Source organism: Pleurodeles waltl, chromosome 9, assembly GCF_031143425.1.
Source record: "Pleurodeles waltl isolate 20211129_DDA chromosome 9, aPleWal1.hap1.20221129, whole genome shotgun sequence".
In the NCBI taxonomy this organism is placed as follows: domain Eukaryota; kingdom Metazoa; phylum Chordata; class Amphibia; order Caudata; family Salamandridae; genus Pleurodeles; species Pleurodeles waltl.
Genome location: NC_090448.1, coordinates 543,062,699 through 543,134,787, shown reverse-complemented (window position 1 = coordinate 543,134,787; position 72,089 = coordinate 543,062,699).

Sequence of the window (72,089 nt, the reverse complement as noted above, 5' to 3'; positions counted from 1 at the left end):
GCTGGGGCACCTGTGAACATGTAAGTGATTTGTTACAGTCATTGTCTGCTACATTTTCTGCATTTCTGGCTTTCTCTTTGGGTTTGGTGTTGTTTTCCCACCTTTGGTAAGTGTATGGTGATGGATTGTGGGATTGGTAGTGCTACATGCTGCCCATGCATTGCTGTTGTGTGTGCATGTAGAGCTGGGAGGGGTGTGCTTGCAGTGGGTTGGGCATGCAGGGGTACACAATTGAGGGTGGTTATTGGGGTGGTGCACTGTATGGGAGTGGGGTGTAGGGAGTCAGGGTGAGGGGGTGACATGCCATGCAGGTATCGGTGGAGGTAGGGTAGTAATGGTGACTTACTTGTGTCCAGCCCTCCAGTGACTCCAGTGAGGGCCTCAGGATGCAGGATTGCCAAGACTTGCTCTTTGCATGCTGTCATCTGTGGGGGAGAAGGTGGAGGCCCACTGCCAGGCCTCATGGTGGCGACCAGGTGCCTAGATGCAATGGAATGCACCTTCCCCCGTAGGTCGTTCCACCTCTTTCGAATGTCGTCCCTTGTGCGTGGATATTGTCCCACAGAGTTCACCCCATCCATGATCCTCTGCCATAGCTCCATCTTCCTTGCAATGGATATCTGCTGGACCTGTGCACCAAACAGCTGTGGCTCTACCCTCACGATTTCCTCCACCATCACCCGCAACTCCTCATCTGTGAAACGGGGATTCTTCTGTGGGGACATGCCTATTGTGTGGTGGGTGTAGTGTGTATGTGGTGCAGAGGGTGTTAGGTGTTGAGGTATGGAAAGTGGTGTGTGATGCATGACAGGTGTATAGGTGGTTGTGGTTTGCGTGTACAGTTCTGTAAATGTTTGGCCTGGCAACGTGTAGCTAGATTTTGGCGTTTGCTAAGGATTGTGGGTTGTGGGGGGGTATGTTTTATTGTGCTGTTGGTGGGTGTGTACGGTATGTATATGTGTCAGGTGTGGGTTTTTTAATCTGGCCAATGTTGGCTTCTGTTGGTGTTGGGTGCCCAATTGTACTGCGACGGTCTGCATCGCCAATGGCTGACTGCTGTTGAATGTCCGCTGTGGTGTTTCGTGGGACATAATTTGTAGGGCGGTGTATTGCTGGTGGAGCGGGGAGGGTGGTGAGTCCAACAGTTTTTCATCTCTGTTGGGTTTGGCAGAATTGTTGTGGCTGGTTTCTGTCAGTTTTGTGTTTGTGTGTAATTATCTGGAGGGCGGATTGCCGCCTCCTCAGCAGTCTGTTGGCAGACGTCACCATGGTTGTCTTCAGAAAAGACCAACAAAGTCATAATGAGGGCCTATCTGTAGTAACTTTCTTCAAGATTATGAACTCTTACATTAACTATTTGTTGATTCCACAAGAAGAGCACAAATGAGCCTTCACTTTGCCCAGCCTTTGATAACCTTCTGATATATGTAATGTATTAAGAAATTGACTTTGAAGGGAATGTGGTCACTTTTTTTAGTTGAATTCTAAAATGCTGATGTGCATTTATTACAGTGCAATTTGCACACTGTCATGCTAAATATTATTCAAAACACAGAGCGCATTCGTGTAAAACTTAAGGTAGTTGTCTAGCGCAAGAAACACATAATAGCTCTGGATACTGTCTGCATATTTTACATAGATGTTAATTAGGTTTCAGTTTTAGAAAGACACAGAGTTCCACCAGCCCAGTTGGAAATATAGACATCTTAATTGTATATCACATACAATATTAGGATTTAGGAATGAACCCAAAATGATTAAATCATAAAATGTTTCCACTTATTTTTAGATATCAATGGTTCTGCAATGAAGACAATTTACAACTGTGTGACTGTGCAGGTTGATGATATCTATTGTCTCTAATTCTCTCTCTTAACCAATTCCCCTTCCCCGGGCTCTACTTCTAACCAATGTATTACTCATGGCATGGGTGGCAGTGGGTTTGGAGAAGCGTGGAAGTACCCTTCGCTCCCCTTGTTATCAAGGGCTTTGTTTTACTTAATTTATGCGTATTATCATGAAGGTTTTGGAACATTTCAAATCTTTTTGGCCTTTTTCCTTTCTTTATAATATATAGGTATTACCCTATTTGCAGCTTCAACTTGATATTCCAACTTTCTTTTGCTCCTTGAATACTTTTTGGGGTTGACTTCCTGCAGGAGGTAATTTTAATATTATAGCTGGAGGGACTGACATTTGGTGCCTGCCTCTGGGGTACTTCACACCCACCCCCCCAAGGAAAGGCATATATTAAGACAACTTGATTCCCTTTCGAATGCTTTCTCAGATCATTTCTAGCAGATAGAAATAGGATGATACATCCAAAATTATGTTTCAATAATCAGTGAGAATTAATTCATGAAAACGTTTGACCTGTGCACACTTTTAGCCATGCTCACGCTTATAGTTTAAGGACACACATCACCAAGATCATAACATTCATGCAAGCTTATTTCTGTGTCATGAGATACAAAGATTCGGGAGTTTGAAAAGATCAGAGGGCCTGATTACATCTTTGGCGGAGGGGGTTAATCCGTCCCAAATGTGACAGATATCCCGCCCGCTGTATTACGAGTCCATTATATCCTATGGAACTTGTAATATGGTGGTTGGGATATCCGTCACATTTGGGACGGATTAACCCCCTCCGCCAAAGTTGTAATCAGGCCCACAATGTCTTTTAAGCAACCAATGATAATGTAGGTATTGGCCCAAAATGCAGCTTACTTTATGCTTATGTTCCTTTGCAAGATGAATCAAACCTCGATTTACAATTGACCATGTCACTTAATGTTTAAGTGTAGATTTTACCACTGTATAAAGTAAAGCGTGTTACAGTACCCCCCTTTCCACCTGTTCTCATTTGAGTGGACAATTAGTCCCAAAACATGCTCTAACTACTTTCCTTTCTTCCAGTCTTAGCTTTTTCCATGAGTTTTCATGCATTATAATACATGATTTTGGTTAGGCATTCTTCAGCTCTGGTGGACCTTCCTATGTCTTTCCTTCAGCTTGTACCTTTTGTAACCTTGGTTTCAGGCAGTCTCTTCAAACATACTGCTGGAGTACAAAGAAGGAGTGACAGATGCCCTTCCCCAAACAAACACAGCTGCAACAGGATGATGTGTGCCCTCCCCTCCCCGAGGAGCTACCTACAAGCATTGTCGTTTTGAAGAACAGGTATAAGGTTTCCAATATTGGTTGGCAAATGTTTTTTTTGGGGGTAGATGTACAAGGGGTTGGAGTTTCTCATCAAAAGGTTGGATGCAGACTGCCACTTCTGCTTTCATTTTGGAATCTTGATATCAAGCAGTTCCTTTAAGCATGCCACTAAAGGGCACAGACAAATTACAGGTCCTCTCAAACAAATATGTCTGTAATGTATTGATCTGCTCTCTTCCGAAGGAGGAGCTACATTCTGCTAATGTAATGTTTTGATGGAGAGGGGTAAGACTTACAATATTGGTTAGGAAGTGGGTATTCTGAAAGTTGATACATTACAGAATGGAATTCTCCTTCAGGAGCTTAGCTGCAGACATTCATTCTCATAGTGCTGAATGTGAGGCCTTGAGTCCTTTGCCTTTCATCTGAAGAAATATGATACAGGATGGGTCATGCTTCAATCTTGGTACTATTCCACCTCCATCCTCATCTTGTAGGTATTTGCTCTAGCTCGGTGCAATATGCCTTAGTAAAAATGAGTATTCTAATAGCCAGTACATTGCTCCTTTGTGACCTATGGACTTTACTAATGCCTTTTGGCAATGCTGTACAGCATTGGAAAGATGCTGTGTTGTATGGCCAAAATTAATTAAAAAAACTGTGCAATGATCATTTTGTAAGAGTACACGTGTGTCACCATTTTTATTAACCAGTCAGAGGTTAATGGGTGAATTAAAAAAATATGAAATTGAAGTGGCATGAAAGTTATGTTTTAAAGCAGGGGGACAACAACTATTTTCTGCCTGGCCCTCATAGAGCATGGGAGAATTTGGTGAGGGAAGAAGCACACGGGACAGAGCTTGCAGCACACACGGGAGATAACAGCTGGGAAAGGGTTTTGGGGACAGAAGCAAAAGAAGGCAAGAGCTGAAAAACACATGCACTCCCATACAATGGTAAGTCATAAAAGAAAAACAAAGTTCCCCAAAAGTGAGCAGCGGAAGGATGGAAGCCAGACTGTCAGAGAGTTGGTCAAGGGGCTATACGCCAGGGAATGGACAAACGGTAGATGAAAAAGCTGACATGAGAAAAGCCACCAGATAGGAAGCAAGCGTTATCTTTTCTCAAAATGTGTATTGTTTTCCTCCTCCTTGTGTTGTTTTGCTATAGAGACTATTTTATTGCCTCGTTAACAGCTCCCAGCTGTCCATGCACACAGCACAGGAAATCCAGTTGGTGTTGGCACCTGAGTGATTCCCTGCTAGAACAAACAGCCTCGAGATATGAGGAAAAGCGACCCTATCTCCTGAGGCTGTTTCTTTTGTTTCAGTGAAATGACGATCATTGCGCGTGGCATGCTGATGTCATTTTACTGAAACCGAAAGTGAAATAAGCTGATTAGCTCATTTCATTTTCTCTGTGTTCGTAGGGCTATATCAGCCCCCTGAGCACCGAGACAGATTGATGAGCAATCAATGGAAAGGGGACAATCTCTCCTTTCCGGTGGTATCCCTCCCTAGTAGATCCCTCCTTGGGAATCAACCTACTAGACACCAGGTAGAGGGAGGGGCTCCTTGGGCAAGGGCTTTTTCTCCCCTCTTAAAATTTTGCACATATTCAGTCTTTCTGCCCTCCCTGTGGGCAGATTGGGCGTTAGCTCCAGATCTACCTCCCCCCAGACTGGGATGCAGAAAGCCCAGTAGGAACCAGGGATTAATATTGTATGTAAATTTAGGAGTGGGGCTGCCCTGAATGGGCATTGTAATGCCCTCACCCCTCCCAGAAATAGGCACGGTCTTGTTTTTTGCCCCCACCAGGGGGCAGATGGGGTCAATAGCCCTTGATCTGTCCCGGGGGAGGGGAGAAAGCCCACTAGGAACCAGAGATTCATGTTTTATGCACATTTAGGGGTGGGGCTAGACTGAATGGGCACTGTAATGTTCCCACCCCTCCTAGAAAGAGACACAGGGGGTGATTCTTACCTTGGCGGGCGGCGGAGGCCGCCCGCCAAAGTACCCCCGCCAGAACACCGCACCGCGGTCGTCAGACCGCTGCGGTGATTCTGGGTTTTCCACTGGGCTGGCGGGCGACCGCCAAAAGGCCGCCCACCAGCCCAGTGGAAAACAACCTTCCCATGAGGACGCCGGCTCTGAATGGAGCCGGCGGAGTGGGAAGGTGCGACGGGTGCAGTTGCACCCGTCGCGAATTTCACTGTCTGCAATGCAGACAGTGAAATTCAAAGTGGGGCCCTCTTACGGGGGCCCCACGACACCCCATACCGCCATCCTGTTCCTGGCGGCAGAGCCGCCAGGAACAGGATGGCGGTATGGGGTGTCAGAATCCCCATGGCGGCGCAGCGAGCTGCGCCGCCATGGAGGATTCTTTTGGGCAGCGGAAAACCGGCGGGAGACCGCCGGTTTTCCACTTCTGACCGCGGCCAAACCGCCGCGGTCAGAATGCCCTGCGGGGTACCGCCAGCCTGTTGGCGGTGCTCCCGCCAACCCTGGCCCCGGCGGTCCATGACCGCCGGGGTCAGAATGACCCCCACAGTCTTTCTGTCTGCCCTGGGGGACAGATGGAGGCAATAACCCCTGATATGCCCCTCTGTGGGGCAGAAAGCCCACTAGCCACCAGGGTTTTTCTTTGCCAGTGTAGGGGTATGGGCTGTCCAGAATGGGCATGGTAATGCCCTAACTCCCCCCAAAAAATGGGCAAAGTCTTTATGCCCCTCCTGGGGGGCAGATGGGGATTATTGCCCTGGATCTGCCCCCTGGGGCAGGCAGATAGCCCGCTAGACACCAGGTAAGCATTTGTATTACTAGCATGGTGGTGGCTGCCCACCACCATGGGCATGGTTATGCCCCCCTCACCCGGACAGAAGGGGGCCACAGTATTTCTGCTCCCCCCATCTGGAACTAAAGCATGTCATCCGAATGGCAAGCAAGAAGACATTTGACTCTTTTGGGTTTTGATATTACATATGGGCCAAGAGAGGTAACTCCCAATATTGTCTCACCTGCAATGGTGAGCGGCTGCACTTTTTGGACTTGGGTACACTGCCGTCTGGAAAAACCTACCAGACACTTCTGAAAGCTCAAGGAGTGCAGGGTGGTGTGCTTTGCATGCACTCCACACCATTTTCTTACTCACAATGTTGTGCATATCTCCAATTTTGCTTGAAATCACGCTTTTTCCTACATTCCTGTAGTGGAAATTTCCTGAATTCACAGGAATCCACAAAATTCCTATCACCCAGCATTTCCCCATCTGTACTGACTCTTCTGCACTTGCGTGGGTGCCCAAAGCAGAGTCAGCCTAAAAACATGAAGAAACTGCCCTTTTGGACCCGCTTTGGTCCCACTCAATTCCTACACATTTTTGGCTCCTCCTTGTCACAGGCACTTGGCCCACCTACACAACTGGGGTATCATTTTTATTAGGAGACTGAGGGGAACACTGGGAGGTAGGAAATGTCTGGCTCCCTTCAGATTCTAGACCTTTCCATCACAGAAATGTGATGTAAATGTGTTTTTATAAATACATTTTGAGGTTTGCATGGGATTCTGGGTAACAGAACCTGGTGAAAGCCACACAAGTCACCCCATCCTGGATTATTCTAGGTGTCTAATTTTGAAAAATGTACAGGTTTGCTAGGTTTCCCAAGGTGCCAACTGAGGTTGGGCCCAAAAACCACAGCTACCAACTTCAGAAAAAATGGCTAAATTTTGCGTGGAAAAATTTGATGTATCCATGTTGCGTTTTGGGCCCTCTCCTGTGGTGGGCACTAGGCTTACCCATAGGCGTGTGTGCCATTTTCATCAGAAATCTTAGGAGAATGCTAAGTGGAAGGAAGTCTGTGGCTCTGTGGAGATTCCTGAACTTTCCAATCCCGAAATGTGAGAATGTGTTTTTTCAGTCAAAGTTTGCGGTTTGCAAGGGATTCTGGGTAAAAACAACCTGGTGAGAGCCACACAAGTCTACAAAATGCCCAGATTTACTAGGTTGCCCTATGTGCCAGCTGAGGTAGGGCCCAAAAACCACAGCTACCCTTTTCATGGGTTTGCGTGAAAAAAATGTATTTATTCAAGTTGCATTTGTGGGCTGTTTCCTGTCACAGGCGCTAGGCCTACCCACACAAGTGAGGTACCATTTTTATCAGGAGACATAGAGAAATACAGAAATGTAGAAGATGTGTTATTAGCAATTGTCTTTCCCTGCATTTGTGCCTTCCAAATGTAAGACACTTTGGGCCAGATGTATCAAAAGAATTTGCACTCGCAAACAGCAAAATCGGCCATTTGCGAGTGCAAAATAGTGGTCTGCAATGCATCAAAACATTTGCAGACCACAAAATAGAAATCGCAAAAATTGCGATTTTTTGCGTTGCGACCTGGATTTTGCGAATCGCAATTTGCGATTCGCAAAATCCAGGTTGCAAGGCAATTCTGCAAAAAATTGCAAATTGCGATTTTTCGCAGAATGGTATTTTGCACATGCAAAATACCATGGTCTGCAACCAGGTGGTAACCTGGTGCAAAAATTAAAAATGCAGTAAAACTGCATTTTTAAATGTAACATGTAAAGCACACATGCCCTTTTGGCATGTGTGTACTTTACATGTTAAAAAAAAAAAATTGGGGTGCAGGAGAGGGGGCCTTAGGCCCCCAGCACCCTGCCCTTTTGCATTTCCAAAATTGCGATTTCTGGTTCAGAAATCGCAATTTTGAAAATGCAAAAAATTCGCAGCTATGGGCCAACAGGCCCATAGCTGCGAATGGGGCCAGTATCGCAATTTGCGATTCGGTAATTGCATTTGCGATTTTTAAGAAATCGCTATTACCGATTCGCAAATGTGATACATGGCCCTTTGCGAGTTGGTAATAGCGATTTCTTAAAATCGCAATTACCGAATCGCAATGGGCCAGAATCATACATCTGGCCCTTTGTAACAAAGAACTCATTTTGAGAAATTCACATGCAAGTATGGGTAACCCCAAATTCAGAGATGTGCAAATAGCCACTGCTTCTAAACTTCATATCTTGTGCCTATTTCAGAAATACACAGGTTTCCTTGATACCTATTTTTCACTCTTTATACTTTACCAAATTAATTGCTGTATACCCAGTATGCAATGAAAAACAATTGCAAGGTGCGGCTAAGTTAGTGGCTCTTGGTATCTAGGATTCTTGGTGAACGTACAAGCCCTATATATCTCTGCAACCAGAAGGGTCCTGCGGATGTATTGGTATACTGAGCTTGAAAATCTGCCATAGTTACAGATGAAAACGTAGACATAAACGACAGGTTTTCTCAACTCAATGCCACTCAATTTCTTTTTTTTTTATTTCAACTGTTACTTTTTTGGGGAAATTCACCATTGGTTTCATACCCATTTCCACTGCACAAAAAAACTAGGAAAAATGGGGAAGGTCCCAGTAAAATGCCAAAATTGTGTTGAAAAAAATGGTTTTCTGATTCAACTCTACCTGTTCATGAAAGCTGGAAATATGGCAAGTTTAACACTAAAACCCCTTTGTTGAAGTCATTTGCAGGGAAAAAACAGATGCTTTCTTCTGCATCACTTTTTTTTCCAATTTTTCCGAAAAAACTCACAATTTAGCAGTATTTTGGCTAATTGCTCGGTCCCCTCCAGGGGAATCCACAAATCCTGGATACCTTTAGAATCCCCATTATGTTGGAAAAAGGGACACAAATTTGGCGTGGAAAGCTCATGTGGACAAAAAGTTATGGGGCCTAAGCGCAAACTACCCCAAATAGCCAAAAAATGGCTTTGCACATGGGATGCTTAGCAGCGAAGGGTTAACAAGTATAAAAACACTATAATTCTCGATTGCAAATGTGCAAGGTACTACTTTGTTGTCATACTATTGAAGATATTCATTAACACACTCTTTGCCTAGGATGTAATCAAGCGTGCAACACAGCACAAAAGCAATAGTATAAAATGAAAATAAATGCTTGTCTTTGTCCATGTTCTGAAATCAACAATGTAAATGGTTTAGATTTCCATTAAGAAAAATAAGACATTAATCTATGAGATTTCTTCTCCTGGATGACACAGTTTGAAATCTAGACAATGGTACAGTTGAAAACATAAAATTTAGAAAATAAAGAATACTGTAAATCTTGGAAATTTCTCCTGCAGATGCCTTTTAGTTAGATAGTAGCAGTGTACGATATATAATATAACCTGCATAGGTTAGTATATAATAACTCATGAAAAGGATGTCTAACATAGCTCTGCATTTGACCTTAAGCTCATTAGACATGCGTCGATGGAGAAAGCAGAGTGTTTATGGAATTCCAACGCACCTGAGAGAAAGCATGAAGTGAAGATATTCTTTATTAATCACTAAGGTGTGGTGTAATCCTATTTAAACCACACCTATGAGCCTCGGTGCTCTAATGAAATTAAGTCTGCGCTCAAACGTGTTTGTGTGTGTGTTCACCTATGTTTACATTTTGCTGACAAGATGAAAGGCTTTCCTACTGTTTGGCAACTCAACATGTTATTTCTGAGAAACTCCCCACACAAGCACTCCTTATAGAATTAGGTATGGGTCTCTGCCAGGTTGCTTGTTCCAGGCTTACTAAAGTTGACGATGGGCAATGAAAACAATGATTGCTCATGAATTTCCTCGTGTGAATTGCAAGATCGGATCGGATCCAAAAATTTCTACCTATGGATGGATGGCATTTGTCTGGTCTGTTCCAAAGCAGCATTGTCTTTGGACATAGAAGTCTCAGGCATGAGAAACAGTCACCAGAGTGCGTAAACCAGCCTCTTGGAATTTATTTGAAAATGTTGTCCAATCTGCTTAGCTGAAATTCTTATGAATTCATCAAACTCATTGGCCGGCACATGCCACATTGGTGCATCTCTGTCATGCTAGCACATAGGCTACATGAAGTCAGAATGTTATATGTTCTGAATTGTTGGCTGAAGTGCCATTACATGTGTATGTATTCAACATGTACCACATTAAATCGCTTAGTTACTCCAAACCCTTTGAGCGGTGAGGAAAGGTGTCCAAGATGATGATTTCTCAATGCTGATGCTATTTTTGGAAAGGGTGATAGTTGTTGTGAGAGAGCCCAAAAATATAAAAGTAGGCAAAGGTGGTAGTCGTTGATAGCTGCATGTCATGTTTGAACTGTAATAAAATAAACAAAAAAGGGTTAACTAAAAGTATAGGGCCAAACTGTTCAACCTACTAAGACAAAACCCCTTCTGGCATACTCTTTATAACATACAATGAGTTTCAGCTGGAACCTAGGGACATTTTGTAAAGCTACGTATGTAATTTGTTAATACTGTTCAATGAAAAAAAAATCGTTTTAGAAAAACACATATAAAACATAACCCTCCTAAAGTCCATTAATAAAATCCATGTTTGAATTGGACATATTTCACTACTTCTCTGCAGAGGCGTGGTCTGTGTGTACATGTAAACCATGTCAGTTAAATGATCTTAGGGCGTTAAAATGTCAATGGTCTTAGCGCTGAACAAGACAATGTATCAATATGGTTGTGCTCACTCTCCTTTTCTGAGCACCCTGAGATGCTTTTTTAGGGTCGAGCCTGCGTCGCATCCGCTCGCGCATGCGTATCGCAGCGAGATGCTTTAGGTATTAGAAAAGGGCTCGGAGCCCTGTCGACGTCAGGTCAGTGTTTTTCATTGGTTCGTGAGCTTGCCTATTAAAATTTGCTTGCTTTCATTAGTCGAAGGCATGCATACTTCATGCCTTTTCCGGTGGCTAGCCCTCCTCGAGCGCATCGACCAAGTACAGAAAACAAGTGAGGCTCGCTGTTTTCTGTCCGGCTTGTGGACTACTTTTTCTCTATTTTCCTAGCGTGATTTCGCTGGGCAGAAGTCGAGCGCTATACACAGTTAATTGCACTTTTTGGGGTTACGTACATAAACGCACTTTTGCCGATAGGTGAAAAGTCGGGTTAGGAGTTTACAATGCTATCAGCGCTAACATGAGCAAACGCGAGACCCGTTGCATTGCAAATGCTTGTTATGATAGGCATCCATAAGGCCGCAAGTCCGCACTGGAAAGCCCTGGTCTGTGTGATGATAATCAAAATAGGGCATTCCCAGGATATCCTCAAGGTGTCACAGACTGGACTGTACTGGCTTGAAGGTCAAAATGAGATAAGCCTTGTTTCTGATGAGGAACTGAAAGTGTAGCCCCTGAATGTTGCAATGGTTCAGGTGGGAGACAGAAGTGCAATTATCAAGATGACACTTGTTTCAGCCAGAGAGCTAAAGAGTCCAAACAAGAGTGATACTTTGTTTCAGGTATATACTATTAGTTCACCCTCTTTCAGGGGGATCCTAATATGAAACATTGGTATGATACCCTGTTAAGTAGGGCACTAATGGCTCCACACCTGTTCATTGCCCTTTTCTAGTTTTGCATAATAAAGGTTCAATATCTGAATGTAGCCATGTTCAGGCAGAGGGCTAAGAGTGTGGATGTTACCCGTTTTCAGGTCAGGGCTAAATGTGCTACATCTGGTGATGTGTGACACACTTTTTCAGGTTGAGGACTAATGCGCAAGATCTGAATTACAGATGCAAAGTATTTTCTTGTGACCTTTGAGCATTTCTGGAACAGGAACTGTATTGCATAAAAAAATAAAGTCAGTCAAAGAGTATACAATTTACATAATTCATACAGGCCGAGTTAGAGGCTTTTTTGTAAGTGGAACAAGACAAGAGGTGTTCCACGTTCTCTGAGAAAACAGATGTTCTCTGTCAATATTACAGTACTAAGTCATATTTTGTCAGAGACTGTCAGAAATGCCTACATTATCCTAGAAGGGAAACGTGAGCAATGTAGGTGCCGTGGTAGGAGTAAAAAGATGCAAATTTGATTCCAGAGAAATAAGACTAGCTTATGCCTTGCAGTCTGCTTCTGCACACACAGTGTTCCCTGTGACCATACCTTTGCAAAATTAATATAACCAGTTCCCATGCTGATCAATTTTGAGACCCCTTTTAATTCAGTAGATATTAGTCTGCCGAAAATCTCACAAACTCCATTTCTGAGTGTGGGACCAACCCCTTTTCAAAGCTTTACCTCAAAGGGAAAGACTAATGCTTTCTGTCAGAAAAGAGGACACCGTGTATAATCAGGTAATCTGGCCTCGACTGTTAAGTGAGTGTCTGCCACTATAATTCACAGTGGCCCCCTTTCACTCTCAAGGTTCTCTGTCAGAAAGACGGATTGTAAGAGATTTTCAGGTTCAAGGTTCGTATTTCTGTTTTTAGAAGGAAAAATCTTGGGCAGGAGGGGGCTCCATGGCTTGGCAAAGGTTCAGAAGACTTTTTATGCTGTCAAGTGAAATAAATCTGCCTCCGGGACAGCTGCGCAAGGTGCAGTCATTCATGGGGCGCTATTTGGCTACTGTATCTGTGACCCTGTGCTGTTTCCCACGCACACACCAAATCTGTAAAGGCCTGTTGCATATACATAAACAAATATAGAAGATAGCCGTACATTTATTTATACCCTTTCTAAATAACTCTATTCAGTCCCATAAGAGTACTCTAGATGTATGCAGACTATGTGAGAGCATTGACACAAAAAGTTGAGTCCCATCTCATTAAATTTTGAAACTCTGTCTGGACATTGTGTGTTCCCGACTGCTTTTCAGCTTTGAGACTCGTAACAGATAATTCTGGACAGTTCAGTTTTTAGACGTTTCACAAAGCGTGTAATTTGGCGTGGGTTCAATGACTGCATGAGTCTTTGCCCTACACTCACTAACTCCCTGCAGGTGTGGAAGTTTAAATCTGCTGTCAATCCTTCACTGTATTCTCCCCAGACCAAAAAAAACAAATTCCTTCATAGCACCCCAGAAGTCCTGCTCCCGTGGGAGGGAATGGGCCATATTGCAGGACAGTAAGGAAAACTGTTCTTGCTGGGCATCCAGTTACCGGCAACTCAATGACCAGTCCTTCTTGGGAGAGGTATCTGACTGCGTGGAATGACTACAAGAGAAGTTAAACTACACCTCGGGCATAGCATCAGCTTGGCATACTAGTAGTAGCCTCGGCATTCTGGTGAGCAGCCTTAGGCAAAATGCTGGGCCTGGTACATTAGTGTTTCAGATTGACCTGTTGCTGCAATATATAGCATGATACTGCCCACACTTAGCAAAATGTGGACCCTGGCATATTAGTTGTAATTATTTTCCTATGGGGGATACACCCACGGGATGATGGTGCCTACGTCTTGGAAAAATTATAATCTTAGGATGTTGCTGGTATTTCTTGACATATTGCGAGTACCTAGCACAAGATGTTAATCTCTGATATAAGCCTGGCCCTGACATAATGGTGGTAAATCCTGGCATGATGACGATGGCCACAACTTTTATGCTACTTGATCTAGTGCTTGTAATTGGTGGTATATTTTGGGCATCCATAGAATAAATTGATGATACACGGGCATGCAAGGCAATGTACGTCTATGTGGGGCAAATAAATATGCCAGTACTTGATGAAAACGATAAATTAATATTTGGGCATAAAAACTGAATACAAATGAAAAGGTGGTATTTTGGGACATAAAATGTGTTTTGCTAATGGAACATTTTGGGAGAATTACATTTATTTGTTCAAAATGAAAAGTGTGCTGTTTGGATAAAATATTATTGCATTTCCAAAATATATATTTAAATCAGGTCCTGAGTGACACTTGGACCTGTACAATTAGTGAGACCGGTATGCTTTTGAATCTTCAAAAAGTCTGTAATCTGAGTTTTTGCACTGTTATGTAAGCCTGTAAAATCTGTCTAATACTGCTGTGCTGTCTAGGTTTCGAAGACCGGTTGAATTATTTTTATATATATAAGGGATAAAGTACCCCTGCTGTACATTGTAAGGATACTGCAAGTCACCAAGGAGTTACATAACCATATAGAGGAAGGCGGTCGAAGGCAGAGTTCCTTTATAAGTTATGGAACTCCGAGGTGCCTTGCAATATCCTTATCATGTACACTAGGGGGTACTTTATCCCATACAATACATGGTCACACCATCACCTTTCTCACAACCCACTTAAAACTTCAGTGCATAGCTCATTCATATGAAAGAGCATGCATGCTTGCAAACATGAAGAATAAAAATATAACCTCCTGTACAAAATTAAACACTTCAAAATCCTAATAGATATTTGTTGCAAAGAGATATTAAAAACAGTTCAATACAGGTCTGTGTTTTTTTAAGCTGCAGTATCTTGGAATGTGTAGAAATATGCAGAAAGATTCTAGCTTTTCTTGATCTAAGGAGTGCAAAAATAAACATATTCTATCCACTTACATTGTAAGCTATTAAAATAGAGCAGAAGAAAGAAAAGCAACATTCCGTTTTTTGTTGCTTTAAACAGCTGCTTCTATTATGCTCCATGACCTGACCTGCCTTTAACCTCCAGTGCTGGCTCTGGCAGCAGGCATTGTGACTCAGAACTCAACAGCAGTAACTTATCACAGTTGTGTTCTGACGTCTTTTTTTATAATCATTGACTGAGTGTTTCTCTAGTCACCTATTATAAAGAAATTAGAGAGGTGCCTTTATAAAGGGATTACAGAATCCCATGTATTATAGTTCTATTAATATTTTGATAGGGTGGAATAATGAAAGAAAGTGAAAGGTTACATAGATGTTATGGCAAATGATGGGCCATGCAATATTGCATTTTCTACACCACCTGTCTCTCCTACAAGACATTTGGAAGGTGGCTTCTTTGAGTAGAAGGTCGACAGAGAGGATATTTGGGCATTGCTTTCTATTTGCCTAACTCCTTATTACTTGAACATGTTTGAGGATTTAGGGGCATATTTACAAGCCACTAGTGCAACCTTACAACACTCAAGCATCATTTTTTTTACGGTAAGACAGTATTAAGGAGGCCTTTCTCCCATGCCGTATTTACAAAGTGGCGCAATGCTCGCATTGTGCCACTTTATAAACCCTTGTGCCACATTATGCCTGCACCAGGCATTATGTATGCAAGGGGGTTGTTCCGATGCAGGGAGGCCCGAAAAATAGCGCAGTAAAAATTACAACATTTCACTGTGCCATTGTTTCCGTCATTTGCGTTTAAATGATGCACCCACTTTAAGCAATTGGCCTCCCTGTGCTTTGCTGCTCTAGCATCAAAAAAGTTTATGCTAGTACAGCAAAGCACCAAAATAGCATCAAAAATGTTGACGCTATTGTTCTAATGACTGCCATGGTGCGCTGTATTGTAAATATGGAGCAACCATGGTGTTGTTAAGTGGGACTGGGGCGACGCAAGAAACATGGGGCATCAGCACTGATGCGCCACTTTCTTGTAAATATGCCCCTTAGGCCCATATTTAAACTTTTTTAGCGCCACATTTGCAACACTTTTTGACGCAAAAGCGGTGCAAACTTACAACATACAATTGTATTTTGTAAGTTTGCGCCGCTTTTGCGTCAAAAAATGGCGCAAATGCAGCGCTAAATAAGTATAAATATGGGCCTTAGTTTCTTGCTTAGTTTCTGGGGCTTTGAGCATTCTGTTGAGTTTTCCACAATGTGAAATAATTCCTGAAAGCGAAAAACAGGATCAAGGAGAGAGGTGAGGGTGGAATGACATGTTTACCTAATTGCAATGTCCTTTCTCCAGGTCCTATTTCTCTTTGTCATGGACCAGCTGTTGTTTTTTCTTCTTCCCCGGTATTGTGGCATTGCACATGAAAGGCCTGAGCTTAGATATTATACAGAATGAGCCAATGGACAGTGGTCAGAACTGTCCTTGAAGAGTTAACAGGACAAGGAGCTTAATCACAGCAAAGGTAAGGAGGGTGACAAGGAATAGTTGAATGCGGAATAATGAAAGGTTACAGGTATGCAGCTGAGTCATTAACCAAGCATAGCTTAGGAGACCATGACGCCTGAGCCTTAAACCGATTAATAGGTCATGACGTCTGAATCTCAGACGATCTAATTAATAATTCTTTCCTGCAAACTGAAGCTACTACTTAGCATAGGCCAGCATAGCTGTTAGGAGCCAGAGTCAAAAAGAAGCCAATTCAAAAATGGAACTGGATTTTTCAAGATGTATACAGTTTGCTTTAGACAGAGGATTTGGTCTCACCTAACAGCCAATTACAAACTGCATGATTTTTTTCACATACAGTATACAAAACAGTATAATGCACCAGTTGATGTAAGTATAAAATGTATTTCAATAAAGAGGGTAAATGACAACATTTTATGCTTTTCACCCTAGTGATCACGGGCCTGATTCTCAAAGATTTTGCACTAGTTTGTCGGGAGTATATTGTAAAAGTAGGTTCACACAAAACCTTTCTAAATCCGGTCCTTAGTGAATTCCAGCGTTTGATTAGTGGGACCAAAAATACACAAAATGACATTTTCTTTCAAATTGCCTCATTGGCTAATGCACCACAACTGTTTACACGCTTGCATTCTGTCAAACACGTTGACACCTTTTCACTGGGTACTGTCAGATTACGTTTTGCTGCTGTATATGTCTCTTTCTTCATTTAGTTTTTCATACCTCTTACTAGTTGTTACTCTTCTCTATCATGAGACTCAGTAAATTACTTTAGTGGTGTGCAATTACCTCAGTGACACGCAACGTTTGGGTGGGGCGCTCTTGTGCGCCTTTGTGCCTACACGTTTTAGTCATATAGCCTTTTAATGTTCGAAAATACGCAACAACTGGACCTCAACAGTTCTGCCTGGCGATATTTGTCATCAGTAACCTTAACTGCTAAATTATCCAAATGTTTCATTTACCGAAGCAAAAGAATCGTCTTCACACTTACAGTCAAGTTGGTACTATGTGCAGTCAAAGTGAGAAAGAAAGAGAAGCAGAGTGGCTGGAGTGGTTTCGAAATCAAGGGTTGGCATTTTACCAGACTCCTGGAATGGGCAGAGGTTTTAGAAATCTGTCTGAACATAGTAGACATAACACATTCGACTGAGAAGCGTCCTGACAGCACTCCCCCTGCATGATATACAGCGTGCTAGCTGTCAGTACCATTAGACTGCCTGCTGGGAGAGGCCTAAAGCCAGCACAGCTGTACAGAGTAATGGATAGTGGCCTGGGGCGTCTGCGGGTCAAAGTGTTTCTAGTGCGCGAGGAATACACAGCAACACCCTTCAGCCACACCGCCGCCCGGGGCAGTTTGATACTGTTCCTTACACCTGAAAAAAAGACTTTATGTATGGCTACATTTTACCTACTTGTTTGTGCTCGACCTATATTAGACGTTTGGCCCAATTCACAAAGCTATTTCAGGCCAATGGCCCATATTTAAAAGAAAATGACGGAGCAGGACGCTGCGCCACCTTTGGAAGAACCGCACTGCATCATCTAAAAGAATGGCACGCCCCTGTGTTGACTCCAGCACCTGCGCAAAATTTGCTGCCAAGCGCAAAAGCAGCCACCCTTACCCCAGGGTGCAAAGATGGCTGTGCTGAGGGGGAGATCCTTTTGGTGCAGGAGGATACACCTAGAAAGAGAAAAAAAAACAAGGAGAAATTAAAGCATTTCTCCTCGTTGCGCCATGCCAACACCACCCCTGTGGTGGCATTAGATTTTGGCACTGCCTCAGGTTTACAAAAAATCATAAATCTGGGGCAGCGTCAAAATGCAATGGGTGTTGCTGTGGCACGCCCACAGCAACACCCATTGCAAGCCCCTTCTATGCAAAGTACTGCTTGTGAAGGGACTGTATTTACAAGGTGGCGTTAAGCCACAAAAAGTGGCTTAACGCCACCTTGTAAATACGGTGCAGTGCACAGCATCACCGTAGCGTTACTAAAAGTGACGCTCCGGTGGCAATAGGGCCTTTTAAATTTAGACCTACTTTATAAATTAAAATGGCTCTATTTTACACATGCCAGGTATTCACAGAAGGGATTCTGACATGTCTAAATGGTATTATAACTGTGGATTATACACCACAAGTGTGTCAAACAGAAAGGAGTAGCCAGATGAAGGTACTGTTTGTTCTTAAAGTTTATAGGCCTGTGTGTTTCTTTGCACTCGCAATTTTCACTTCGACCCATTCCCTCTCTGGAAATGGCTGCTGTTATACATCAGCAAATGGCTGGAGGAACTCCCCTTCGAGGGAGGTAAGAGCAACGCATCACTTCCAAATTTGGAGAGGACGTAAGGGAAGGAATTTCCCCACTGAACATTGTTTTCCTAGTGAAGAAAACATTAAAAAAAAAATGTGCAATTGCACATTGAGCTGGATTCCGTAGGGTGGAGATGTATACTGTATTCAACACCATAATGGGGAAATGGGAGCATGTCACAGAATTTTCTGAGTAGTACCCCTAGAAAAGTGTGCTTGACGCAGCTTTCCACAGATACTATTCAGAACATTTGTTAATCCCCAAATAGTAAGGGCCTGATTTAGAGTTTAGTGGAGAGGTTACTCCCTCACAAACGTGACATATATCCCATCTGCCATATTACACGTTCATTAGGCTGTTATGGAATTGTTATTCAGCATGCAGGGTACCTATCAAGTTTGTGCCAGAGGAACATACTGTGCAGATTTACTACTTTATTTCATGAATCAGGCACTTAGTCAAACAAACACTTCATAAACACCTGGCAATGGACAACTACTCACCATGTTGAACAACATAAATGTAAAAGCCCTACAGCACACACACACACATTTGCACGACTTACATCACTTAGGTGATGGATAGGGACTGGCTTATCAGTAATAAGTCACAGATACATCACTAGATCTTACATTGAGGAGATCAGTCTCACTTACCCAACAGTTGACACCAGATCATAGTGACTAGGTCAATGAGAAAACTCAGAACCATTAACAAGAAGGTACCCAGGCTTCCGAAGTAGTAAGAGGCCATTGAAATGGTAGGTATGCTATACCAATGTCGATAACAAACATTCCAAATAATTCCTAATGCATAAGTTAATAATATGCCAGTTGTTAGAAGTGGGGCTTCTGGTTCTCAAGAGTAGGCACCACAGCCAAGCAGAATCCATCCACTCTAGTCAATGCAAGTCAGAAACACAACTTAATTAACCTGTGCTCACCCTTGGATTGCTTGGCCTAGAGCAGGCAGGCCTAACTTAGAAAGCAGTGTGCAAAGTATTTGTGCAATTTACCCCCACAGTGACCTAAGGTATGCATCACAAAAAGAACTCCATATGGGGGCTATTAAAAATAATAGTCAGAATCCTTATATTCTTAAGCATATGCCAGAACAATAACAATCTATTTAGCAATATTTAAGCATATATGATTTGAGAATAATTCAACAATAATACAATAATCTTTATTCAATCATTAAAAAGATCAGAAAAGCACAAAATAAACAATACAATAATGCATCTTAACAGTCACAGTTCATTATTATATTAAACCTTCAGGTCAAAGTAAAATCCATCACATAAAAACAAAATTAAAATAATATAGAACTGACTGCCCCAAACTCATATCTGCCCAGCTTACTCCACTTCATTGATTTTCTGCTGCGGAAAGTCAGCTTGAAAAAGCAACACACTCTAAAGCAGATGTCAGGGCTAATTAAAATTTGAAGAAAAATTAAGGCCGCTCTACATTTCCAAAAAGCTAAATTTCTTAATAAGGGTTTGAGGAAAAACTGAAAAAGCTAAAAAAAACTTAAAATGCAGCAAAGATTGTATTGCCCTACCATTGCTAGGACAAGGGAGTAGCGAGCTACCCCACGCATTGGCCCCATCATTAAAACATACTAAGGGCCAGATGTACCAAAGGGTTTTTCCCATTCTGCATCAATGGGAAAATGTGTTCGTACATATGGCTCTAAGTGCCAAACACCCCCCGACCTGAATCTGAAGAGAAGGGACTTCTCCCAACAAATTTACTCTAGGGTAAGATACAGAGGTGTAACACCAATTGCCAAAGTAGAATAAAAAAGTCTAATGGTCGGTTTACGAATGTCATCCTGAATCCTCTGTAGAGAGGTACATTCGCCAAACCTCAGCCTCACCACCCTTTTATCAGTTCTAGTGAACCAGGTTTGCTAAACAATTCAAGAAGACCAATATTGGCTAAAGATTAACCAACGTAATTCAGCCAGGGGATAGAGAGTCCATTATCAAAATTCACACAATCCATTATTACTTCCCTGTTAAGACTTGCCTCCTTATTGCAATACACGCCCAGAGCAAGAGTGGTGCCAATCTTATATTGTCTGAAATATACTAAGAATTCAGTTTGGTGGCAAAATCAAGTTTGCCCTCGAGGGCAGGAGATTCAACAACCTTCTACAGATTCTGTTTTCTTCTTGCCTAGCAGTAACATTTCACATTCCAGCACCATATATAGCTGTGGGAATGCATTGCATTTTATACACTTTAATAAAATTGGAAATTGTAGACCTGCCATTTTTTTAACTAACTTAAGGAAAGAACCCGCTGACCTTCCAAGTTTCCACCAAGCTGTATTTACTTGTATCAGCCAGTTACTGCTTGAGAAAAAATCCAAACCCAGGTAACAAAAATTCTGAACAGCACTAACATAATTTTCACTAATTTTTAGGACTGAGGTTGTTTTCCTACCAGGCCCACCAGCCATGATGTGTGATTTTCCAAAATTTGTTTTCACATCTAAGCAGGGGTGGCTCCTCCAAAAGGGCAGAAGAGCGCTGCCCTCCCCCTTCCTCCTCCCCGCCAGCAGCTGCTAACCTTTTTGCAAAAAATGATCATAAACTGTGTTTATGATTTTTTGGGGGAAAAGGTGCAGGCCACAGGGTGACGAACAAAGAGGGGGAGTGCACAGCACTTTCCCTCAGGGCCCATATGTGTTTGGCTGCCGGTTAGGAAGCATGAGATGATGGGCAGATTTCCATCCCTACGTTCGCAATGGTTTCAAGTGGACAGTTTTTAAAAGTGTTCCCAGGTCCTTAAAGGGGTACATCTATTTTTTTTTCTTCAAAATGTTTTCTTGGAATGACAAACATCGAGTGCAACATGCAGTAGTACCCTGTCTGCTCTTTATGCTCCCCCAGGAAGATTTAGGATGATTGTCAGAGGACAGTCTTCCTGTACAATCAGTTACCATCACAACTCGGGAATTAGTAACAGATCAATCATTTGTGGCCACAGAATACGAAAGTCACAAACCATGGTTACATAGCATTCCGAATCGCAAAAAGGAGTGTGATGCCCCTTGCATGGTACCCTCCTACTGTAACTCTCAAGGAAATCACAAAAGTTACTTTGCATGTTGGAAGTACCGTTTCAACTCGAGAAGTAACTTTTTATGTTAAAGAACACGCTTTTGCTGACAAAAAGTCTATAATTTTGTGAATCGCATTGTTTGAGACCATTGTGTGATATTGTACATTAGGCCCTAAATAAAGAGAAGGAAATAACTACAGCCAGAAAATCTTGAAAATTTACACAGAATAAAAGAACAACAAAAAACAACTCTTCAAAGATAATCCACTGTTTTCAGTAATAAATCAAGTAGGAAAGCATCCTAGAAAATCAACTTGAAATAATACAAAACATGGCAAAACCTCCACCTACTGCAGTGTCATTATCTCCACAGAACACTGTGAGAAGTTCTGGCAATTCTTCAAATGCAAATGGAAAACACATAAGGCCTGATTTAGGGTGATTAAAATGGATTTCCTTTATGAAAGAGTTGTTCTAGATGTTTTTATCAATGCTGAGCATTTACTGAAAGTTTTGATTTTAAGGATCTTTATGAGAGCCCTTCTCAATTGCATTTTCTTAAGGAGTTTTCTTCATTCCAGCATAGGTCTGTTTCTAGGAACATAGGATTTTGTCTCTTTCTGGAAAAGGGTTTTTACCTGGCGATCTAAGCCCCCCGTTCATTTTATACACTTTAATAAAATTGGAGATTGTAGACCTGCCATTTCCCCCTCTGTCATTCGGCCCCTCAGTGTGTATCTGCAGATCATGTGTCGGCGATAGTGATCAACTCCGTATCTACAGACATATTACTGGAGAGTCATGTTGGAGCGGATACACCAGGTCCTCACAGATCTTCATATTATTTGATGTTTTTTATACAGTACATAATTTGCTAGCGTCTTATAAAACTTTTTCCATAATTAAATACTGACTCTTGCAATGGCCCTGGTTTAGGACCCCACTATGTTGGGTCTTAATCTGATTGTGGCCTTCCTTACTCACACTGCAAGGTATTCACTGAATCCGGGCCCAGATTTATGAAAAATTCACACAACGCAGCACAACACAGCAATTAAAGTTGTTGCTGTGCACTGTGTGAAAGGGATAGAGCAGAACAATGCAATGTCTGCTAAGATATGGCACTGGTTTCCTCTCTCTCGGCACTGGAGCCAACACATACCTATGTGCCATCATGCAAGGGTTTGTGCATTCTGTCAAGAATAGTGTTTGTTCCGAAAGGGGATACTTTCAGTACAGAACTAACCTTTTAATGCTTTTCCGGCTTTTTATGTATACTGAATAATGTAGCATGCATGTATAGTAGGAAAAACAAGGAGAAATGAAAAATTTCTCCTTGTAACGCCTGCACGAGGAGGTGTGGCATTTTTGGTGAAAATCTCTGTCTACCAACATCAAAACCCATAAATGGCTGCATGGGAACGAGCATTTACCACCCACAGAACACCCTCTTGCTGCAAAGTAATGCAAAGCATCACATAGCACACCTCTGCATTATTTTAGGAAGCTATCCAACACAAAGCCCTAACTCTATGCACAGGGTTCTTGTTACATAAGTAACACAAACCTGGTGGTGTGTAAGTAAATCTGGGCCCCAGTTTCTATTAACATTGAGGCCTCTTAGGAGATAACTACTGTCCCGCTTATTTGGTCTGACCCTTTTGCGGATCCCTTCCATCTCTCTCGAGTCAGAAGTTGTGTTACATTTCTTAAACAGATGCTCTTCCATCTGGCTTTCCCCTGGTTTAAAATCTATCATTAAAGTCTCAATGAAGTACTGAAAACGGCAGCTAAGGAGCCATCCAATTAGGTGAATGCTGCAACCTCGAATTGTAATGAACATATAACTATTGTGTTGGACAATATTCTACCCCTTAAGTGGTGTTTAGTGAAACGCCAAAGGCTCAGTGCCCCTTGGGTTTTGGAACAGTTGCAGAACACTGAGATCTATTGAAAAATGCTTGAATGTAAATGGGAACCACATATAATCAGGAAGAGAAACATATCTAGTTAACAGCAATTAGCCAGTATCAGAAACAGATTAGTGCCACCCGACACATATCTAGCCAGTAGAATTCGTACTGCTAATAATTCAGCGCTGTAAATTTTTAACATTGTTGACAATTGTTTGCACTATAAGGTCATAGCTGAGCCTTTTGTCCATCACAGGAACTCCACAACGCAATATCCAACTTTTTGTTTTAGATAAAATTACCACAATTTACACAGATTTTGAATTCCAACCATCAAAAACCAGCCCGAATTGCTGGAGCTGCACTTCCTCCGCTACGAATGGAGCTTCACTCACTGTTTTTCTCACCCTCAGAGCATTAGAAGTAAAATCTGTGATTCCCACAATTAAATCTGGTTCACCACTTGATTCCTGCCCTTTCTAATGTTTTGCTGTGGCTACCACGGCCCTCGCACCCTATGTAACCATTCTCCCTCTATGACTGAGGTCAGCCAGCTCTGGAAGCAGGCACCACTTCTCCAACTCTTAAACAACGCTAAGCTGATCCAAAGGTGCAGTTTAACAACTAGTCGATTTCTTTGGTACATCAATTGGAAGAACTGCTGGCAAAAAAATATTCACAGGTAGCAATATAACTACCATGAGTCCCATCAACTTTTAGATGCTACACAGTCAGGCAAAGAACTGGATCCACTGTTGAGGCGCTCACAGACAATCTAAGAATGACTATGGTACAATGAGAAATAGCAACCATAGCCCTCTTAAAATTCTTGGTGGTATTTGACACTATCTCACATACCACACTCAGAACAACTGTTCAACACCAGCATCTGCTTTCAAGCCCGTACGTGGCTTGCGTCTTTTTTGACTAATTGAACAAAAGCGGTGTCCAATGTCCCTATTACTTCTAAGTTCACCATACTGACATGTGGGCTACTTCAGGGCTCTGCACTAAGTCCCACACTTTTAAATGTTTATCTGCTTCCTCTGTTCGAGTTAATCCGCTCTTTTGAAGTTGAAACATTCTCATACAGGTATCACACCCAAATTATTGTAACCGTTGCTGACAAGGTTTTGAATCTGAAACCCAACTTTCAAGGGTCAATGAGAAAGGTAGTGTATGGATGCTCTCTGGCTGCCTTCTACTTTAATCAGATAAGACTAAATACTTTTTTTCGGGCAGCAGTGGCAACTGCCAACTGAATGGTGGCCCCTGGAACTTGGAGTTGCTCTATGGTCCACACACAAGTGTCTTGGGGGGTCATTCTGACCTTGGCGGTCCATGATCGCCATGGCGGAGTGCGGCTGGTGGTGCTTCCTGGGCGATTCTGACTGCGGCGGTAAAGCCGCGGTCGGAAAAGGGGAGCCGGCGGTTTCCAGCTGGCCCAGGGAACCCGCCATGGCGGCGCTGCTTGCAGCACCGCCATGGGGATTCCGACCCCCTTCCCGCCAGCCTGTTTCTGGCGGTGTCCACCGCCAGAACCAGGATGGCGGGAACAGGTGCCGTGGGGCCCCTGGGGGCCCCTGCACTGCCCACGCCACTGGCATGGGCAGTGCAGGGGCCCCCGAACAGGGCCCCACAAAGATTTTCACTGTCTGCTGTGCAGACAGTGAAAATCGCGATGGGTGCCACTGCACCCGTCGCACCCCTTCAACTCCGCCAGCTCCATTCCGAGCCGGCTTCATTGTTGAAGGGGCTGTCCCGCTGGGCCGGCCGGCGGTCTTCTGGCGGTCGCCCGCCGGCCCAGCGGGAAAGCCGGAATGGCCGCCGCGGTCTTTCGGCGGGAACCGCTTGGCGGGCGGCGACCGCCGACCGCCGCGGTCAGAATGACCGCCTTGATCTCTCCATCTCCCAGCAAGTGCTCAAAGTGACCACCACTTGCTTTGAGATCTTAAATATGTCGAAGAAGGTGATTGTATATCTCCTGTTGGATGTGCAGAAGACAGTCACTCATAATGTTCAAACTAGGCTGTGGGAATACCCTTATTTGGGCATCTTGGAGACCCTACCAGCTCAACTCTAAATCTATCAACAAGTCAGAAGCCAGATTAATTCTTAATTTACCAAGAAAAACGCACATAACGCAGCATCTGAGTGAGCTTCACTGGGTTCCAGCTCAGAAGGGAGCACTTTTCAGTCTCTCCCGCAGGGCTATGAATATGTTCTGCCTGAAATATTTATCTGGTATCAAAAAGCTGTAATGCCCTAGCCCTGAAACTACAGCTTAAAACTAACTTTCCTTGTTTAAGAAGAAACTGAAAACTAGAATGTTCCAACAAACTCAGATAGTTTCTGTTTCCCTTATCACTATGCTGTTTCTGTCTCTTCTTTAGGGCTGGCCGCAAGATACAGCTTTAACTAGCTCATCATATTGTTTTTAAAGCTATATATTCTAACGTATACAAACAGATAGTGGCTTTAGGTCTTCAACATTCATCTTTTAGTTTGTTCAACTGTCCATCCCATTATGATTCTGCACAACACTGTTTAAAGTATGGGGCCTTGCTTCAGCTCACATTTAGCCATTGTCTCGAATTTGGTTAATTTGTCAATAAAAACGTGCCGTGCTCAAAGCTCTCCTCTGAAACAGAGGGCTGCTGCAAGCACTGAATACTGAGGCAGCGTAATCCCGACGCCATCTCTGGCCTCTTTAATCCATTTACAGCCATTCCCTGCCCCTTCAGCTCACTCTAGCAGCTTTCTGCTTCCCCCTTTGTTACACTTTTTCTTTTTCTCTTTCTCCGTCTTTCCCATAAGTGCTCACAGTGAGGGGGGTATTTATACTCTCTTTGCACTGAATTAGCGCCATTGGTTTTACGCTAATTCAGCGTAAACTTAACTCAATATTTCTATTTTGGTGTTAGGCATGTCTTGCTCCAAAATATTGGAGTTCAAGTCATTTTTTTGCCTGAGGAAAACTACCTTGTGTCAATGAGAAACTGAAAACTAGGATGTTCCAACAAACTCAGATAGTTTCTGTTTCCCTTATCACTATGCTGTTTCTGTCTCTTCTTTAGGGCTGGCCGCAAGATACAGCTTTAACTAGCTCATCATATTGTTTTTAAAAATATATATTCTAACGTATACAAACAGATAGTGGCTTTAGGTCTTCAACATTCATCTTTTAGTTTGTTCAACTGTCCATCCCATTATGATTCTGCACAACACTGTTTAAAGTATGGGGCCTTGCTTCAGCTCACATTTAGCCATTGTCTCGAATTTGGTTAATTTGTAAATAAAAACGTGCCGTGCCCAAAGCTCTCCTCTGAAACAGAGGGCTGCTGCAAGCACTGAATACTGAGGCAGCGTAATCCCGACGCCATCTCTGGCCTCTTTAATCCATTTACAGCCATTCCCTGCCCCTTCAGCTCACTCTAGCAGCTTTCTGCTTCCCCCTTTGTTACACTTTTTCTTTTTCTCTTTCTCCGTCTTTCCCATAAGTGCTCACAGTGAGGGGGGTATTTATACTCTCTTTGCACTGAATTAGCGCCATTTGTTTTACGCTAATTCAGGGTAAACTTAACTCAATATTTCTATTTTGGTGTTAGGCATGTCTTGCTCCAAAATATTGGAGTTCAAGTCATTTTGTTGCCTGAGGAAAACTACCTTGTGTCAATGAGATGCAAGGTAGGCATTCCTGGGCAAAAAAATGACGATATGACCCTAGTGCCATATTTATCCCCCCATGCTAAAATCTAGCACGGGGGGATCGGAGCCTTAAATAATGGCACTAAGCTTGCTTAGAGCAATTATTTAACGCCTGGGTCAGGGCAGGTGTTAGGGAACCTGTGGACCTTTTTCCATGGTCAGAGACCATGGAAAGAGCCCACAGGTGCCCTTCCCTAGCCCCAGGGACACCCCACCCACACCAGAGGGACAGCAGACGATGGGGGACCCCATCCCAGGTAAGTATAGGTGAGTAGAGGTAAGTATATATATATATATTTTTTTTTAGTGCCATAGGGTGGCCTATCTTGGGCCCCCTCCATGTTACTGGGCCCAAAGGCCATGCCCAGGGAACATATGTCCCCTGTGCATGGCCATTGGGGTGGTGGGCATGACTCCTGTATTAACTAAGACAGGAGTCATGTCTATGGGGTTTTAATGTCAGAAAATGACGCTAGTCTGGTTAGAGGCATTATTTATGCCTCTGCCCATACTAGTGTCATCCTTTGACGCTAAACCTCCTTTCCCCCACCCCTCCCCCACCCAGCTAGCATCCTTTTTTTATGACGCTAGCCGGGCCTTACTGCCGGCTACCGTCATACAATAAATATGACACTCTGCCGGCGTCTTGGGATGGCACTACCCGGCGGTATACTTTTTGACGCTAAACTGCGTTAGCGTAGTTTAGCATCAAAAAGTATAAATCAGGGCCCAAATGCTTATGGCAAAATATAAGCATTGGCCCCCAAAAATAAGTGCCGGTGCACGCTTGATTCTGTGTTAGAAACGGCATTTTGCCTGTGAACAATGTAATCAGCCACACAGGAAACAATGTTAGGGCCCGTGGGACAGTTTATTTTTACACTAATATTTAATTATTATTCCTCTACACAAGAGTTCATGCAATAAATGTAATTATTATTTCTCTACATGCTGCAGCCTAGCATCCAATGTCTACAAAGTGAGTAATTTGCCCTAGCGCTTTCTTTTCCTTAGTACCAGTGAAAAAATATGCTCCTAAAGGGAAATTGCCAGACCCAACGATTTATTTTTTTCTTAGTATAGCTCCTTCTATTGCCAGGACACCATTTTGGGTAACAATGTGCGTTATAAGCTCTAAAAAAAAGTTACTCCGTATCTTTTAGAACCCCAGCCAAAGAAGAGCAAGAGCATAGCTATGCAAGAGTAGGAAAATTAGACGGAAAGATAAAAGAAAGAGTGCAGGGAATCTGCAGTAATGCACAGTACAATAATGCCAGCAAGTGGTGCAGAGTTTCTAGGGTCGCATTGTGTTGTATCACAGAATTTATCTAGCACTTCATACACCAGATGAGTCTTCGATGTGCTCCCAACCACATCAGGTTACTGGCACCATTTCAGAGTGCATGGTTGCATGGGTGTTGGTTGCAGTTTGGCCTATATGTGAGCGTTGGGTGAGGTGCACGATGCTCAGAGAAGTGCTCCAAACAAGATGCAGCAAATCACTTGGGACTGGCTTAGCCGGCGTGGTGCTGTGTCTAGCAGAGGTAGGCTATGGGATAAGATGATGGACTGGCAATATAAAGAACTGGGGCCCATATTTGTACTTTTTTTGCACCACATTTGCTTCATTTTTTTGATGCAGAAGGAGCGCAAACCTAAAAAAATACGATTATGACCCATATTTATACTATTTTTTGTGCCGCATTTGCGTCATTTTTTTTAATGCAAATGCAGTGCAAACTTACAAAATACAATTATATTTTGTAAGTTCACACCGCTTTTGCATAAAAAAATGACCCAAATGTGGCGCAATATTTTGTAAGTTTGGCCCGCATTTGCGTCAAAAAATGACGCAAATGCGGTGCAAAAAAGTATAAATATGGGTCGGGGTTTTTACCAGCCTACCATCTCACATCCCCTGATCCTTGGTGTATCACTTCATCTGGTACGCGGAGTGTCAAATGTATGCACTATCATGTAATTAAGTAGAACTGTATTATATAATGAAAATCCGACAGTACAGTTCGTTGTCAGTGTAATGTCCCAATCGCATCCCTACGTCACTTCCCTTCAGCGTATAATAACTTCTACAATCTGTTGCCAAATACCCCCCCCCCCCCCCCATGGACCACATTATTTCGTGTGCAGGGCCTCGTGTTTGAGATGCTCCTGTTACATTAACAATTATCTAAAAAACAAAAAAAGGACACATAGTTGAAACATTCTTTGGTATTCCCAGTATGCGATTAGAGGGAAATAGGAGAAAACGTCACAGAAGTTAGATCCTTCTTATTCACTCAAAATAAATTAAATTAGAAGGGACACCCCAGTCTCATGGTGCCTTTTCAAGTCCGAGTTTTCTAAGAATCTTTAGGTGGCCCGGTCTGAATGCTCCTTGAGCAGCCATGGGTGGATTTCCCTCAAGTGACAAGCAGTATAAATGAAGAACCCTTGAGAGACATTGCCTGAATTTCCCTTTAGGGGAAGGGTTGGAATGGCCCTTGAGAGACATGTCTGGCTTTCCCTTGAGCTACATTGGAGGATGTCTCTTAAGCAGCCTTGTATTGTGCACAAGAGCTCTGAGCAGTTGCCCATGAGGAGCAAGTGTTTTCTAGCAATGTACATGAAAAGCGGGAGCTACGGCACAAAAAATGCTCTACTAAACACAGCTGTAGATTGATACAGATTTTATGTTTAGAACTGCCAATGAAAAGGAATAAACTACAACTAAACCACGGGTTTGACTGTCTCTGAGAGCCAAGGGTCAAGCCAAGACAGCAAAAGTATTGTCATGATATGTCAGCATGCTAGAGAGGGAAATGGAGATGTGAATGGGTAGGAAGTGGTGGACTGGCCCAATGGTTGATATGGGCACGCTGTGATAGGCTGATAGGCCAGTAGTGCAGGTAGTCACAGTCAGTAAGTCACATGTAACACTATTGACTCTGACCTAGCCCTACCTGCTTTTTATCTGTTGAAGTCTTGTCTCTCATTCATAGCTTATCTTTCCTCTCCTTGCTCTTTATCTCCTTTTCAATTTCTCAAACCTATCCATTATAAATTTACTCTACTTTCTTGGTCGCATGTGCCTCAAAAGGTTGTCACCTGCCCCCCCTCCCCTCTGCCCTACCTCACTCTAACTACTGTCGCCTATCCTCTGGCTGTCTCACTTCTCCCCTGTCCTGTTTTTCCCTCTCAAGTCTGTCTACTCTCCCTCTCACGACAATATCCTGGAGAAGTCAATTACATCACAACTCAACTTGGCTCGTTTTTTAGGTTTTGCCTGCACAGCACTTGCACTGTGCTTGGAAAGTCTTTTGAGATTGAAGAAAAAAATCTTAAAATGGGGTTACAGCCCGCTCACAGGTCACACATTCCTTACCATTGGTAGGCTCTGCCGGTCACTCTTCTTTTCTTGCTTCTCACTGGTCACTAGCCATTTCAGACGTCATCAGGCTGCACGTCCCCTCTTTCCCCGGCCCATCATCAGTAGGAGCCACCACAGCGGCCAGGAGGTAAAAGCTGCAGTCACAGACATTGCGAGCAGCTTCATTGTCCCTCTCACCCTTCCTCCACTGTGAGCCAGCTGTTTTGTTTGGTTTGTTATATTTGTGCCTAAGGAAGTTTCACCACCTTTATTCTCAATTCAGATGATGTTCCTTACGCTGCACCCAGACTCCCTTAACCCGCACTGCCTTGGTATTTCTGCCATTCACTTTAACACCACCCCAGGTCAATGTCCTACTTTCAAGGCATCTTTCAAGGGCCACATCAGCATGGATTAGCTGAAACTCCCTGCTTATGGACCACTTCCATGCAACTGGGCTTATCCATCTCTTTCCCTCATACACCGCAAAGCCTTGGTCGCTCTGGGCACATCATTTAATCTCCTTGTGCCTACCAAAAATGAATGAATATGTCCTTATGTAATTTAACTGGTGCTCATGCAAAGCACTTCAATACCTTTGGGCCGAGTTTGGGCTATATAAAGCTGCAAAAAAAAGAGAAAAAAAACAGCAGCTAAGGAGCCGGAGTGAGTGTGTCATAGCCTTGAGAAAATGAGGATTTTTATCTATGGCTATCCATTAATTAATTGATTAATTGCCAATGATCACCCGCCGCCATAAAATAAATTTCCCAGCACATGGGTAGCAGTACAACGTTTGCAGACTGCCTTTCCCCCTGCTGGGTGTGATCTCAGCAGGAGACGACACTGCTTAGGGGAATTTCACACAAATAACTTATGGGCTAGAATAGGGCGCGCCTTCTGATCCAACTAGTGTCCACAGAGGCAAACAAAGTGCAACCTTGAAGTGGAAATAGGGGTTGTTGTAGCCAGGGAACAGATCTTCTACACAACAGTCAGTTCCAAATGCCACCACCGAGGCTGAAAGCCATGCACAACATCGATCAAATGACCAATGGACAAATGTCAGGCTGCCGCTCCAGAGCCATGTTAAGACTCTAAGATGGCTACTGGCCGTGGTGATGAATTCGAAAAGCGTTCTAATGATTTCCAGCTTGAAAAGTTTGGTTTTAAATAAACAAGGCAATAGAAAACACTTAGGGGCATATTAACAAGCACCTTGTGCCCCTTAGTGACTCTGTAGCATCATTTTTTGGATGCTACGGTGGCACGGTGCGTCATATTTACAAAGTGGTGCAATGCTAGCATTGTGCCTCTTTGTAAACCCTTGCGCCACATTATACTTGCACCAGTTCTAATGTATGCAAGGGGGGTTGTACCCCCACAGGGAGGCCCAAAACAATGGTGCAGTGAAATTTATAAGTTTTTACTGAGCCATTCTAGCGTCATTTTTTAACACCTGCACAAGGCAGGCATTAACGTGATGCTAGGCTATTTCCTATGGGCCTCTCCGAGCTTTGCTGGACCAGCATCAACATTTATGGCAATAGAACAGCAAAGCACTACCACAGTGTAAAATATGTTCACGTTATTGTGATAACATGCGCCATGATGCGCTGTATTGTAAATACAGCTCTACTATGGTGTTGTTGGGGAGGAACAGGGCGACACAAGGAAACTGGTGCATCGGAGCTGATGCACCAGTTCCTTTTAAATATGCCCCTTAATTTTAATTTGACCTTTCACAAAGCTCTCACGTTCCAGCTGTTCCAGCACCCCTGCTGTAGTGTCCTATTGTCCGTGACATGACTCGTTTTTTATTTGTAACTTTCCTATAGTGTGCAGCAGCGCAACTGCTCTGCAGTATGTAAAAAAAACGTTGACAAAGTCACTAGAATTTGAATAGTAGAAACCTATTTGCTGTGCCAGTGCTTGTTTTGGTTAAATGGCAAGAGGACATTATCGTGATCTAGAGCCTGTCTTCTAGTTTGAGCAATGCTTGAGATTTTAGTGGTTCATCTTGTTTAGATGTTTCTGATAAAATGCATACTTAAGGAAAGTTGTTATGACTAATTTTTTTGATGGAACCTTTTTTGACGAATGTTTCTTAAAGAAAAAAGACTTTTCACCGGTTTTACAAAACCAATCTGGAGAAAACCACTAGTAAAGAAATATTATGTTCTTAATTTTTTTAATTGACTCCCCCATTTTTTAAGGGCTTCCCCTTAACACCCACTTGCTCTTTGCCCTTTTTACTACCTCCTATCACGTTCCCTCTTATTCTCTATACTTAATGCTCATACGTCCTCTACCCTCCAACTTTACATCGCTTTCTTTACATTACTTTTACTACTTCCACTACCCATCTACGTTTTCCCGACCAACCCCTCCCAACAAGTATAGCCTTATTTCCGTTCTCTTGGAGACACATACATTTTTCAGTAAAGCTTACTCTTTTCATGGAAAGGTATTTTGTCATTTTGAGATTCCCTTAACAGGACGTTCACTCAGTTTAACTTTGTCAGGCTGACGTTCTTCATGCTGGAAAATCGTCAAAAAGTGCATTGTCCACCTTTAGAGTAGCACCAAACCTTTAATGCATATTAGCCCATTTGGTGATAACCAGATTGAGTTAATGGTCAGTTCACCCCTTTTATTGGCAGAAAGAGCTACATTTTAAGTTAAACTTCTTTATCGTCATTAAATCAAAAAAATGTTTTCCCAGTGTATTGTATCGGCTATAAAGCAACTTATGAATTTTTTCCCTTATTTTGTTTTTTTTAATCAAAGATCTTGTAAATCCGACCTATCTAAAAAATATCTTTTAGCTAGACTTCAAAATACCACACCCAAAGTTTTTGAACAGTTTCCATAGAACATTTCTCTTGCTAAAAACACTATTGAAAACCAAACCAGATGTGTTATCTGGCATTAAGCACTGGCCTACAAGAAATCAACCCAGTTACTTTCTGACTTTGCTAATACCACTCCCTATGGGCTGAAATTATTTCGGCCTACAACATTTGTACATTTGCTTTAGATACAGGAGTGAACAATACTCACAAATGGGTTGCCCAGGTCAGACGAAATTCCTTGGTCAGAAAGTGGGCTGCAAAGGGTGTCGTCCACAAAGAATGTTCCATACACAGCGGCTCACTTGGCAGTTAATGGTGGCCTTACGGCGTAACGTGGCAGCTATGTGTGTGAGTTTGCAGGTTGGCCAATGAATCTCACGCTAGTCAGAGGTGAAAAATGTCTGGCATATGGTCAAGCCAAACCCTGCAGAGGAAAACTTAAGACAGCAGAGGCTGCAACCACAGAAATACGGCACTAGGTAAAGCAATTGGAAACATATTGGGCACATTTCTCAAATGATTTGCAGCTCTCCTACAGAAGCATTATATTTTATTTTATTTGGGGGGTTTCTAAAGCAATTCTAACCACCCTAACGTGGCCTCAGAGCACTTTGGAGGTGGGTACATAATGAAGGGATTGATAAGTAACATTATAACCAACATGCTTTAACTGGTGATGTGGAACCATCCAATCACTCAGGAGTAATTGACAATGCCTGAATATGTCACATATGACCCCAACAAGGTGGCAAAGCTTTGAAAGGGGCAGGAGTCTGCAGAGCCTAGGTGAAGAGGGGAAACTGGTCTTAAGCACTTGACTGGGAAGTGTCTCCCACAAATTTAAGAAAGGAAGGAATATGTGTAACCTCACAATGCCCTTATGTACAAAGATTGAAAGATCAATGGACACTCGAAACCCCATACAGGCTTGTCTTACAATTTGAGGTACCATTTGGAATGGATGTAAGTATTATATAGTTTGGAATTTCTGTCAGGGCTAACCTAACTAGGCAGCAATTGCGGAATTCAAGAAGTGAGGAGGAGGTTCTTATATGTAGGGGCAGGTTCCCCATGCTTTAGAAGTGGTGTCAAAGAAGGTTCAACCACCAGATCTGGTTTTCCATACGTGAGGAATATGAATTGTGCTTGTTTGTGTATGGAGAACCAGTCTAGCTCCTTCAGTTGTGGTGTTATGTGAGTGCTATTGCACTCTTCGGCATTCGCCTCAACAGGAGATGTGGACTTCACTAAGTTCAACCCAGACAGATCCAGCAGATTCTTAATGAGAAGACTACAAGAGAACACTTAGGTGATAAAAATAGTGCTTGGTGACAGAACACTAGTACACAAGATTAAGTGCACGGTACCACATATGCCAGTTCTTTCCAATGAACAATGTAAAGCAAAGAAACATGCTCAGACAACAGTACTACCTCATGGAAGACATTGTGCAGTCAACCACATCAAAACAGATGAAAACACAAGGCACATGAAGCCAACTGACAGCAAGCTATGTAAGTACACCAACAATCATGCACGCTCATATGTCATCTTCAAAGCCTACCATCCACCAAGGCAAACAAACACAAATGATGGACGGAATGCGGAACCAATCAAACATTCACCCCCAGTCACAGATCTGGGTTTAATCCATCAATACTTTTGCTCACCATGCCACCCAAGTTTGGACCCAGCCATATGCAAATCAGTCTTGACCCTGTTCCCCATGGGAACAGTCCAGCCCGAACTGCCAGGCCAGGTCCTCTCTGGACCGGAAACAAGCATCCTGGCTGAAGAGGGGTGATACCCCAAAACCGGTCCCAGGATGCTTGTTTTTGGTCCAGGAAGGACCTGGCCTGGCAGTTCGGCCTGGACTGTTCCCACTGCGAACAGGGTCAAGACTGATTTGCATATGGCTGGGTCCAAACTTGAATGGCATGCTGAGCAAAAAAACAGATGGATTAAACCGAGATCTGTGACTGGGGGTGAATGTTTGATATGCTCTACGTTCCGTCCATCAACTGCTCTTTTTGCATTTGTCACACCAAGTGGGAAGGGTATGCCCAGACATGGGTTCCGTGCTCACTATACCATCAGATTCAAGCTAGCCTGGCTGAAGAGGGGTGATACCCCGAAACTGGTCCCAGAATGCTTGTTTCTGGTTCAGGGAGGACCTGGCCTGGCAGTTTGCGCTAGACCGTTCCCATTGGGAACAGGGTCAAGACTGATTTGCGTATGGCTGTGTCCAAACTGGAATGGCATGGTGAGCAAAAAACTGATGGATTAAAACCAGATCTGTGACTGGAGGTGAATGTTTGATTAGGTCTACATTCCGTCCATCCACTGTTCTTTTTGCATTTGTCACCCCAAGTGGGGAGGGTATGCCCAGACGTGGGTCCCGTGATCACCATGCCACCAGATTCAAGCTAGCCTGGCTGAAGAGGGGTGATACCCTGAAACCAGTCCCAGGATGCTTGTTTCTGGTCCAGGGAGGACCTGGCCTGGCAGTTCGGGCTGGACTGTTCCCATTGGGAACAGGGTCAAGACTGATTTGCATATGGCTGGGCCCAAAGTGGAATGGCACGGTGAGCAAAAGAACTGATGGAATAAACCCAGATCTGTTGACTGGGGGTGGTCTACATTCCGTCCATCAACTGTTCTTTTTGCATTTACCATCCACAAAGAGCACCAAATGCTGAATCCTCACCTGTGTAGGACAACAATATCACCATCTTATCCCCACAGGGCGATAAATATCCAGGATAATCTTATGCATACAACACCAAATTTCCCTATCCTGGATAAACCTTCCACAACAACCTACAAGGCCCCATTCATGATATACATATGCATCCCCAGCTAGTGAAGATTGCCTTTACAACTTAGAACACCTCCAATCAGAGTAAACTCCAAAACACACGTTAACATGCAGCCTAAGCACATGAAAAGAAAACAAATGCAAATACAAGTACAAGCCCCAAAACCTACACAGTAATTTTACATATTAAAATACAAATTTCAGGGATACTGAATATCACACAGAAGAGATAATCTTAAGATATGCATTTGAATTCCATAGTATATAACTCAACATGCTATCAGCAAGTACATGCTCTGGATATCACCCAAGTGTCTCTGTTTCAATATGTTATTACATAGATTGTGACCCCATGCCTTTGTTTTTCACTTTAAATTGTGTGCACAAATCACGTTTTTAGGACTCCTCTACAGATAACTTGAGGTATGGCTTGTCAAAGACCAATTGGGACTAATACAGCACAAAGAATGGTGTTTGGGTCAGCCCTTTATTTTTGATGGCATGGCTCTCTTGTCATCTTCAATGCACCCTTCCAAGCTGGCCAGGGCAAGGGCTGTCTAGCTTGCACCAATAGATTCCTTAGGTAGTACAGGATTAGAAAATATTTTGGTTTTTTTCTTTTCATGTTGCCATGAATTTCATATTAGTCATCAAATAAGCAGTGTATCATTAACAGTGATTTTGCCACAGATTAGTGATCTGATATCACAACATTGACTATTTAAACTACATTCCCTGGGAAACTCACATATATTTTGTATTTCTAGGCCCATATTTATACTTTTTGACGCACAACTGCGCCAACGCAGTTGTGCGTCAAAAATGTTACCGCCGGCTAACGCCATTCCAACGTGCCATGCGGGCACCTTATTTATGGAATGACGTTAGCCGGCGCTGCGGACTGGTGTGCGTAAAAAAAAATGACTCACACCAGGCAGCGCCGGCGTATGGGGAAAATGGGGGTTGTGCGTCAAAAAATGGGGCAGGTCAGGTCTGAGGCAAAATTCAGGCCTCAAACCGGATTTGCGCCATTTTTTGGGACGCCCAACCTCCATTGACATGACTCCTGTCTTAGCAAAGACAGGAGTCATGCCCCCTTGCCCAATGGCCATGCCCAGGGGACTTATGTCCCCAGGGCATGGTCATTGGGCATAGTGGCATGTAGGGGGGCCCAAATCTGGCCCCCCTATGACACATAAAAAAAACGGAAAAAAATACTTACCCCAACTTACCTCAACTTCCCTGGGATGGGTCCCTCCATCCTTGGGTGTCCTCCTGGGGTGGGCAAGGGTGGCAGGGGGTGTCCCTGGGGGCAGGGGAGGGCACCTCTGGGCTCCTTCCGAGCCCACAGGTCCCTTAACACCTGCCCTGACCCAGGCGTTAAAAAACGGCGCCCATTAGGCTGTGGGTCGTTTTTAAGGCCCACCCCCTCCTGTGCATCAAAATGACGTCAGAGTATAAATATGGGGCACAGGCCTTAAAGTCATTTTTTGGAAGGGAACGCCTACCTTGCATATAATTAACGCAAGGCTGGTTCCCCCTTCCATAAAATGACGCACATGGTGGAATTTTGACGCCCGCGGGGTCGGACGTCAAAGTATAAATATGGGGCAGGGTTTGCGCCGATTTTGCGTCAAAATGTTTGACGCACATTCGGCGCAAACAGAGTATAAATATGCCCCCTAGACTCCAGATATTCAGGGCATCATTTCCTTGTTTAGCGTTCTGGAGATTATGTTTGTCCATTTGAGAAATGCAAATAAAAAACTATACTAATGGCTATATAGTTTAAAAAAATGCAGATATCTACCAATTTTTCTTTATAAATTCAGGCTGCCATGAGAAGTTGATTAGGCTTTTATAGCAATACATTTCCCTGAATGTGCCAAAAAAGCATGCAGGCCCATATTTATACTTTTTTAGCACTGTGTTTGCGTCGTTTTTTGACGCAAAATCATCGTAAACTTACAAAATACAATTGTATTTTAGAAGTTTGTGCTGCTTTTGCGTAAAAAAATGATGCAAATGCTACACTAAAAAAGTATAAATATGGGCCACAGTTTGTGTAGGTGCACAAAAACACTAAAGAGGTCCGTGTGTTTAAAGTCGCTTTTTAGGGAAAAAAAGCTCTGCCACAGAGATGCCAAACACCCCAGCAGTAAAAGTGTTCATAAAATGTGTATGAGCTATTTTAACATAAAGATAATATATAGGGAAGTAAGAACAATCGAAAGCACAACAATTCCTTTTAGAAATAAGGCACATAATTTGAATAAGCTCTGACAAAGCCAATAGGTCGTACCTAGGCAAGAACTATTGGCTTTGCCAATGTGTTTCAGCCATTTTGTACAACATTGTAGCTGCTGTTAAGCATGGCTAAAGATTAGTGGGATAAAGGAGAGTGGCATGTGGTGGAATGTCGTAGATTGTCTTGAAATGTAGTGGATTGCCACAGAGTGTCGTAAAGCGTCATGGGGTGATGTAGAGGCGAGTGGAGTGTAGTAAAAGGAGTGGGTTAGAGTGAAGTAGAATGGTGTAGAGTGGAGTACAGTGACATAGAGTAGAGGGTTGGAAAGTGGAGGGGCGTGGAGTAGAGTGTCATAGAATGTAGTGGTGTGGCATGGGGTGGAGTAGAGTGTTGTAGAGTGGAGTAGCATAGAGTGTCATAGACTGGAGTGGCATAGAGTAGCATACTGTGGAGTAATGTAGAGTGGAGTAGTGGAGAAGAGTGGAGTAGAGTGGTGTAGTGTGTTGTAGAGTGGAGTGGGGTAGAGTGGAGTAAAGTGGCATAGAAGGAGTTGAATAAAGTGGTGTAGAGAGGAGTGATGTAGACTAGAGTAGAGTGCCATAGAGTGGAGTAGAGAGGAGTGGTATAGAGTGGAGTTTCACAGAGTTGAGTGGTGTAGAGTGGAGTGGCATGGAGTGAAGTGGTGTGATGTTCAGTGAAGTGGTATAGAGAGGAGTAAAGTGTTGTAGAGTGAAGTGCTGTACAGTGGAGGGGCATACAGTGGAGAGACATAGAGTGGAGTAGAGTGTAGCAGATTGGAGATGCATAGAGTTTTGTAGAATGGAGTGGTATTCAGTGGAGTGATGTAGATTGGAATAGTGGAGTAAAGTGTCATAGAGTAGAGGGGCATAAAGTGTTGTCCAGTGGAATGAAGTGGAGTGTCATAGAGTGCAGGAACGTAGAGTGGAGGGGAGAGGATTGGAGTACAGCGTTGTGGAGTGTTGTAGAGTGGCATGCAGCGGAGTGGTGTAGAGTGGCTTAGTGGAGTGGAGTGTCACAGAGTGTAGTGACAGAAAGGAGTGTGATAGACTGGAGGGGCACATAGTGGAGTACAGTGGGAAGGAGTGGCAAGGTGGAAATTAGTACAGTGGAGTGGAGTGACGAAGAATGGAGTAGAGTTTCATAGTGCGTAGTATCACGGAGTAGAGGGGCATAGAGAGGAGAGGCTTAGAGTGGAGTAGAAAGGCACTGAGTTGAATGTCATAGAGTGGAGTAGAGGGGCAAAAAGTCTAGGGGCATAGAGTGTTAGGGCGTAGAGTGGAGGGGCTTAGAGTGAAGTGGTGTAGAGTAGCGTGGAGTGGTGAGGAGTGGAATGGAGTGGAGAAAAGTGGCATGGAGTGGCATAGAGTGAAGTAGACTCATACAGTAGAGTGGCATAGAGTTGTATAGAGTGGAATGGCATAGAGGGAAGTTAATTGTCCTAGAGTGATGTGGCATAGAGTGTCGTAGAGTGGAGTGGCATAGAGTGGAGTGACATAGAGTGTCATAGAGTGGAATAGATAAGAGTGTCATAGAGTGGAGTGTCGTAGAGTGGAGTGGTATGAAGTGGAGGGGCGTCTAGTGTAGTTTCATAGGGAGGTGTAGCATAAAGTGGAGTATAGTGTCATAGAGTGAAGTGATGTGGAATGTCATAGATTGGAGCAGATTGGAGTGGAGTATTGTATTGTAATAGTATTTATATGGCGCTTACTAGCCCTGTCGAGGCGTTGAAGTGCTTTTCGATGTGTAGCATGCTACTCCGGACCCCAAAAGGAATTAGTGGTGGATTAGGATAGGGAAATATGAGTACAGTTTTAGAATTATTATGAGTTCATTTGAGCCGAGGATTTGTGAGTTTTTTAGTTGGATTGACTGGAGTAATGGAGGGGTGGAGGAGGGAAGAACCCAGAAGTGTTAATTGGGAGTTTATAGTAATAGGATTTAGGCTTGGGATGAGTAAAGGGGGATGGAGGAGGGAAGAGTCTGTGGAAAGGGTTAGGGACATCATAGTAGCAGGAGGGGTTTTGGATGAATTAAAGCTGAGATAAATGAGGGAGAATTTAGTGGGGTTGTTTGGGTGATCATGGTAGTAAACTGAGGTTTGGGTGAGTAAGATGTGGAAGAGGAGGGAAGAGCTTAGGCAGGGTTATTTAGGAGATGAAAGTAGTAGAATGGATTTGGGATGAGTCAGAGTGGGAATGGAGGATAGATTGATAGAGACATGACATATGGTGATGGATAGACAACGTAAAGCTTACAAGAGAGTAAGAATATAATATTTTTGATTTATAATTTTTAAATATATATAATATATATATATATATATATTATTGTTATTTTTGTTTAATTTATTTAGTCTTTATTATTATTAATAGATATATTATTTAGATGTATTTATAATTTGAATTTTATTTATAGATTTTATTTTATTTTAATTTTATTTTTTTCTCTAGTACAGTAGGGCTAGAGTAATAAATAAATAGATATGTAAGTACATAGTAAGGGAATATATGTCCAAGGAATATAAACAAGGGTACAATATTAGAAGAAAAGTAGTATTGTATAAACACAAACTTTCAAGATTTGTAAGTTTTTCTGAGTGGTATTAGGATATGAAAAGCTTCCTGTAGCCATTCATAAAGTTTTGGAACAGAATTAATTATATCTAGATCTGTGCTGGCTGTTAGTTGTGTTTCTAAGTCATCAAAATTGAGTTTGCTCAATCATCCTAAAAATAAATGCAGGAATTTCTCCAATTTCATAACTTAAAATGAAAATAAAACTTGTGTTAAAACACGTCTTCATTCTTCTTGCCTTGTTTTGATAACCTATTCTCAAACAAAGGTGACAGGAAGTAATGGGGGGCAGGATGCCTTTTTGCAAACGACGGATTGTACATTGAGAAATGAGGCTCCTCATCTGACAATGGTCTTGGTGATGCACATGCTTTTGGAGAGGGCAGTTAATACTGCTCAGTGGTCTAAGGTATTGAAAGCTGCTGATAAATCCTGCATGATGATTTCGTAGGGATCCTCTGATACTATAGGTCCCTTTAAATAGATAATTGCTTGGAAATATAGATGGGCAAAGTTTGCAAAATTCCCTCTTCACTTAGTTTGCAATTTATTGTCTGTTTCACCTTGGAACAACTCAACTTGTATAAGACGGTTTCTACTCAAAAACGCTTTGCATGAGAATTTTCTTAGAATAAAAGCATTTTTATAGAGATTTACCATCATAAAAGCTGACATTTTCCACTGCACAGCTAATTTCTAAGTTTGAGACATTTTTTCTACCATTTTTGTTAAGTTTGCAAAGGTTACAAAATTCACTTAGATCGCAAGTTTAAAAACCGTCACAAGCTCGTAAAGGGAAAACTCTTGCAACATCGCTGACCCATGTTGATAAGTGGACTTTCTGAAAGACTCAAAAGAGGAGATATCAACCTCTCGTACAAATGATGTGAGTTTCTTCCCAGGCTGTGATCAGGATGAGCATGCTCGATGTCATTCAAATATCAACGTATTACCATTGTCAGCATACATGTAGTTCTTTGTGCAACTGAATTAAGTAATTTTCATTCATGTTTTCTGCCATTCATTGGTGAAAAAGACTAATATCATCCATGACAGCTTCATAGCTAAGTGCTGGTGAGTCACAGGATGTGCCCTTCAGTTCCTGTTTCTTGTACTTGGCTCTCAGAATGCTCCTATAAAATACGTTTTGTTGGCTTTAACCAACTGTGAAATATGATATTCCTGAGAAAGGTTTCTCGAAAATTTGATAGACAGCTGCTCTGCAAAGATTTATGATCTGGAGTATTTTACTGGATGCAAACCAAACACATTGGTTGGTGGAGCCAAAATTTGTCCTAGTGAAGTGAGCAAGAGGACAAGCCTTGGCACATCCCACGGAATGCTCGTTATCTGTTACAATGGTTGTAGATAAAAGGGTGCATGAATCACTGGATGACCAACTCAACAAATCATCTTCAAATGTCTTTACACATGAGCTCATTGTCTGGCAACAGTGCACTTTAGATAACTCACACTTCCAGCATTAGGCTGCTGTTGTAACAGAACGCAAGTAGGGAGAACAAACATTTTAGCCATAGAATGTATTGTGATAATGAGCAAAATTAACATAGGTTCACGGATAGGTTGCTATGTGCGGCAAAGGCATGCTGAAACCAGTGCTTAATTTAAGATGGTGCTTACAGAGGTTGATACCAGCACTCATTTTGACTTTTTTCATCATCAGACTTTGACCTAGAGCAGGGGAGAGAGACCTAAAGGAAGACATACAAAGGAAGAAAAATATAAGATAACAGTGTCAACAGGAGAAAGCCGGGATTAAAAAGAATCTGCGTGACTTGGACAAAGACACTGGGTGGTAAAAGAGAGAGGCATGAAATGTTATCAAAACCTTGTAATCTTGGTATTTGATAAATTCAGTATTCAACAGCACCATTGGCAGACTTCCATGTTAAACTCTGGGCCCCTACAGTTATTTTTCTTACAAATTAAGCACAGCGTGTGCTTGTTACAAAAGCTCTGTATGGCATAGAACGGTTACCTCCAATAACAATGCAACTTTCATTAATACAAAAATATACTATGCTGATACACTGCAATCTACTTTTATGGGGTCATGTGCTTTAGGAAAACAAACAAAGGACCTATTGTTTTTCACGCTTCTAGCTATGTCTCAAACTTGCCCCCAGAACTGATGTGCACCCCGTAGGCTATGAGGTCTGGATGCATGGCAGATTTTCAGGATAAACACTGATTAAATTAGTTTAATTTAGAATAATTTTAAGTAAGTTTGTCTTATTTGGATGTTCTGACATTCTGGCATAGATCACTCTCTCCCTAACCTATGACAGACATGCACATAATTACTTCCCAGAAGATTCTAAAACATGTGTGACTCACTGCCTTGAGGGCAATACATGACGATTTTAATTTTAGTCCTGTTGGGGTTATATAGCACTTACAACATCATAGTAAGTGATAGAAATGTTAACCTGTCATTAGCCTTCCTCACATTACATTCCTCTGTGTACTAAGTAAAATATAAATGAGAATATGATCAAAAAGACGATCTAAATTCTCAATTGAGTGGAGCAGGAAGCATACCTGAATAAGTGGTGATAGAGCGGAACGTGGTAACAAATTTACCTACGTTTGGACGCTCTTTAGGCCGATGAATCTTTTGACTTAGTGGGAACTCTCTGCACTATTATATCGATCAGTCGCATCAAATCAATAATCAATAACGAACATAAGCAACACCTTGAACAACATAACACTTTACAATTAATCCAGAATACATTTCGGCGAACCCTGACCTTTCAGTCAGGAATAACCACACCAGTTTATTGCAAAGTTAGTGAATTTATTTCCCTATATTAACAAAGCTAGCACAATGTAAATGTTTCTCAACACCAAATGATAAACATATATGAACATTAATAGCTGTCCATAACGTCGAAACAAGTGTAGTCTATGAAGCATTTGAATCACAAGGCATTCGATAATGGCTATGCAAAGCACTAATACGATAATCTGTAATGAACTAATTGCGTACATTTAGTCAGCATAACAAGATCTCAATTGCATCGTGCAACATATGGAATCCTCGTCTAACCTCAAATTAGCATCGGCATGTGGGACTTCATGCAAAAACAATTTAGCAACATTAATTTAGAAAACTCCTAGCTAGGGCTCTTACCAAAATCAGCAGTTGGTTACCTAAAAGAGACACAATGCAATTTTACAATTTCCTTTCATATTTACCAATTACGATCAGCATACAAGGAAGTCTTCGTCTCACAGGTACCGTCCTTCGGTCATCATGGGTACCGTTTCTCGACCAGCATGGGACGGGACAAAGGGGCAGGGGTGGACGGGGCAATTGCCTCACGGCGGCAAGGTAAAACTAATACTTCATGCAAAGGGATCAAATCAAAGTTACAGTCTCTAGGGCAAGAATCATTTAAAGTCTCTTTCTCTCGATCAGAGAAAGAGTCAAAGTCTCTCAAAATGGCGTCGCAGCAAAGTGGGCCATAATAGCTACGAAGACTACAAAATGGCGGGTATCGAACTGGTAATGGCTACCTTCTTCTCGTGCACCTGGGTTCTATAGACAACAGTTCAAGTCCTGTAGGGTCCCCATTGGAGGGTTCATAGGTTAGCTTCAAATTGACCAATCAAACACGACAGTTCTCAAGCTTTTACTTCAGCATACATTATCCTTGGAGATGGGTACGTAATTTGCAACATTGTTTCCCAATTAGCTTACTCTCAGAGCCTCCATTGTCCGCACCTGCAAGTCGACCTTGAATTAAAGGAAAATATGCCAGGCTGGCACCAACTTTAAGATAAGCATGTGAACAGGTTCTGTGGAAAAGTACAGCTTCAAGCAAAAATACACGTTTAATAGCACAGTGGAAAAATACGAGCATCTAAACCGTGAGACCAGGCAACTAGGCCAAAGCCTCTGCTAAAGTAATGCTAAGCTAAAACATTTCAAACAAGCAAATCGTAGCACACATTTATGATTATGTCGGATTAGTGCAATTCTAATTCACCACGTTATATAAAGCACGCGTATAAATGATAGCAAACTACTCTGAGGGCACATTTTGTCCCCGTACAATCTTAATTAATTCGGTTAATATCACACATGATTATTTCAGCACTACGTTTAAGCGTTAATAAATCAAAACCTTCATTTTCTGCTTCATCAATCCCTCCTCTGATGACTACTAGTCATCACACCAAACCACGCCCACAAATTTTATTCCATTAAAATTCTGTCAGTTCCCTCTTCCTTTTAATTCCCCTAGTTTGCGCTTTGTATTCTTCTGCCATTCTTTTCATAATTTTCTCTTCTTTTCTTCTTTTAATTCTTTCCATTATCATTATTATTCCCCTTTTTATTCCCCAAATTCCAAATACACAAATTATTACTATTAATATTCCTTCTATTATTTTCAATAATATTCCATTCCAAATTCCCCCAATCCAATGTCCCACTGAAGCTATTCCCTTTCCAACCTTTTCCCACACTCCTGGTTCTTTCAATTCCTTCAAATCTGCACTTTCTTTTGTTAGATTAGCAAGCATAGTTTTAATCTTCACACTATTATCCGGTATATAGGTGCAGCAGTGACGTGCACCAATCATTTTGCAAACGCCTCCATCCTTTGCTAAAAGAATGTCTAAAGCAAGCCTATTTTGAAGAGTCATAGCTCTTTCCGCTGCAAGCTCAGCATCTATCAGGATTATAGCACCTGAAAACTTTGTCAACATGTTATCCACTATAGTAGACAACTTTCGTATCTTGATGGAATTCAGCACAACTCCCAATGAAGGAATCATGGCTCCAAATATATCACCTACCACAGCAGCTGCGGTCTCTCTTTTCTGGATATTATGAGATCCAGATGTCTTTTGAATCATCAATATGTCATCCAGTTGATAAACCTTTGGGAACACTATACCCAAATAACATCTCCCCCACCATCCCTTGGGAAGACGATAATAAGCATTATGCCCACAAATGTAATATACACCTGGAATGACAGGGTCAAGTCCGTCCATCATGAATGTCCATTTGGCCTTAAAAATAAACGTATGTTTGCACTCACTCGCTCCTACAAAAATATTGTCATAATAAGATTCACCTCGATATATACAAAACTTCCCTACATGCCAAGCATCTAAAGCTATTTTCCCTTGTGTCTTTATAGCAGCAAAATCATAATTATCTACTGAAGTCCTCTTATGCAGTTCCTTTTCTAATTTCGCCTTCATTTGAGCCCTCCTATCATCTGTGCGATCTAAAAAGCTTATTTCTACAGCAGAGACTGAGCAAGTAAGGTTTTCCCTATGAGCATGAGCCGTTTCAAAAGGTTGCATTGGCTCGAAAAAGTCCCTCATAATTTTGTAATCCCAATATCTTGCAGTTTCGCTTAGCTGCGCTATTATAGGAACATAAGCAAAGGTAACATCATAATTCGAGTAAAAATACTGTATGTTAGTTTGACCATAAAACCTAGACATTACTATACTACATGTAATCCCATATGTAAGGGGCATGTGATGATAAGTCACCCCTTCCTTTACTGATGTCGGTATCTGTGTACACACATAACAATCCTTCGCATCCATAGTCTCAACATACTCTGTTAGCAAGCGATAGAAAACGTTATACGAAAGCTCTTTCTTATCATGCAAGAGTCTCTCATCCATTGCTAGTCTTTTCAATGGGGTTAGTTCAGTGACAGTAACAGGAGCAATAGTAGAAGCAGTAATAGTCTCATTCTCACCCTTTCCATGCATTCCAAACACAATTGCCATTATTATTATTACACATGTAATTACCAAGCCTATACACGCATATTTACAAAATCTCTTTCTATTGTTTGGCGCCATGATCTGTATAGAATCAGAGAGCTAGAAGCACTTATAAATGAAACTATTCAGCAATTCAGTTGCAAAGCTGAACGAGCACAATGTTCACACCGTCTTCTTCAAAAGGCCAGTCACTTATCGGTTAGCAGCATTTGTCTCAATTCGGCAATAACTCAGTCTTTATCAGTTTAGCAAGTCTCATCCGGTTTTGCAATGTCTCAGCTGGTTGTTTCTTTCACGTTATATTGTAGCAAGCAATATCATTTACTCTTTCAATCGACAGAGTCTATGAAACTTTTCTTTTCTATTGGTATCTCTTCTTCTTCTTCGTTCTCGATGCTTAGAGATACAAACTCGTCAGTCCAATCATCATTGACTGCATATGCCCATTCAGGACCGGAATACCTCCTGTTTGGTATTCTTTTCCTTTTCAATTTTGCTTCTCTTTTCGATTCTGCTTCGCTGGTACTTTCCTCTTTTGTCAAGTCTTTTTCCTCACTTGACGATTGATCCACAGCAGTCACTTCTTTTCTTTTCTCTTTCACTTTCGGCCTTCCTCCTTCGTTCAAACTTTCTTTACCCTTTTCTTTTATTGGTGAGATACTTAATCTCCTTTTTGCACCGTGTCCATTTGATGGACCTGCAGTCTTTTCTGTAGAGGCTTGAACTCTTTCGTTCTGTTCTACCTCGTTCTTTCCCTCTGGGGAATCAATCACGTTCTCTTTTCCTTTTTCTGTATCGTCTGCTTCTGGGGAAGCCCTCCTCTGATCAGGCTCTCCTGCCTTTTCACTTTTCTCGAGCCCTTCGTCACCGTTATTTTCTTCAGGCTCTGTATCACTTTCAGCTGCTTCAGGCTCCTTGTCACCTTCAGCTGCTTCAGGCTTTTTGCTACCCTCAGCTGCTTCAGGTTCCTTGTCACCTGCAGCTTCTTCGTCGCTGTCTGAACTTTCTCCTTGGTCTTCCCCAAGTGAGTTGGTGTCTTCGTTGTCGGAGAATATCTCCTTTTCTCCTGCTTCTGCCTGTTCGCTTTCAGTTCGCTTTTGTTCTGTCTCAGCACTCGGCACTGCTTTATCAGACACTGGTACTTTCAGCGCTTCAACTTCCTCATCTGTGGGACACAACACCTTCTTTGTGTGACTGGCGTGAATCCAGTTGGGAACCCCCGCACACTTCACAGCGGTAGTTGTCGTCAGGATCACTTGGAAAGGGCCTTTCCAACGGGGTTCCAAACACGATTTTCTCACGTGCTTCTTTACCACGACCCAGTCTCCTGCTTTCAGCGCGTGTCCTGGACCTTGGATCGGTGGCAAGGTGGTCGCTTCCACCTGGTGAGAGAAAGAGCGAACCACGTCAGCCAGTCCTTTGCAGTAGTCTAACACCATATCATCTGTAATATTCAAAAGCATGTTTGCGGGAACTGCAGGAAGTCTCATAGCCCTGCCCATGAGTATTTCATGTGGAGACAATCCAGTTTTTCTATCAGGAGTGTTTCTCATTGACATTAGCACTAAGGGCAATGCGTCAGGCCATTTCAAATTTGTCGATGCACATATTTTTGCCATTCTCGATTTCAGCGTACCATTCATCTGCTCCACCAGTCCTGATGCTTCAGGGCGATAGCTACAGTGCAGCTTTTGCTCAATGTTCAGTGCTTCGCATAGTAACTTCATCACCTCGTTATTGAAGTGACTTCCCCTATCTGATTCTAAAGAGATCGGGAATCCGAAACGTGGTATCAACTCCCTCAACAATAGTTTGGCAACTGTAAGGCTGTCATTTCTACGTGTAGGATATGCCTCAATCCAGTGACTAAAAATGCACACAATCACCAACACATATTTCAGACCCCCATGCACAGGCATCTCAATGAAGTCCATCTGCACGCGGCTAAAAGGACCGCTTGTCCTACCAATGTGACTCGCGCTCACAACTGTTCCCTTCCCTGGGTTCATCTGCTGGCAAGTGACACATCGATTGCAAACTGCTTCTGCAGCTTGACGAAATCTGGGGTTAAACCAATCAGTTTTGAACAATCTTATCATGGCATCTCTCCCTAGGTGAGCTTGCCCATGATAGAACCGCGCAAGCTGTGATAAGAGACTATTTGGCAAAACAAATTTTCCCTCATGTGAAACCCATAACTCGTCCTGTCTCTTTATACATTGTGATTTAATCCAGGAATCTCTTTCATCATCCCTGACATTGTTCTGTAGTGCTTTCAGTTCCTCTATTGTATCTACAACCTTCAAGGCAAATGCTTCAGCTGGTTCGAGTTCTGGCTCATTTATCGTATTCCAATCATCCCTCAGTAATATACAGTTCAAGGCACAAAATCTTGCGACTTGATCCGCATATGCATTTCCCAGAGACACATAGGTGGTCATTCTGACCCTGGCGGTCTTTGACCGCCAGGGCGGAGGACCGCGGGAGCACCGCCGACAGGCCGGCGGTGCTCCAATGGGGATTCCGACCGCGGCGGTAAAGCCGCGGTCGGACCGGCACCACTGGCGGGGTCCCGCCAGTGTACCGCGGCCCCATTGAATCCTCCGCGGCGGCGCAGCTTGCTGCACCGCCGCGGGGATTCCGACCCCCCCTACCGCCATCCAGATCCCGGCGGTCGGACCGCCGAGATCCGGATGGCGGTAGGGGGGGTCGCGGGGCCCCTGGGGGCCCCTGCAGTGCCCATGCCACTGGCATGGGCATTGCAGGGGCCCCCGTAAGAGGGCCCCTACATGTATTTCACTGTCTGCTGCGCAGACAGTGAAATACGCGACGGGTGCAACTGCACCCGTCGCACAGCTTCCACTCCGCCGGCTCGATTCCGAGCCGGCTTCATCGTGGAAGCCTCTTTCCCGCTGGGCTGGCTGGCGGTCTGAAGGCGACCGCCCGCCAGCCCAGCGGGAAAGTCAGAATTACCGCCGCGGTCTTTCGACCGCGGAACGGTAACCTGACGGCGGGACTTTGGCGGGCGGCCTCCGCCGCCCGCCAAGGTCAGAATGAGGGCCATAGTCCTGTCCTTTCGTGTGAGCACTGCACTTTACCACTGCAACTTCAGCTGGCACTTGAATGGCATGTAACAATTCCCTTATCCTCTCCCCGTTCTTTACTGGGGATCCTGAAGAAGTCAGGAAACCTCTCTGCGACCATAATTGTCCAAAGTCATGCACAATCCCAAATCCGTATTGACTATCAGTGTAAATGGTGACCTTCATCAATGCAGATAGTTGACATGCTCTGGTAAGGGCTACAAGTTCTGCTACTTGTGCAGAATAGACTCCTTGAAGCCATCCCACTTCCAAGACACCTGTCACAGTACATACAGCATATCCTGCTTTCAAAATCCCCATCCCATCTCTTAGGCATGAACCATCAACAAAAAGAATTTGGTCATTTACATCAAGCTTGGTATCCTTGATGTCCGGTCGGGGTTTTGTGCAAAATTCAGTCACCTGAAGGCAGTCATGCTCGACGTCTTCAGCGTTCTCAATTTCAGCATTTTCTCCAGGAAGCAAGGTAGCTGGATTCAACGTAGTGCACCTTTTCAGCTGCACATTCGGTGAGCCCAGAATTATTGTTTCATACCTCGTGAGTCTTGCTCCAGTCATGTGTTGCGTTCGGGAGCGGGTCAAAAGTATCTCGACTGAGTGAGGGACCATGACTGTTACTGGGTGTCCCATCACTATTCCTTCACTCTGAGTGAGGCTGATACCAACTGCTGCTACGGCGCGCAAACACCCTGGGAGTGCTGCTGCAACCGGATCCAAAGTAGCTGAAAAATACGCTACTGGTCTGTTTACGCCACCATGGGCTTGGGTCAAGACAGACAAAGAACATGCATCACGTTCATGGCAAAACAATGTGAAAGGCTTCGTGTAGTCAGGCATACCTAAAGCTGGAGCCCTGCACATGCATTCCTTCAGTTCAACAAAAGCATCCATCTCGTCTCCTTTCAGCTCAATTTCATCCAAGGCATCTTTCTGGGTCAATTTCAGTAGGGGCTTCGCTAGAGACGAAAAGTTGGGGATCCACTGGCGACAATATCCCATCATTCCCAAAAACTTCCTCACCTCCTTCCTTGTCTTTGGTGGACTCATCTGAAGTATGCTTGTGACTCTTTCCTTCATTATTCTCCGTGACCCTTTCTCTATTTGGTGACCCAAATATTTCACTTTCTTCTGACAGAACTGTAATTTGGAAGGAGACACCTTATGTCCATTCCTTCCCAAATGGTTCAACAAGGCAATGGTATCGGCTGTGCAGCCATTTTCTGTCTTTGATGCAACCAGTAGATCATCAATATACTGTACTAGAGTTGAATCGAATGGCAACTCTAACTCTTCCAAATCTTTCTTTAGAACCTGATTGAATATTGACGGTGACTCAGAAAACCCTTGAGGGATTCGACACCAACTGTACACCCTGTCTAGGAATTTGAAACAAAAGAGGAATTGGCTGTCCTCATGAAGAGGCACAGAAAAGAATGCCTGTGACAAATCGATGACTGAGAACCATTCAGCATCGCAAGGGACTTGAAACATTATCACAGCTGGATTCGGTACAACAGGGCAGCACTTTATTATGATGTCATTTATTTTCCTCAAATCCTGCATGAGTCGGCCCTTTCCACTTGGCTTTATTATTCCCATTATTGGTGAATTACATGGACTGCTTAGCACTTCTTTCAGTACCCCCTGCTTTACAAATTCGTCAATGAGTTGGGCAACTTTCATGAGGGTGTCTTGTGGCATGTGGTATTGTGGGGTCTGGGGAAAGATCGCATTGGGCTTTACCATCACTTTTACTGGTTCCACTCCTTTCATCAATCCCACCTCTTTCCCTGTCATGTCCCACACTTCCTTTCCGACTGTTTCCCGTAATTCTGCTGGGATGTCTTCTTCAGTTATCATCGGGAAGAGACAAATCAGAGGATACTCTTCGTCGACTGTTTCTATCTCATCCCCCTCTACACTGTCCTCGTCTTCCCCATCATTGCTCGTCTCTATTGTTATTCCTTCGTTTGAACACATTATCGAACAACCCAATTTACACAATAGGTCTCTCCCTAACAGTGCTATCGGGCTTGAGTCACACACCACAAACTGATGTACCCCTTGATAGTTACCGATGCTGACTGGAACCGGATCTGTTATCGGGTTCGTCAGATGTCTGTTTGCTACTCCCACCACTTGAACTGTCCTCCCTGAGAGAGGCAAATTTGGCACTTCACTGCTCTTAACTGTTGAACGTGTGGCTCCCGTGTCAACCAAGAATGAGACACGATGACCCATTACTCTTCCCTCTACGTACGGACCCCTTTGATCAACTTCCAAGGATGCCGCAAGCACACAGTCTCCTTCTTCTCCTGAACTTTCACTCTCCCATACATTGTTTATTCCATTCTCACTGTGTAAGGGGAACTGTTGTACTGTGCCATTTGTACTCATTACCTGACCCGTTACCTGTGGAGGAACCATCACTTGCTGCTGACTCATTGGTGCCAATGGTATTTGCATTTGCTGATTAGGTACCATAGGTAACTGCTGTTGCATTGGCTGCATTTGCGTCATCTGCACACGAGGCATCTGCTGTGGCTGCATAGGTTGTAATCCCTGCAATTGATTTACAGTCTGAAAATTTGCGTTTGGACCCCTCATTTTCGGTCCTCTCATTGTCTGAAATGCATTGACATCATTGTTTTGCTGACCAACACCTGCACCTACACCTGCACCTACACCTGCACCTACACCTGCACCTTCCTGCACCACCATCGGGCACTCGCGTTTCCAATGTCCGACGATCCCGCACACGTGACACGGCATCACCTTCTTCATTGCCTGCACACCCGTCACAACAGTGTTCAAATCCGGACCATTATTCACAAAACCTCCTCTGCCTCTGCCTCTGGCCTGTGGCTGAAACGCCATGTTTCCATGCAACTGCAACTGTGGTTGCGGTACCTGCTGTTGGAACCCTTGCACCCCTGGCAACCCTTGCAGTCCCTGCAGACCCTGCAAACCTGTTTGAGCTGCCTTAAGCTGCATCATCATCACCTTCTCTTTCAGCTTTTTCTGTTTCACTTCAATTTCGTCGCTACAGTATTTCGCATAAGTCAAGACCTCATCGATCGGTTTCGACTGCCAGCAGATCAAATGCGATTTTATCATCTGACTTATCTCTGGTCTCAGCCCTTCCACAAATCTGAACACAAAATGAAGCATATCTTTCGCCTCTATTGTTTCCGTGCCACTGTAATTCTTGAACGCCTTCAACAACCTCTCATAGTAACTATGAATCGATTCTTTAGTCTCTTGGGCAGTTCGGTCAATCTTCTGCCAATCCACATTCTTCGCGGGTACCTTCGTTTTCAAATGCTCAATCACCTTATAGTACAAGCTCATCACCATAGGTGATGGCGCGCCCGTTTCCCTGTGTCTCTCCGGTTCACTGGTCGGCCAACCTACAGCTCTTTTGCAATCCTCCCACAAATCTGCCGGAACCACAATCTCAAACAGAGTATTCAGGTCTTCCCAGAGACATTTTGCAAGTTTCACAAACCTATCAGTCTGCTGGTACCATTCAATTGGTTTCTCTCTTAGTTTGGGAAAATCGTCCGTAAAGGACTGAATATCACTCCTGTGCCATGGTACATGTACTAATTTTCCTCCTGCTGTCTCCCTCATTGGTAACATTGTTACTGTATCACTACTCTGCGGTCTTTTCTCATTGTTCTCTGTAGCACTGTCCCTCCTCTTATCCTTCCTCTTTACCCACCTGCTTTCCCATTTGTCTAAGCACCTCCACACTTGTGCACTCTGCAGCAATTCTCTAAGATGCGTCTTCATGCCTGCCGACCTCATGTGTTCAAAATCTGTGGTCCCAAAATCTAACCTGTAGCTCTTGCTCAAATGTTTCGTCTTGTCTATGTCAACCCCGTTTCTGTCAGCTGCTTCCTGCAAGCCCTTATGTATCTTGTTCACTTCCTTCGTAATCCTGGGACATAGATACCTCAGCTCTTCTTCCGTGTAGGACTCTAGCCTGTTCACACCCATAGTCCCTTCCACCAACTCTTGTGCTTCCATGTTCAACCTGACCCTATTCATGTAGTCTTCTCCTTTTACACTAGCTGGACTTTGTGTGGAATTCAGACTGTTGAACCATTGGGTCAACTGTTGCGCATTCACCCCCATCAGTGTAGCGTTCACATCAACTGCCATCGAGGGTTGCAGCAACTTTTCAGTGTTCGATGTGAGAGGTATTATCAGTGGGGGGCTCGACCTCACCAGTGTTGACTGAGCACATATGGGGCTAAACTCCATCAAAGACCCAGATCCAGTTGGCTGAGCCGCTATCGGAGTTATCCCTGAAATGTTTTCTATGCATCTTCTTTCTGTCCCATTCTGCAGCATTGATCCCTGACTGTTCAGACCCGTATTAGGCTGACTATACAGAGGTACTACTGGACCTACAGTAATGGGTAAGGATATCGCGTCTGGGTTCTGTCCATTCCCCATATTCTGAGGCATATTCATTCCCACACCATGAGACATCATTGCCGGCATGCCCATCTGGCTTCCCGCCATTTGAACGTGTGCGTTTCCTCCCTGCATCTGCTTTTGAGGCATCATAAACTGAGTTGAGTCAGCTTGTGCCATTGTTGGGTTGTAACCATTCTGTACTCCCCTTACGGTTGGATCTAGAATCATTCCTGCACTGTTGTCACTACTGTAGTACCCTGGCATCTGCGGCTGATAATTTTCCGCTGGTTTCAACACGGGCACATCTGGATATATTCTCCTAACTTGCGGTATCTGCGGGGTAAGCAGCAGACTCGGGTCCTTTGATCCCGATGACGCTCCTGGACTCTGTGTTTCACTGTTCTGTACCGGTGCTGGAGGGGCAGAACTGGTACTTGGACCTTGTCCATTCTCTGCATAGGGCGGTGGACGGTCGTTCAGCAATTGCATTATCAACTCCTCATCCTCTAACTCCTCTTCTCTTCTCAACTTTTCCTCGTCCTCTCTATCCTTAGAACACTTTCTGTCTGTCTTACAGGTAGCTTTCTTACCTGTCTCTTCTCCTTCCTTAGTAATTGCGGGGAACAATTTTATCCCCTGCAATACATCTGATCTCCACACCTTCTGTGCATTATCCCACCTAGCATCCGCTAGTGTCTTTTCTACCTTCCTCATTCTGGTCTCAAACTTCTTTTGCTGTTGCTGTCTGGCCATTAGTTCCCAAATTGCTAGAGCCTCAAACTGTGCTGGCCTTGGAGGCACCTTCATGTCGTACATCGTGAATCTCAAATTTTCTAAAATCTTTATATTGAATGTCCCATATATCGGGAACGCTACGCTCCCATGTTTTTCTGTCAACTTATGCCATTGCTTTAGCCAAAGGCACGGAGCTACCCCCTTTTCTTCCATTACAATGTAAGCTGGTGTACCCTCAGGTGGCGTCTCCTCTCCTACGCTCGCTTTAATGTAAGACTCCCCCTTCATTGCGCTCCTAAATGCTTTAAGGAATTTCATTTTCTCGTCTTCTATTTTCACAAGTTTATAACCAATATTTGACTTCAATTCCACAAAACTTTAATCAATAGGTAACTTTAATTTCACAAAATTTGTAATCAATAGGTGACTTTTATTCCCGGAATACTCTTCACCTGCCTTTCCCCTTCCAACCGAGTCCCACGGACTGCGTCCAATCCGTGCGCGACCCGTCTCACCCACCAACCTATCCCAGCGCGGCTCTTAGTGACGTCACACTCACACACTGCGGCTGACAAAGCCTCGCGGCTAGTCCTCCTTCACTCACCTCTCTTCGTAACAACTTCTTGCATAAATTGCGAGCTACCAAAAAATAAAACAGATCTGTCGGTTTACTACAGGAAGGGTAACACAGTCGCTTTAGGACCTTAGGGACTTTTCACCAACTGTGGCCACTATTCGATCTCTTTCACCAGCCTCGGCCGCTATTCGGTCTTTCTCAGTCCCCACATTCGCAAGCAAATCTGACCTGCAGACCTACTCTCAACTTGTCAATGATCTGTTCTAGTGCACTTAGAATCTTGTCAAAGCCCGAAGTCGAAGTTTCTTTCACTCCTTAACACATGTACCCGACTTGTTGACCACGCCCGATCAACCTACTAAACCGCCCAGACCACAACATGGATCAACATACTCCGGAGTCTCTTGACCTCGCAGGGCCCGTCTCAACAACAACAACAACCATGTGGACTTTTTTATGCACAAAGCGCCAGACGCACATGAAGTTCGACGACTTCCCTACTCTCGTACTCGGAGCCGCACCTCCGCTAACTCTCTGAAGTTCGACGACTTCTCTACTTCTACACTCGGAGTCGCACCTCCGCTATCCTTAAAAGAAAATCCTCGCAACCTTTTCATACACCCTGCGGCAATAAGCTGTGCAAGCGCAAAACCCTAACTTCACTCATACCATCACTAGTACCGCCAACGCTGTTTCCACACCTCCGTTCTCTCCATTCGCAAGCTCCGAGATCCCGGGAAAGTCGCGGTGGACCTAGCCCATCATCATTTTGTCAATCGTTTTATCCCAGAAAATCTAATTCAACCTTTCGAATGGGGTCTCAAAATGCGTAACCGTTAGTTCGACACCATGTACTTTAATAGTACAGGGTCCCAAAAGACGAAACCGTCCTCTGCTACCATCTACTGATAGAGCGGAACGTGGTAACAAATTTACCTACGTTTGGACGCTCTTTAGGCCGATGAATCTTTTGACTTAGTGGGAACTCTCTGCACTATTATATCGATCAGTCGCATCAAATCAATAATCAATAACGAACATAAGCAACACCTTGAACAACATAACACTTTACAATTAATCCAGAATACATTTCGGCGAACCCTGACCTTTCAGTCAGGAATAACCACACCAGTTTATTGCAAAGTTAGTGAATTTATTTCCCTATATTAACAAAGCTAGCACAATGTAAATGTTTCTCAACACCAAATGATAAACATATATGAACATTAATAGCTGTCCATAACGTCGAAACAAGTGTAGTCTATGAAGCATTTGAATCACAAGGCATTCGATAATGGCTATGCAAAGCACTAATACGATAATCTGTAATGAACTAATTGCGTACATTTAGTCAGCATAACAAGATCTCAATTGCATCGTGCAACATATGGAATCCTCGTCTAACCTCAAATTAGCATCGGCATGTGGGACTTCATGCAAAAACAATTTAGCAACATTAATTTAGAAAACTCCTAGCTAGGGCTCTTACCAAAATCAGCAGTTGGTTACCTAAAAGAGACACAATGCAATTTTACAATTTCCTTTCATATTTACCAATTACGATCAGCATACAAGGAAGTCTTCGTCTCACAGGTACCGTCCTTCGGTCATCATGGGTACCGTTTCTCGACCAGCATGGGACGGGACAAAGGGGCAGGGGTGGACGGGGCAATTGCCTCACGGCGGCAAGGTAAAACTAATACTTCATGCAAAGGGATCAAATCAAAGTTACAGTCTCTAGGGCAAGAATCATTTAAAGTCTCTTTCTCTCGATCAGAGAAAGAGTCAAAGTCTCTCAAAATGGCGTCGCAGCAAAGTGGGCCATAATAGCTACGAAGACTACAAAATGGCGGGTATCGAGCTGGTAATGGCTACCTTCTTCTCGTGCACCTGGGTTTTATAGACAACAGTTCAAGTCCTGTAGGGTCCCCATTGGAGGGTTCATAGGTTAGCTTCAAATTGACCAATCAAACACGACAGTTCTCAAGCTTTTACTTCAGCATACATTATCCTTGGAGATGGGTACGTAATTTGCAACATTGTTTCCCAATTAGCTTACTCTCAGAGCCTCCATTGTCCGCACCTGCAAGTCGACCTTGAATTAAAGGAAAATATGCCAGGCTGGCACCAACTTTAAGATAAGCATGTGAACAGGTTCTGTGGAAAAGTACAGCTTCAAGCAAAAATACACGTTTAATAGCACAGTGGAAAAATACGAGCATCTAAACCGTGAGACCAGGCAACTAGGCCAAAGCCTCAGCTAAAGTAATGCTAAGCTAAAACATTTCAAACAAGCAAATCGTAGCACACATTTATGATTATGTCGGATTAGTGCAATTCTAATTCACCACGTTATATAAAGCAAGCGTATAAATGATGGCAAACTACTCTGAGGGCACATTTTGTCCCCGTACAATCTTAATTAATTCGGTTAATATCACACATGATTATTTCAGCACTACGTTTAAGCGTTAATAAATCAAAACCTTCATTTTCTGCTTCATCAGTGGCAACACTGGTGATTTAAACTTTGGGGCATAAGTTATCATGTTAGGCATTTAGATAGCTAGATAAATACCTAAGAAGCATAGGAAAAGCCAATAGATCTCGCCTTTGGGACCTGTTGGTTTTGCCAATGGTTTTTACCTATGCAGGACAGCTTGGACAATTCTCTGCAGCATGGCCAAAGAAGAATGAAAAAATGGCTATGACATCGCAGTATGTGCCTACAAAATGACAGCAGCATTTCTATTATCTCTTTATTTACCGATCTGAGATGGATCCTTAAATAAAAAGAAAAACATTTATGAAAGTCTTATTTAAACCTTTGCATGTGCTGGACGGACACACTGCAGTGCTCATGTGCACTTGAAACTGTCATTTGGATATTTTTTTGCTGGGGAAGAGCTTCCTCAGCAATGAAGGCTAAAAACAACCCCACCATGTAATGAGGATCGGCGCACTGTGCTCGCTGACGTAATTACAGAGGAAAATGAAAGTAAATATGCTGATTGGCTCACTTGCTTTCATTTTCGTCTGGGCTCAGGGTCATATCTCAGCCCCACGAGCACCGTTTTCAATGGGAGGGGTACCGTTGAAAAGGGAAGAATCTCCCTTTTCCAAGGTACCTCCCCCTAGTGGGTCCCTGCTTGGGGATCGCTTCCATAGTGCGGTTTCCCTAGGTGCCGGCTGAGCTAGCACCCAAAATCCACAGCTAGGCACACTGCAAAAACAAGATCAGTTTTCAGTGGAGAAATGTGCTGTATCCACGTTACATTTTGGGCAGTTTCCTGTCTGAGGCACTAGGCCTACCCAAACAAGAGAGGTACCATTTTAATTGGGAGACTTAGGGGAACACAGAATAGTAGAACAAGGGTTATTATCAATTGTCTTTCTCTGTTTGTGAGCCTTCTAAATGTGAGGCAGTGTGTAAGAAAGAATTCATTTTGAGAAATGCGCTCTAATTCACATGCCAGTATGGGTATCCCCAAATTCAGAAATGTGCAAATAACCACAGCTTCTAAATTTGTGCCCATTTCATAAATACATAGTTTTCCTTGATACCTATTTTTCACTCTTTATATTTTACCAGATGAATTAATATATGCCCGGTACACAATTAAAAACCATTGCAAGGTTCAGCTCAATTATTGGCTCTGGGCACATATGGTTCTGAACCTACAACCCCTATTTATCACCGCAACCAGAAGGGTCCAGCGGACGTATTGGTATATTGCTTTCAAAAATCTCCCATAGGTAGAAGAAGACACAGAAGAAAACATTGACAAAAAACACTATTTTTTCAACTCAATTTCAATATTGTTTTTTCAAGTGCTTTAAAGGATCTAAACACCGTACCCCTTGCTGACTTTGGAATTTTGTCTACGTTTCAGAAATGTATAGCTTTCCAGGGTCCACGATTGATTTCATACCCATTTATACCACTAACTGGAAGGAGGTTGAAAGCACAAAAATAGGGAATAGGGGCTATGTCCCAGTAAATTGACGAAAATCTGTTGAAAAATTTAGTTTTCTGATTCTAGTCTGCATGTTTCTGAAAGCTGAGAAGATGGTAATTGTAGCACCGCAAACAGTTTGTTGATGCTATTTGCAGGGAAAAAAACAGACACTTTCTTTTGCAGCCTTTTTTCCCATTTTTCCCCCAAAAAACTAAAATATAGCTGCATTTTGGCTAATTTCGTAGTCCCCTCCAGGGGAATCTACAGCCCTTCAGAATCCCCAGGAAGTTGGAAAAAGAGAAAGCACATTTGGTGTGGATACCTTATGGGGAGAAAAGGTTAGGGGGGTCTAAGTGTGAACTACCCCAAATAGCCACAAAATGGCTTTGAACTGTGGAGGAAAAGGCTTAGTAGCAAAAGGGTTAAAGAGGGAGAAGGGAAGGAACAGGGGGTGCAAATATTAGAATAAGAAGCAGGCAAATAAGAGTGACAGTAAAGCCAACCAATGACAAGCAATGAGTGAACTGCGAACCTTTCTATGTTCTTGGTAAGCACACAATATATGTTTCACAACTAAACAGCCATGCTGTATGGTAGGCTGTGCCTAAATATCAGGGTCACCATATGAGAGTTTTTTAGGTTACTTTAAAAGGTAGCACTATCTTCAAAGAACGCCAGCAGTGAAGAATATATTTTAGGAAATAAAAGATTTTTCAGGGTTGAACTGTTCTTAGTATCACTAAAAAATGTAAGTAATTCATCCTTACTTAAGGGTTTTGGGTTTTGGCTTATGCAGCACAGTGGTAAAAATGTGTGGTAATTGAGTTACCAGACATTTTACCACTTAGCTGTAAAACTTTGTAAACGATATTTAGGACACAATGTTTATGCCATACGAAATTTCTGTTAACAGTAGTCTAATACCCAACCAAAGCCACCAGACCTTACCACAGTATTTGTCAGTAACATCTAAACAAGGGCATTGTGAGGATTGTGTGGCTTTTACGGCATGGTTGTGCAAGTTTACGTGTAAAACACTTGCAAAAAGATCAGCCAGGCTCGTTCGTTAAACCTATAGCTCAAACCTGCGTAGCTGTAGCTTCAAACATCAAGGTTTAAACATTTAGAAGCACCAAACAGCTAATTAAGAAAGTCACACAAAGCACAAGAAATCTAACACCAATTTATAAAACTAGATTATATTTTTATGAATTTTAGAACACCAAGATGAGCACATTCCACTGGAGGGTTCCAGAGATACAGATTTTCAAGTAAAACATATATCTCAGCGTTTGAATCCAAAGCACAAAAAAACATTGGTAACCCTAAAGTTTAGAAAGTTTAGAAAAATTTAAAGAGTTGTGTTTGGCTACTTCGGCCCAAGTGGGGTGACCAACTCTGATAGGGAGAAGGTTGGGGGGGGGGAATAAGGTGTAGTTGGACAGGTACCTAGTCAACAGAACAGTCTCAAGTCCAGTTCCACACTGTACATCAAGACCAACATATACTTCAATGGAGTAGTCCTAATGCTAGGGATGCAGAATGCTGAGTGTGCTGAAAGATGCTCTGGGTGATTTGTGGTCAGTGGGGGTCCTCCTCTGTCCACGGCTAAGGTAGGGTAACTTTGGTCAAGAGGTTTGGTGTCCTGCAACATCGTTTTTCTGCCAGTAGAAGGCTAGGTGCAGCTGGGCTGCCAACAGTGGGTCCAGCAGCATCCATTGGTGAAGTCTGGCGTCCCTCTATGGTGACCAATCTGGGCTCAGAGATCACTCCAGGGTAGAGCAGACTTGGGTGCACCTTTTGGCCTTTGAAGATCAGTCTCTAGGGTCCCCCAGCGGCAGTTAGGGGTGATTCGAAAAAAGTACCACTGACTTGCAAGAATGGGCTTCTTCAGCATTGATGGCTTTGGTGCTGGTTCCAATGTGGTCAGACAACTGACTCTTGGAGTCACTTCTTTGGTCTGGGGCTCACAGTGATTTTTCTATGAGGCAGGAGCCATGAGCACAGTCCTCTCCTTCCTAGGCCAAGGTGCAGCAGGTGCAGTCCAGCAGACGGTGTAGCCTCTCTTTAGCAACACAAAAGGATGATGGACGGAGTGCTGAACAATGCAAACACTCACCCCCAGTCACAGATCTGGGTTTAATCCATCGTTCTTTTGCTCACCATGCCGCCCCAGTTTGGACCCAGCCATATACAGTACAAATCATTCTTGACCCTGTTCCTCATGGGAACAGTCCAGCCCCAGCTGCCATGCCAGGTCCTCCCTGGACCGGAAACAAGCATCCTGGGACCGGTTTCATGGTATCACCCTTCATCAGCCAGGCTAGCTTGAATCCAGTGGCACAGTGAGCAAGGGACCCTCTTCTGGGCATACCCTTCCCACTTAGGGCAGCTTTAGCAACACAAAAGGATGATGGACACCCCAAAATCGGTCCCAGGATGCTTGTTTCCAGTCCAGGGAAGACCTGGCCTGGCAGTTCGGGCTGGACTGTTCCCATGGGAGACAGGGTCAAGACTGATTTGCATATGGCTGGGTCCAAACTGGAATGGCATGGGCAGCAAAAAAACGATGGATTTAGGCCCAGATCTCTGTACTGGGGGTGAATGTTTGACATTGTTCAGCATTCCGTCCATCACTTGTTCTTTTTGCAGGTGTAGCCTCTCTTGCCAGGTTCAGGGGTCAGCAGGGCAGTCCTTTTTGTGACCTTTCTCCAGTTCCAACATGATCTGAGGTTCAGGTCACCGGGAGTGCCAGATTTATGCCCAGAAAATGTCCTGGGGGATGATGCGATCAATAGCCAATGGCCTTCCAGGATCCCTCCTGCCCTGTGATGACTTCTGGCTATGTGTGACATCTAGCACTCCCACAATGCACTATTCTTCCCACTACCAAGATGCCTGAACCCTTCATTTGATTTTAGGAGATTGGTAGCCCACCCTAGAATTGTAGCTACCTGTGGGCACTGTTTTACCCTCTCTGTTCCCACTGCCAGTCTGTCTCCTGAACAAAGGAGTAACACTTCCGGAGTGTGAACCCCATTTGCCCACCTGGTCTGGTTAGCATGCCTCCCTGCACGCAATGTCGGGTGATGTAAAGTGACAGCCTTCTTGAAAGTATGGAAAATAAAGATGTCTTGCTTTCAAGATGTCTGTCACGTTGTGTCCTGCCATGTTGCATCATTTAACATGGCGGCCACCGGGAAAGTATGAAAACATTTTCTCAATGTAACTGCCTCATTGCATCATGCAAGAAAACAGCCTCAAAATGACTATCCTACCTTCATTGTTGTAAGCCCGTAGCACAGTGCTGATGGGCTGCTTAAAAAGTGGCTCTGCCATCATAAAAATCTGCAGTCTCTAAACCACTAAAGGGGACGGAAGAACCGCAAAATGGGCACAATGAAACATCAGCCAATTTATAGTAGATCTCCCGTCCCCTCAGTCGTATCAATTGGAAGGCATGCGTGAGCAATGTGTGTGAAGTAGTGTCCACTTATCCCTCCAATCTGAAAATATACATTAGTTGTTTCGGAGATATCACCGGTTAGTAATTAAATCTATATAGATTGGGGATAAAGGAAACTAGATCTAAGAGTGAATGCTTTAACCAGTTGCGCTATCATGTTGCCTAAACTTTATTAACGCCACCCATACTCTTTCAAAAAATGGAAGTTAATAATAAAACTAATTTATACATTTGCCATGAACTGTGGTTCGCAATAAATCTGAATTAAATTCACAGTTAAAACTAAATTTACAATCTTTGTGATCTTTAGCCATGACAGATGGTGTTTTAATGAAGCAAAATAGCCTCTTTTTTTCTATTTGCTCCTTCCTTCTTACTACCATCAGCAGAATACTTTGAGGAATAGGTTAATGCGAATATTTCTTGATCTGAATGTGCTAGTGTACAGTTAAGTTCAGGATTTCATTAGAGGATTTATTATTTGAGGAAACCCTTTGTGGCCACTTGAAAACAGCTGCGAACTCTGTTTATATAATAGGCCCCTTAGTGTATACAGATGTATGTAGAATTACATTGTAAAGGTTCTAAACATAGAGGCATGATGGCAGACTCGGTTAAGCCAGGGATTTGCAATGTTGAACTGCTGCATCAAATTAAAAAACATTATTGCTTGATCACGACATACCAGACTCAACTGTTTTGCTAACAGGCACTCTCTGAACTGAAACTTTCCTGGAGTGGCAAGGCTGTAAATTGCACATTTGGTTCCAGCTTGAGGCAAGCTTAGCAGTTAACCACTTGAATGCTCAATGGTCCTAGGTTAGGGACGGGTTAACTTTCCTGATGTTCTGCTCAAGTATTGACAAAGTCAAAGTAAAAAAAAAATCCATCAGAATGAACTAAACCAGCAGTTCTTAACTATTCGACTTCTGTAGACCCCTACTGAGTTATTACTGGTATACATGGAATCCCGCCATAGAAAGTTCTGTGATTTAAACCTCAAAACAATACACAGAAATACAACAGGCATTGACAAAGCCAATGGGTCTCGCCTATGCAAGAGCTGTTGGCTTTGTCAATGTGTTTTTGCCATGTTTTACATCAGAGTGGCTGCTGTTCAGTATGGCTAAAAGTTAGTAGGGTGGAGTGTTGTAGAGTGGAGTTGGGGAGTGAAGTGTTATAGAGTTAAGTAAGGGGAGTACAGTGCTGTAGAGTTGAGTGGAGGAGAGTAGAGTTCAATGATTTAGTGGCAGAAAGTGTTCTGGCGTAGAGTGTTGTGGGGTGGAATAGGGTAGAGTGGGTTGAAGTGGATTGAGGTAGTGGGGTGTATTGTAGAAGTGTGGTGTGGATTAGATTAAAGTGATAGGTCTAGAGTGGGGCGGATTGGTTTGGATTAGGGTAGTTTTGAGTGGGATGAATTTGAGTGGGATGGAATGGAGTGGGGTGGATTGATTGAGTGGGGTGGACTAGATTGGGGTGGACTGGAGTGGAGTGGATGGATTTGAGTTGGGCTGCATGGCTATGGACTGGAGTGGGTTGGACAGATTGGAGTGGGGTGAGGTGGACTGGACTGGGCTAGAGTGCAATGGGTGGAATGGAGTTTGGTGAATTGGAGTGGAGCTGACTGGATAGAACTGTGGTGGGGTGGACTGGAGTGAGGTGGATTGGACTGGGGCGAGTGGGTTGGAGTTGATTGGGGTGGGGTGGATTGCATTTAGATGGGGTGGATTGAAGTGGGGTAGATTGCACTGAGGTGAGGGCACTGGAGTGGGGTGAATTGGACTGGAGTGAGGTGAATTGGATTGGCATGAGGAGTGGGGTGAGTGGACTGGATTGGGATGGATTGAGTAGCGGGATGGAATGGGGTTGATTGATTGAGTGGGGTGGACTGGATTGGGGTGGATTGGACTAGAGTGGGCTGTATTGGAAAGTGGTGGGTGTGTTCTAGTGGGGTGGGGTGGACTGGAGTGGAATGGATTTTTTGTAGTGGGGTGGATTGGAGTGTGCTGGATGTGAGTAGAGTGGATTGTGGTGAGTTGGACTGGAGTGGTGTGGACTGGATTGGGGTAGATTGGATTGGAGCGGGTAGGATGTGTGGGGTGGAATACAATGAGGTGGGGTGAATTGGAATGAATTGGGGTAGATTGGATTGGGGTGGACTGGACTGGATTGGATTGGACTGGGGTGTGGTTGGGTAGATTAGAGTAGGGTGGAATGCAATGAGGTGCAGTGGATTGCATTGGATGGGATGAGTTGGATTGTGTGGGGTGAATTGTATTGGAGTGGGGTGATCTCGAATGGGGTGAACAGTAATGGAATGAGGTGGATTGGAATTAATGGGTGGGGGATTGGAGAGGGGTGAAGTGTGGTGGGGTGGATTGGATTGGAGTAGGGTGGACTGGGCTGGAGTGGGATGAACTCGATTGGAGTGAAGTGGATTAGATTTGTGTGGAGTGTGGAGGGTTTGATTGGTGTGGAGTGGTGTGGATTGGGTTGGAGTGGGTTGGGTTAAGGTGGTGAGGGGTGGATTTAATTGGAGTGAGGTGCATTAAAGTGAACTGGACTGGACCAGAGTAGATTAAGTTGGATTGGTTTGGAGTAGGCTGGAGTGAGACGGTGGATTGGAGTAGGGTCGGTTGAGTTACACTGGTTTCAATTTGGTTAGATTGGAATGAAGTGAGTTAGATTGGAATGGGTTAGATAGGTGTGGGTGGGTTGAATTGGACTGGAGTGGTGTGGAATGTGGTAGACTGAAGTGGGGTAGATTGGGGTGGGCTGGTGTTAGAAATGGGGTCCCTAGTTGGCAATAGTAGGGACCCTCACTCTAGTCAGGGTAAAGGAGTCACACAGCTACGATAACCCATGCTCACCCCCTTGGTAGCTTGGCTCAAGGAGTTAGGCTTATCTCAGATGCAATGTGTAAAGTATTTGTACACACAGTAATGCAGTGAAAACACCACACAAGTTCTCCACAACAGTCTAGAATAGCCAATATTTATCTGAGTGAAACAAGACCAAAACAAAGAAAATCCTTCATGCACAAGTAAAGATTTGAATTTTCAAATATTACATTTTAGTAAAGCGCTTAGAAACACAATAGCTCCGATGGGGGCTATCACAGCGTCTTGACAGAGTTGCTTCCAACAATTCAACGCTACTCATGAGGGAGTGTGGGACAGGCATGGAGTCGCACAGACCCCGGGTACAGTACTTTGGAAAATGATGAGGAAACAAAGACTTTGCACGGGGTCGGGGAGGTGAGGAATTGTTGGAGCCAGAGCAGCGTTGGCTCCTTACTGCTACCTGGGAGGTAAATGCTGTATTCTTACTGCTAGACAGGGGATGTGAGGGGTCAGTTTGTTACGGGTGCAGGGGAGGTGATGTGGCGTCTGTGGCGAAGCCTCGGAACCTTATGGCAAGGCAGGGTCGATGAATCCAACATGTCAAGATGCAATGCATCGCCTTTGCATTGTCGCAATCACACCATGGTGCCCAGGTGCTGCAGCGGATTCAGGTGTCCTTTGAAGTAGGCAAACTTCGAAGAGAAGTCGTACTGCAAAAGACCCTGTCTTTTTCTGCCCTTACCCCAGACACACTTCAGGGGTTTGGAGACTGCTTTTTGTGAGGACACGCACAGCCCTATTCAGGTCCAAGTGTCAGCTCCTCCCACCACTCTAGCTCAGGAAGAATCATGAGCCTGGTGGTGGGCCATCAGGATATGTAGGGCATACCTCAGTTCCGTTTGTGTGAATGTCTAGAATGAATGCATAAACAGACCAACTATCATTGTGACCTAGACATGTATTCCGCAGACAGGCAGGGGCACAAAATGGTTAAGCCAGAAAATGCCCACTTTCTAAAAGTGCCTTTTCAAACACACCGTTCAAAAAACAACTTCATCAAAACAGGTCTTTTTAAATTATGAGTTTAGAGACTCCAAACTCCAATCTCTATCTGCTCCTAATGGGAAATTACACTTAAAAGATGTTTCAAGACAATCCCCATGCTACCTTGTGAGAGAGATAGGCCTTGCAATATTGAAAACCAAGTTTAACAGTATTTCACTATCAGGACGTGTAAAGCATACCAGTATATGTCCTACTTTTACATAACCTGCACCCTGCTGATGGGGCTGACTTGGGCCTATTTTAGGGGTTACTTATATGTAGAAAAAGGAAAAGGTTGGGCCTGGCGGGTGAGTGCACTTGCCAGGTCTAAATGGCAGTTTGAAACTGCACACACAGACACTGCAGTGGCAGGTCCTTTACACAGCTACTCATGTGGGTGGCACAATCAGTGCTGCAGGCCCACTAGTAGCATTTGATTTACAAGCCCGGAGCACACATAATGTACTTTACTAGGGGCTTACTAGTGAATCAAATATGCCAATCATGGATAAACTATTCACCAATGCAATTTACACAGGGAGTACTTCCACTTTAGCACTGGTCAGCAAGGGTAAAGTGCCCAGGGACCTAAAGCCAACAAAACAGATCATAAAAAAATAGGAGAAAGAAGGCAAAACGTTTGGGGATAACCCTGCAAAAGGGGCATTTCTAACACAACCTCTTCCAACTTGAAGCCAGGGTAGGCCAATCAATATCTTGCTGGGCTTCCCTGCTTAAGGCAATAGAACCTGGACAATGGCCCACCACTGCAGGGGCTCTTACCAGTTCTACATCTCTCTGAACCCAGGTGGATTCCTATGTCTACACTCTCAGGGCCCACTTCCATGGGGAAGCCTTCTTCTCATCTGTGGACTCCATCTGCTCAGCACTTAACCATACCTTGCTCACAGATGCATACCAGTAGGCAGTCAGTACCATCATGGCCAACAGTGTGCTATGGCGCTTTTCACCCTTTGGGTCTGACTTCGGTCCCCAACACAGGGAAAACTATGACCACAAGCAAAACAACCAACAGAAGCCACTGCCAGCTGTCAGTTGTCAGCATGCCATCCCGGAGTCTCTAGCCTCTGTGGTTTCGAAAAGTGGGGGAAAGTAGCCTCAGGTGCCTTGCACCCTTTCTCCAATGCATCTCCCACCAGTTCAGGTGTGGTATCCTACGACTGGTAACTCAACTTAGGGTCTATACCCTGAAGATAAGTAGAGGACAGGGCTGGTCTCCCTCTCCTCCTGTCCCTCCAGGTGGGGTCTTGTACCTTCTGCTTTGGAGTTAGAGCTCCTTTGGCAGCAGCCCGCCCTAGCTCCCCTGACACGGGGGGCAACTCATTCCCAAAAATGCAGTCAATGTGCATCTGGGGACTAGCGATGATCCTTCTCTGGGTCACCGACCCACCCCCCTCTAGGGACCATACAGCCATAGGGCAGAAAAAGTCCTTTACATGGGCTAAAGTCACTCTACACACCTGGCCGGTGTACTGCTCTGGGGAAACTAGTCTTTCCAAAACCATGATCTGGCTAGCCCCATCATCCCTTGGAGTAGTGACTGGGCCCCACTCCACTTTCATCTAGTGAAAATGATGACTCCCACCCTCTGGGATCACAAGCACACCATATGAGTGCTCCTTTCAGAACTAAGGGAGATTACAGCCTGATCTATGACCTGCCCCGGGTATTACCTCCTGCTACGACTGCATTGGCCACCCATGTAGAGGGGCCACCGCTAAGGGTTCTCTTAGGACAGACAGAGTCCCCTTTCTTGTGTCCTACCTGGGAACACTCAAAGCAACAGGATTGAAAATGGAGCACCCTTGGTCACCGCCCACCAGAACCTTCCTCCTTTTTGTCAGAGGAGACATGGGAACCTTTTTCTCCTCCCTTATACTGGGTTCTGTCTGTGTCTCCCTTGATCTCCCCCTCCTTCTTCTATTGAGGACCCTGCCCACCCTTGGCTGAGTCTTCCAAATACATCTTCTTTTGGACTCTGGTGCTGAGCCAGTGGTCCCCCTCATTGGCAAACTTCATAGGATCAGTAAGCTTCGTGTCTATCAAGGGCTGGCGCAGCTCTGGAAAACAATGACTAGACAAGTGCTCCCATGCAATCAAATTGGACAGCCCCTAATAGTCTGTTACCTCGCTGCCCTTCACCCAACCATCCAGTGCTCCGCAAAAGGAATCCACATACTTCACCCAAGTTTGAGAACCAAGATCAGTATTCTCCCTAAACTATACCCTGTAACTTTCTAGGGTGAGACCATACCTTCTGGTTAGTGCTTCTTTCATGGGGGGTACATCATCTGATCTCAGTGCTCTGAAGCCATCAACTTGTCCCTTTCCTCTACTGAGAAGTACTTCTACAGGCATGACCCCCAGTCTCTCTCAGGGACCCTGTTCATTCTCAATGCCACCTCATAACCCCTGAACCACTGCTCCTTGTCATCCTCCACAACTAAATCATTCACCACATCCTTAGGTATATGGATCTTTTCCTCATACCGCACTGTAAAACTGCTGCCACCATCTGTACTAGACCTGCTTTTTAAGTTCAGCTCCTTCAAGCTCAGCTCTTGAGTTAAAATCATTTTCTTCTCCTCCATTGTGAGTTCCTCTTTTGAGCCTGACTAGTTCCAACTGAAACTCCCTTTCATCCTCCAGCTTAAGCTTCTCCAGCTCCATTTGGAGCCTCCTTGCCTCCCGCCTGTCATAAACTCCTCTGAAAACAGACCTCATGAGGAAACACTGCTGCATGCCACGAAGGTGCCTTCCTCCCAGGTAGTTCCTGATTATGCACAAAATCACCATAAAGGCTCTGCTCCTCTCTATCCACAATAACATTCTCCTCCTCTGTGGGCTTATCAGCCTCCTTTGCTGCTAACCAAGCCCTCAGTGCCTTTTGCAGCTCCCCCTTCCTAGTGAGGCCTTTATTAGGACATTTCAGCTCCTTGCAGATCTTTTGGAGCTGAGGTACCAAATAGGCCCCCAACTTCACCTGCTCAAACACCAAATCTGCAGCTCAAACTGACGGCTTACCAACTGAGACATGATTTTTAATAAGACCTGAAGGTTGCAAAAAGGGAAAATCAAACCAGTATGTTGGGATGTAATGGTCTGTGATATGGAAGTAGTGTACACCAATCACTGTATGTAAAGTACAAACACAAGTCCTATCCTCACCACTGATCACAAATGCTAGAAAAGGGGGCTCTAGCTGGCAGAGGTTTGCACTAGGGGTGGGCGAAGCTCGCTGAGTTAACAAAAAACTCTGGGAGATTCCACAGAGTTCTACCCACTCCTTGGACGTGCTGATCTCATTTTGGTCTGGACTTGGTATTGGTTGGAACGTAGAAACAATCAAAAGTACCCTCCCCCCACGTATCACGGCCGGTGGATAGTGTCCTGAAGGCAGTCCTGGCAGTGTATCTGCTTTGTTTTTGTCAGGTGGAGCTCAGCGGGAGAGTCGTCTGGTAGTCTATGACCATCCAAGCAGGGACACCAGCATGTGATGGTTACTGCGAGGGTTGGGGGCACAATTTGAGGCTCTGTGGAATGTGAATTACTAAGAGGCTGTTCAATGTGTCTAGTCAGACCAAAGGCAGAATGCACAGCAGGAAAAATCGGCATCTTGTGAGTTGTCAGGGCTGCGCTGCAATGTCACATGTGCTGCACCTGGACTATCTGTGATACATCTTTCTTGCCCAGAATCAAAAACAACCACAAATGATAAGTTGGCTCTATATGTGAAATCTCAGGACACATAGCAGCAGTGGGAATACTTACCATTGGGACTGCACAGTTAGTGATGGGATGGAGGCGTGGGGAAAGATTCTGCTTAAACAGTGATACAAGCAGCACTGAACTCGAAAGGTTCAGCCCATCGCAGGCAGTAAGGGAGAAGTGCACTTCGGGTAGTGGCATACACATAAGAAAGTGAATCACATTAAGGCGGGAGTCCAAGGAAAGGACAAGAAGAGGGTACCACCAATCATTTAGTACATCAGAACAAACACTTCTGTCAAAATCAGACAGTCACCTAAACTACAGTTGCACTGACCTTTAAGAGATCAGCCCACGCCTTAAGCACACTATGGAGCATATTTAAGAGCCCCTAGCGCCATTCGAATACCACATTAGGGTCATTTTTTATGCTGATGTGGCATTGGAAGGCCAAAAACACTGCACCATATTTACAAAGTGGCGCAATGCATGCATTGCACCACTTTATAACCCTTTGCCCTATATTATGCCTGCACCAGGCATTATGTATGCAAAGGGGGCGTTCCCCCCATTAGGGGGGCCAAAAAAAATGCACAAAGAAATCCAAGATTTTCTTCTGAACTTTTAACACCTGCTCATAGCAGGCATTAAAAGGAGGCTTCCATTGGTTACAATAGGCCTCTGGGTGCTTTGCAGGATTTACACTAATCTTGCAAAGCGCTGGACTAGCATAACATTTTTTGACGCTAGTCTCCTGACTACTGCATATGGTGCGCACATGGTGGCATTAGGGGGGCACAGGAAAAGTGGCCCTGCACTATGTGCAGGGCCAATTGTCTTAAATATGCGCCTAAATATTTTGGTTGTGCAGTGGATTATGTACACTTTGATGTGGCAGCTCAGGGAGTGACAGCTGAAGGGCAGTCGTGAGAAGTGCTGTTCAGTTAGCCCAGGTGTAAAACAAGAGGTGATAATGTTCAAGCATGCTAGAAGGTGTTTCACAAGTGATTGCTCTTGAGCACATGCTTTCGGAATTTATCCAGTAACAATGTCTTTTCAGTTTGTTCTTTATTACAAGTTGGACATCTCTGGCAAAGTACTGTTAGAGTGTGACCTTTCAAATTAATATTAACATGAAAAGCTTGCAATTTAATGTGTAATGAAGCTGCATAGAAAATGTGTTAGCATAGAAAAATAATGTACACGTTTGGAATGTGCCCACGGGGAGTGGCCATCAATATATATACGATGATTAATTAAACTGACTAATGATGAATTAACAATGTACTAATGTATGGTTTTGTATTAGCATATCTTAGTTAGAGTCGTGTATCAGGGTTTGTCAACTTAAATTACTAGGCCTTAGTTAGCGAGGGTCTGGGCCTAGCTGCCTGGTCTCATATTCATTGTGTTTTTCTAACATGCAATGTGCTGTTTTCCTGAAGGATACAAAGCTGTACTTTTCCAGAAGCTAGAGATATGTGTGTGTAGCTGTAGTA